This window comes from Macaca fascicularis, chromosome 2, assembly GCF_037993035.2.
Source record: "Macaca fascicularis isolate 582-1 chromosome 2, T2T-MFA8v1.1".
NCBI classification, from domain to species: Eukaryota; Metazoa; Chordata; class Mammalia; order Primates; family Cercopithecidae; genus Macaca; species Macaca fascicularis.
The window spans coordinates 137,147,428-137,219,516 of NC_088376.1; the positions used below are offsets into that span (position 1 = coordinate 137,147,428).

The 72,089-nt window shown below is 37.3% G+C and overlaps 2 pseudogenes; both read left to right on the forward strand.

Annotated features, from left to right (window-relative positions):
* Window positions 1-12,692: 12,692 nt before the first annotated feature.
* Window positions 12,693-14,886, forward strand: LOC107128964 (heat shock protein HSP 90-beta-like; annotated as a pseudogene).
* Window positions 14,887-47,440: 32,554 nt separating this feature from the next.
* LOC102140856 (aldo-keto reductase family 1 member B1 pseudogene) lies at window positions 47,441-48,394 on the forward strand (annotated as a pseudogene).
* The last annotated feature ends 23,695 nt before the right edge of the window (window positions 48,395-72,089 follow it).

A 72,089-nucleotide genomic window follows, 5' to 3' on the forward strand; every position in this document is an offset into this window, starting at 1 on the left:
TTCGTATCACACTGATTCTCAAATTCTCATGTAGATGAGCATAATTTGGGGAGATGGTTAAAATGTTGATACCTGGATCCTACCCTAGACCAGAACCTTTTTTTTTTTTTAAGACGGAATTTCATTCTTGCTGCCCAGGCTGGAGTGCAATGGTGCGATCTCGGCTCATTGCAACCTCTGCCTCCCGGGTTCAAGCAATTCTTGAACCTCCCAAGTAGCTAGGATTATAGGCATATTACAGCTGGGATTACAGGCCTCATCCTACCAAGTAGCTGGGATTACAGGCATTTGCCACCATGCCTGGCTAATTTTGTATTTTTTAGTAGAGATAGGGTTTCACCATGTTGGCCAGGCTGGTCTTGAACTCCTGGCCTCAAGTGATCCACCCACTTCAGCCTCCCAAAGTGCTAGGATTACAGGTGTGAGCCACCACATCTGGCCTAGACCAGAGCTTTTAACAAGCTTTTTGGGTGAATCTGATGCATCATACAAGACTTTACAGAAGCTACCCTTGCCCTCTTGGTCTTTCTCCTGTCTTCTCTGTCTGCTCTGCCTTTCTCTAGGGTTTATCTCTTCTCACTCCACATAGTACCCTGAGTGATATCAATCATTCACATGGCTTAACCTACCACTGATACGCAGATGAATTCAAACACAGTATCTCCAACTCAGACCTCTCTCAAGAACATCACACCCACATTTCCAATTTCTGGATGGTCTATACCCATATGGCCATTTCTTAAATTCAAAATGGCCAGAGCTTGATGCATCACCTTTCCCCATAAATCTACTCCTTCTGTATTTTCCAATTCAGTTGGTGGTGAGGTGACCACATTGAAAGCATCCTTACCTGGTACTTTTCATTCATCTACCATCTATTATTAAGTCCTGCTGATTATACCACCTAAATATTTCTCCATTTTTTTGCTACCCTAATACCTATAATTACTGTCCTCATTCTTGTCATCATTGTGTCTCTCACCTAGACTCTTACAATAGCTTTATAACTGCTCTCAAGGTCTCCCTCCTGCCATCTGTCACCTACTGATTTATTCCTCTCAGAGCCAGAGCTCTGAACTATCACCACGGCAGCTATACCAAATTACTCCCTTCTCTAAAACCTCCCCATGGCTCCAGGCTCACTATTAGAGAGGCATCCAACAGCTTTTCTGACTCCTCCTCTTTTTCCAGCCACCCCCTCCCACTCTTCTCATTTTACACTTCACTCCATCATAATACCAAACTGCTTCTATTTCCCAGAAGCAAGATGCTACTTCATGACTCTGTGCTTCTGGTATTTCCTTTGTCTGGAAACCCAGTTCCCTTTTAAATTTTATTTTGCCAAATTAATTTATATTTATGGTTTAACACCCAATTGAGACACAATCCCTTCTGAATTCCAGTCTGAATTCCAGTCTGGATAAAATGTACAGTGTTTGTATTTCATGATCAAACATTTGTGCTTCCAGTTTTCCTTCCTCCAACAAATGCTAACAAAGTGACTACTATTCATGGTTATCATAATAAGGATTGGGAACTCAGTGGAGGCCATAATGGAATGGCCCTTGCTCTTACTGAACCTTCGTAGGACTTCATGTATTACCATAAAATGTGGCTTTACATCTGCCTCCTTAAAGAGGTTAAAAGCTTCTTAAAGTTGCTAATGATGTTTATTAATCATCTTTGTATCATCATTCTTTGGAATAGACTCTCAATATTATGACAAAAGTATGCAGTAGTCACCCTAACAAGATGGCCATAACTATTGGAAATTTTCTAAAATTTTTATTGGTACTTGAGGTGAGTCTTAAGATCTGTTAGAAAATAACTTTAATTTAAGGTTGGCATAAATTGCTTTTGTGGAGTCCTTAAGTAAGCAACAACGAGGAAGGGGCCCCAGGTTGGGGTAAACAATTGTTCTGAGAGATGGGTCATCACAAACAACCCACTACCTCGTTCTGCATGTAGTCCCAGCAGCAGGACCTCATTACGCAGGTAGTCCCCTCCAGCACAACCCTATAAAACTTCCCTCCGGCCACTGCCTCTTGGCAGACAGCCCCTTCTCTGCTGTCCTATCTGTTGCACCCTTGCAATGTATCTTTGTATTTTCCCTAGTAAATATGCCTTTCTCTACCTTTCTTGGTAAATTCTTTTACTGCCTGCGACTCTGGCCCCAGCCAGCCACAACTGTGGCATTTTTCAATAAAATTGCCTTATAGATCAATGTTTGGATCACTTCTGGGGAAGCCAGAAACATCCTAATCTGAATGCCTTCAAGACCCTGGGAGACCTACTATAACTATAAAAATCTATCTTTGAGAGGGATGTTTCACCTCCTTCTTTACTATGTAGCTCAACAGACACTTGGATTTAAAAATTTCCTTGTAAAAGAGAAAGCATTTAATTAACACTTACTAGAGGATATCTGTAGTCTTTATCTGCTTTACCAGTTTGTAAACTATGGTAGCTTATCAGAGATATCCACAAATGTCTTGGGTAGTTGTAAGAGGCAAGAATGAGCTATATTTAGGTGTCAGCAATTCTCTGGGACAATGGAAAGACTTGGTACTTTCACATGGATTCATTTTGATGCTTCAGAAGGGTTTGTAAAGTCAGCACATAGGTTATCAGAAATACCAGATGCTTGCTAACTGCGAGAGTGTTCAGTGGGTGTGAAAGAATGTTTTGCTGAATTAGACTTCTATAACATGAGATCTTAGGAATATGACTTTGGGTTCAGAAAAGCAGCGTTACAGTGAGGGGAACATTACACACTGGGGCCTGTCATGGGGTGGGGGAGGGGGGAGGATAGCATTAGGAGATACACCTAATGTAAATGACGAGTTAATGGGTGCAGCACACCAACATGGCACATGTATACATATATAACAAACCTGCACGTTGTGCACATGTACCCTAGGACTTAAAGTATAATAATAAAAAAAAATGTCATAGGTGTTCCCTAAAGTCTAAGTGCGACACAGCATTTTAAAGTTGCCTACATTCCATTTCAAGGAGATAGCAGAACATACATCACATCAATGAAACTGAACACTGCTTTGCAAGTTTTCAGCGGGGGAGTTTACAAGAGTTGTCCAGATAGTAAGAGTAATGTAGCAGATGTTAGCACAAAGGAAAGAGCAAATGAGATGTGAATTACAGGGTGACGAGGCTTGTATGAATCTCATTTGTTTAACCATCTGAATGGTCCACTCCAGGTATTAAATGAGCTAGTTACTGTTGAACACAATTTTCCGAATAGCACAGGAAGGTGGTTTAATGAACTATGGCCACTTGAATGTCCTCATATCATCTTGCCTCTTCAGCGAGCCATGGCTTGCTTAGCTTTTCTCCCCAAGTCTTTTAAAGTAATGCTTTAGATAATTATGACCTTGTCATTTCATTTTCTAGGTAATGTAACATTAGGGATTATTGCCTGATTAGTAATTTAATTAGTGGGTATATTGGCAGAGATCCTTTTGCAAATTAAGAACTTACTTTTTTAAGTCATATTTTTAATTGACAGATAATAATTTTATACATTTATGGGGTTCAAGGTGATGTTTTAATTGAGATATGTATACACTGTAGATGATCAAATCAGGCTAATTACCACGCCATCATCCTAAATATTTATCATCTTTCTTTGTAGTGAGAATATATAAAATGTTTATTTTTAGCTTGTATAGACATTTCTCCAAAAAAGACACATGAATGGTCAACAGAGATATGAAAAAATACTCAATATCTCTAATCATAAGAAAAATGTAAATTAAAGCTACAATAAGATATCATCCCACAGCTGTTAGATTGGCTATTATCAAAAAGATGAAATAAGCATTGAGAAGATGTGGAGAAAAGGAAACCCTTATACACTGTTGGTGGCATTGTAAATTACTACAGTTATTATGAGAAACGGTATGTAGAATCTTCAAACAACAAACAAACAAAAAATAGAATTCCCATATGATCCAGCAATCCTGCTCCTGGGTATAAACCCAAAAGAATTGAAATCAGTATGTTGAAGAGATGTCTGCACTTCCATGTTCATTGAAGTATTATTCACAATAGCCAAGATATAAGGGGAAAATTTCTAAGAACTTACTGTTAATAATCACTCCACATTGAAGGAGCTGACAGTTTGAAGTGTGCAAATTCAAGCACTAAACTTCCTCATACCCATTTTGGCTGCTAGAAGCTCAGATATCTTTAACTTTATAAAATGTTACTTGTCTGAAAACAACGCAGGGATTTTCACAATGCTTTTCATGGTTTAATGACTTGATCTCATTAGTGATGCGAAAGTATTTGCCCAGGAAGGATTTTCTCTTTTTCCTCTTTCTTGTCACTCTTACTGATCACTTCTGAAACCAGGTGAAACACTGATTCTCAAATAGAGAGTAGAGACTATAATTTAGTTTGCCAAGAATAATGGATAGTCCTGAAGTTCATTTCTCATTCAATGGATCTGCTTCCCTGTTTACAGATGAGAATTTCAGTGGTCTGGTAAGATAAGTTAATTTAAAAGCTTACCCATCTACTTCTGGAAAATAATTGAATAGAAAATAACATTTAAAACATATAATACTTTTGTGTATGCAAAGTTAACAACTCCAGGAAACTTTTCTGACTTGTGGACATTATGAATTTTTTAAATGTTTTGATTAAAAGCAATTTGACATGTACTATAAACGTCAGTGTGCTAAATAGAATATTCTGTTTCTCCACTTCTTAACAACTACATCTGTTTATGAATCTGTAAATCTAATAGAACTGATGTGAAGATTAAAAACTGGCATTTTTTAAAAGATTAATACTAAAACATGGGTGAACCTACATGCTGTACTTTAAATATTCTATCCTGAGACCTCAAGACATCCCCTGTAGGTGTCTTATGTTTCTAATAACTGGGAAGCAAAGAAAGGCCAGAACGATCAAGGAAGCCCTTTAAAGAGAAGTTCAAGGGTCAAAAGAGATGAAATGGGAGGTGGATGATCCAGCACTCAAGGTTTGACACTCACTCAAAGAAGCTAATAATAGGAAATCCACTGGAAGCATTCACACTCATGCACCACTGGCTTGCTGTCCACTTCGCAAGAAGTGCTTGTGCGTATCTCGTCCCGACTCCGTATCAGTGGTGTCCCTTTGGTAGCATGAAACTGGCTGTGGTGGGAGTATTTACACCTTGGAAATTAGCAAAAACTATAGATCTACTTTTTAGTTTTTGGTTTTCCAGGCACACCATTGCATTACTCCTAATGGCAGTTAAACCTCACAAAGTATAAAACTTGGATCAGACAGTTGACCAAGTTTGTTTTTTCTGTATCTCAGGGCATCAGAAGCTCTCATGACTCTTGATGCTTCTACTCTCCTTCTGCTGACTTTTCTGTGGTTTTATATGGTCTCCAAGTTGAAATAATCTATAGGTAAACAGGTAAAACCAAAGCCTATGATATCAGCAGTGTACCTAGTATTGGTAAAGAGAAATGGACTGATCTATATTAGCATATTGAGTCTTTCTTGGTAATGTGGCTTTCACCCTTGCCCACAGATAGTCTAGTCAACACACGGCAGCCAGTGAGTCAGTTCATACCATAGTCTGCTCAATGTTCTAATGAATTCTATCACATTTAAAGCAATCTTAAAGTTCCTGCCATGATCCAGAGGTTTGCTAGATCTGACTCCCTCCTTGTCTTGGACCTCAATGTCCATATCTTGTCCATCGCTCTTGCTCCTGCTACTTCTGGCCACACCCTTCTCCTATTGCTACTCTCAGACATGCCAGCATCCTACTGCCCCAGAGCCTTTGTAAATTTTACTCCTTCTATGTTATATATGCACCAGGAGGACAAAGCGATGTTGACTACAGAGAACAACTGCACTAGGATAGGTATCAACCAAGCTTAGTACCATTACAAAACATATGCCCCTAACAGGAGGCACAAGCAGTACCTGGAGAGTAAATGAGATACATAAAGAAATGAGATCAAAGGAAACCAAGGGAAAATGGAGTAATGCTAAGAACCAACACAGCAACAACTTTGGTAGTTATGCTGCAAGGAGGCTTTCAAATAGGCACAAGCCAAATAGAGCCAAATTGACTGCTGTTAATAAACCTCTTTCTTCTAAACAGTGCATGGTATTTTGGCGGGGGCCAAACAATTGTGGCATAAATCAGCATGTACAATATTGGCAAGTGCTCACAAATTTCGAAGTCAATAGGAGAATATACTATAAATTTTCCCTGATAAATAAGGAATCACACTTTTTCATAGGTTACTATTAAATCAGTTTGTAAATGGAGGCAAAAATTTCCCAAAAGATATGAGGTTGGAATGATTGTTACTGAGATATTTTATGCATATTTATAATGAGCAAAGAGTAACCATTAGCTATGTGCCAGTTATAGTACTAAATGGCAGATATTTATATATGTATATAGATATAAATATACCATATACCATTATAAATAATAAATTACAAATTATATAGTATATAATATATATCGGTATATATTATATATAAGATATATAAATAGTATCATTTTATTATTTATAATAAATAATAAGATGGCCAGGTACGGTGGCTCACGCCTGTAATCCCAGCACTTTGGGAGGCCAGGGCGGGCAGATTACCTGAGGTCGGGAGTTCGAGACCAGCCGACCAACATGGAGAAATTCCGTCTCTACTAAAAATACAAAATTAGCTGGGCATAGTGGCACATGCCTGTAATCCCAGCTACTCAGGAGGCTGAGGCAGGAGAATCACTTAAACCTGGGAGGCAGAGGTTGCAGTGAGCCGAGATGGTGCCACTGCACTCCAGCCTGGGCAACAGAGTAAAACTCCGTCTCAAAAAAAAAATCAATCTCACTATATATCACAACAACACTTTGGGATAGATACTAGGAGAAGTGGCGTATTATTGATAAAGGAACTGAGACAGAGAGTGGTGAAAACACGCCATGGTCAAGTAACTCATAACAACTAGGGTTGTTTGGATTTGGGCATGGGCAGTTTACTTACAACCAAAGCCCACTCTCTCAAACAGTCTACATTCTGCTTTTGTTTTATTATTTCTTAAATGTAATTTCTTAAGCTTTTAAGGCCAGTGACTACAAAAGACTTCATTTAGTGAAGAACTTTAAGATGAACTGTTTCCATTCCTTGATCTCTGTATTCAAGTCACTGGGATTTCCTTTCTTTGCTCACCTGTTCTCTGCCCATCCTTCATACCTCCCTCTTCTACTACCATCTATTCTCCTTGTTCTAGTCCTTTCCAATTGCAATCCATCATGCCAAAATAAAGGTGCTCATTCTGCCTCTTCGCTTTTCAGACTGTACAAATAGATCCTCATTCCTGCATTGGTGTGGTCCTTACACCAGGACCCATCTCAAATGGGTTGTAACTGGTCCCCCAAAAGGTGAGTATAGAAATTAAGAGTAAGTATTTTAGTAACCTTTACAGCCATTTGTTAGAGTAATTTATATCTGTTGAATTTAATATGAAAGTGTGAGCTTGTGTGCCTTTTTCCATTTCATTCTAGTGACGCATTTTATAAAAGTATTAGTCTTCAATGGGTTAGGAAACAAAAATCAGTTTTCACAAGAGACAATTTGAGCATCACTTCTCTATTGTAAGGTGCCCAGTTTGTTTGCCTGGACCTAAGAGTGTTCCAAGGACACAGGACTTTCACTTTTAAAACTGAAAGTCTTAAGCAAAACAGGACGAGCTGGTCACCATACTCTGCAGCCCTCAGTCCAAATTCCAAATTCTTCTGCGTGTTGTTTACAGTCCATTTTTATCTGACCTTCCTTTACCAGCCACCCTTACATTTTCCTTTTCCCCAGGGCATACCATTTTGTTTTTTTAAATATAGAACTGAATCATAAGTCTCAGAGGTGGATGACATAATTTATCCCGGATGCCAACCCTGATCGCCTGCAGTTCCCACCCAAAGCACTGCATTGAAGCCTTGTCTGAGATCAGGCAATGCAGCATGGTGGGAGGGAGCATGGCTTTCAGACTAAGATGTAGGGTGCAGGGCCTGCCGCACTGCTTTCCCATGCCTGGTTCTACGAAGATAGAATTTCCTCTATCATCCCATTTATTCTTTGTGATTGTTAATTTTATGTGTCAACTTGACTGTATTATGGGGTATTCAGATATTTGGTCAAATATTACTCTGGCTATGTCGATGAGGATGTTTCTGGATGAGATTAACATTTGAATCAGTAGGCAAAGTGAAGCAGATTGCTGTCCCCACTGTCATGGTCACCATCCAACCCGAGGAAGCTTGAACAGAATGAAAAGGAGTCGTAAGGAAGAATTTACTTTCTGCCTGTTTCCAAAGTGGACCTCAGTCTTCTCCTACATTCTGAATGGAACTTACAACACTGGCTCTCCTGGCTCTCAGGCCTTTGAACTCAGACTAGAACTACATTATCTGCTTTCCTGGGTTTCCAGCATGTAGATATCAGATTGTGGGAGTTCTCAGCCTCCATAATTGTGTCAGATAATTTCTAATTTATATATATAAATTACATAAAGTGGGTTAGCAAAGCAATGGCCACATCACTCGACTGCAGTAAAACTATTACTGCTATTTCAATGGACAGCAATGATATTGGCCCCATGGGTCCAAGGGCATGTGGGGCTGAGTGAGAAGGAAATGTATAGATGCAATCTATTTATCTCCCTTCCTTCAATTGGACAAAAAAACTCACGTTGATTACTATTTAAAAGTTCTGCAATTACTTTTTTGATAGATCTATGTTAATTCTGCGTCAAAAATCCACACTGTTGAAAATAGATGGATAATGCCTGAGGATATCTTTCTTCTACTGCATGTGTTGTAATTATACTGTATGCCTTGCACTGTGTTGAATATGCACTCTTGATTAATAACTTTTTATAGAAAGAAACAAAAAGACAACCCATTCTCATTGTTGTTCTAAGACATCATAGTGTTTTTTTCACATACTAGATGTTCCATTAAGTTTTATAATTTTGTTTTTAATTTATCTAGTTGATTTCATTTTATTTTTTATTACTGAATCTATTATACACTAATTTACACTAGAATATTTACTAACATTAAGTAAATATTTTTGGCAAGGAAAAACTATTTCAATCAAACTGTGAAACTTTGCACTGTATGTAAAGTGCACTTTCAAAACCAAACTTTCATATACAATTTTATGCCATGACTTTCCTCTTGTTTTGTATCAGCATTTCTTGCAGGCCATTAGGACAGAAGCTGCAGTTGTCACCAGTCTAGTCAAGTGTAAATCTTACATGCGGCACTTTCTACTGTTGGATGTAAAAGCCTATAGAAAGTTGAAGGTCATTCTTTCCGTCTGCTCATTTTAAGCTGTGAGAAAATATTAACAGTCCCTTAAAAACAATGCTTGTGTTCTTTGGAAATTAAATATTGATATCCTGACAACCCACTACCTTAGATCAGATGTACCTAAGTTTTAACAATTTTAAAGCTTTACATTATCAATTATAATATTCATTTAAAAAATTATCAGTCTCCTATGGAATTCTGACCAATTTCCTTAGACTACATATTTTTGTCCAAACCAGCACTGAACTGGTTCATCTCCATTGAGTTCTGCCACCTTTCAGTGGCAAAAGTAAGATTTTTGGTGACAGGTGAACCTGGGTTTAAATCTCATTTTGTGCCACTATGTGATTCAGGACATGCTACTTATCTTTCATGTCCTCAATTTTAACATCTATAAAGTGGAGATATCTACTCTTTAGGAATTTTGTGCATATTGAATGAGAGAATCATTTTCAACAAACATGTATTCAGTCTCTATTCATCCTAGGCACTTTTCTAGGTGCTGAGGGTATAGGAGTGAGGAACAATCATCCTGATTCAAGTATTCATGCTGACTAGTAGTTAGTATACAGTGGGTCACTAGGATTGGCTTCCTTCCCTTTTAATCTCCAAACTATTTTATATTATATGCTATTGCCCACTAAATTATATACCCTTACTTATATTATTAGCTTTCCTTTTTAAGTACTTAGCCATGTACCTAACTAGGCTATTTGAGAGCTGGGATTATATCTTAGAATGATTTCTATTTATAATATTAGCAGTTCTATGCACCTAGGAGATAATCAGGAAAATTCACTGATGTAATCACCAGTGAATAACTGACATTTTGTCTGGGGCAGATGGAGAGAAGAGGAGGTTTGCAGAGCAATAACACCATTCTAGTTCTTAACTTCAGAGGCAGATTCATTAATAACTTAACCTTGTCTTCACATCCTCTTGGGTACCCCAAAATGTGTCTGTTGAAACAGCATTGTTATTTTTGAGGCATGGCTAGTAGGCAAATATCCTCTGCGTTATTGGCATTTTACTGCATACTCTAGCATGCAAATATTTATGTTTGAATTCAGAAAAATGTAAAAGCTTGAGTGACAGAACTTTTGCAAATAGCTACATTTTAAAGAGATATTTTTAAGACATCTTGCCTCAACATGTTACATTACCACAGGACTGAATTTTTCTAAATATTTAATTATAAAATATTTTTTATATTTTAACTTTTCAACTTCCCTTGGACAACTAGAGTAAACTTATTTCATAATTTCCCTTCCACCCCTTTATATTTACACATGCATGTATTCATGCGTGTACATAGACACACAAACCCACAACACATACCCCCCCCCCTACACACACATGCATTTTCCCTGGATCCTAAAGTTGAAACTTATTCTTACTTTATATTATGTTAATACCAGAGAAACAGAAATGACATTAATCCAGCAGTGGGTGAGGTTTTCATCCAGCATTTGCTGTGTGGTGGGTGTAAGTTTTCAATATATTATGATTGGGTTCCCTTTTTGGTAAATATAAAAGAAAGTCCTCAATAACATTTATGCTCACAAATAGAAAATAATTAATCCTCTCTTTCTAAATCTCTTAAAGCTAAGTTCAAGAAATAATAAACACTCTTTGAAAGAGAGAATATATGGGGTCTTCAAAAAAGGTACTTGCACTTTACCAACATGTGACAATCATTTAATTTAAACTCTACCTATTATGGTTACAAAAAAGTCTACTCTCTGTAACTAAAATGTCACCAAACTTGGGGATTTTATAGATTTCTATAGGTTCAGATGCTTTTTTCTGAATTATTTGTTTAGAGACAGAGATAAGTATGGTTTAATTATAGGATCAAAGAGACAAACTATGAAATACACACATAATCATATTGAAAATTTTTCGGTTTGTACTACCAGATTTTTGGATCTTCCTTTGTGTAATAATCACAACAAACTATCCACACTTTATGTAGTTACTAATTCTGTAATTACTAGTTCTTGGAGAGTGCTCTCTATTGTTGATTGACACATCCAGCTGCCAACCAGATGTTGACACTTGGAACTGGATTTATCTAAAATCAACCTTCTTGCCATTGCTCCCCCGCTCAGGTTTTTCTTCCAATCATTCTTACTGTAAAGACTACAGAAGTTATTTTTGAATCTTTACTTTCTTTCCCTATTACATCCCACTATCCAATCTTATTGATTTTTCCTTCGTGGAATCTCTCTTTTTCACCATCACTTGCCTCAGGACCATATTACTGGACTTCTGTGTAACAAAATCTTTTCATTGGTCTCACTGTTCTATATCCTTCTGTAATTCCAATTCATTCTATACACTGAGACAAAGAGAAGCTTCCTAAACAACACTGTGAATATATCTCCATCTTTCCAATCCTTCTTTGACCCTCTTCAGGTAAGAGGCCCTTTACAATGCTCCAACATTCTGCTAAGATCTTATTCTAATATCTCACTGTCCTGAATACATTAAGAATAATAAATTAACATTCAGTGAATGCTTACACATGCATTAGCTCCTTTTACAAAAAAAAAATCTTTTTCTGACATATACATACCAAGAAGCACACATAATTGTACCACTTGATGAATTTTCACATACTGAAAACATCTGTATTACCAGCACCTAAATTGTGCTAGCTCTTTAAATCATCACAACTATTCTATGTGAAGTTGTAATCTGCCTAGGAGAGGTCAGGTATAAATGGATGAGCTTGAATTTAAACCCAACTGTAAAAATCCAGAGACTATGCCATTAGGCACATTTGTAAGCATCCCCTACATTTGATCGAAGCAAATCCATATACGCATTATTCGTCAAACACTTTTTATATATATTTTTGCCCCCATTCTCATGCTATTTTTGTAGCCTAAAATGTTCTCATTTCTTCTTCCTCCTTCCTTAACTCTCTGCCTCTTTCTCACTTTATCTTTTACTACTTTCTCAATAATCAGATCAAATCCTCCTACCCATTGCCTGGCATGTTTTTATAAAGTATAGGTTGCAAACAGAACCCAGGCTTTGCAGCCAAATATGTCTGGGTTCAAATTTCACCTGGACCATTTACTAACATTTATTTTAAAAGTCTCAGCATTGTCCTCTTGTGAAAAGTAGATCTAAAAACAACCATGCATTTGTTTTTTTCTAAATTGAAACATATCAAGTATAAAATGCCTACCAGAATGCCTGGCAGGTAATAGCCACTCATTAAAAGGCAACTTTTGCTCTTGAGTCACTCCCATGCAGCTTTGCGGTCATGTGCATGTTGAACAGTCCCAGCCCACCTTGTTCACTAGCACTTGTTAGTCTTTTCCTTTCAAGATGCATGAGGAGATGCACCATGTAGAGGAGGAGATGGAGACTTTTGTCTTTCAGGCAGAAATTGCCCAACTCATGTCTCTCATCATCAATACCTGCTACTACAAAGAGATTTTCATATGGGAGTTGATCTCTAATGCTTCTGATGCCTTGGACAAGACTTGCTTTGAGAACCTCACAGGACCTTCCAAGTTAGCCAGTGGTAAAGAGCCGAAAATTGACGTCATCACCAACCCTCAGGAACACATCCTAATTTGGTAGACACAGGCAATGGCATGACCAAGGTCGATCTCATAAACAATTTGGGAACTATTGCCAAATCTTGTGTTAAAGCATTTATGGAGGCTTCTCAGGCTGGTGCAGACATTTCCAGGCCTGGGCAATTTGGTGTTGGCTTTTATGCTGGCTACCTGGAGGTAGAATAAGTGGTTGTGATCATAAAGCACAATGATGATGAATACTACGCCTGGGAGTCTATACTAGGGGTCTCTTAACTGTATGTGCTGACCATGTTGATCCCATTGGCAGAGGCACCAAAGTGATCCTCCACTTTAAAGAAGACCAGAGTATTTGTAAGACAGGCAGGTCAAAGAAACACTCGTAGTTTACAGGCTATCCCATCACCCTTTGTTTGGAGAAGGGACGAATGAAGGAAGTCAGTGATGATAAGGCAGAAAAAAAAAAAAAAAAGGTGAGAAAGAAGAGGATGATAAAGATGATGAGAAAAAGCCCAAGAGTGAAGATGTGGGTTCAGGTGAGGAGGATAACAAGGATAAGAAAAAGAAAACCAAGAAGATCAACAACAACAACAACAACAACAAAAATGCATTGATCTGGAAGAACTAAATAAGAACAAGCCCATTTGGATCAGAAAGCCTGATGACATCACCCAGGAAGAGTATGGAGAATTCTATGAGAGCCTTGCCAGTGACTGGGAAGACTGTTTGCCAGTCAAGCACATCTCTGTAGAAGGTCAGTTGGAATTCAGGGCACTGTTATTCATCCCTCATCAGGCTCTCTTTGACCTCTCTGAGAAAAGAGTAGGGCTTTCCTTGACCTCTTTGAGAACAACAGAGAAAAGAAAAACATCAGCCTCTATGTCCGGCATGTGCTATGATGAGCTGACACCAGAGTATCTCAGCTTTATCTGTGGTGTGGTTGACTTTGAAGATCTGCCCCTAAACATCTCCCGAGAAGTGTTCCAGCAGAGCAGAATCCCAAAAGTCCACACAAAAACATTGTAGGGTAGTGCCATGAGCTCTTTTCTGAGCTGGCAGAAGATAAGGAATGTTATAAGAAATTCTATGAAGAAGTCTCTAAAAATCTAAAGGTTGGAATCCATGAGGACTCTATTAACTGGTGATGCCTGTCTGAGCTGCTGCACTATCACACCACCCAGTCTGGAGATGAGATGATATCTCTGTTAGAGCATGTCTCTCACATGGAGACGGGAAGTCCATCTATGACATCACTGGCAAGAGCAAAGAGCAGGTGGCCAACTTTGCTTTTGTGGAGTGAGTGAGGAAGCAGGGATTTGAGACAGTATATATGATCAAGCTCACTGCTGAGCACTGCATGCGGCAGCTCAATAAGTTTGGTGGAAAGAGGCTGGTCTGTTACCTGGTAGGGTCTTAGGCTACCTGAGGATGGAGAAGAAGAAAATGGAGGAGAAGAAGAAAATGGAGGAGAGCAAGGCAAAGTTTGAGAACCTCTGCAAGCTCCTGAAAGAAATCTTGAATAAGAAGATTGAGAAAGTGACAATCTCCAATAGTCTGTTTCTTCATCCTGCTGCACTGTGACTGGCACCTACAGCTGAACAGCAAATGTGAAGTAGATTGTGAAAGCTCAGACACTTTGAGACAACTCTATGACGGGCTACATGATGGCCAAAAAGCACCTGGAGATCAACCTTGACCAACCTACTGTGGAGACACTGCAGCAGAAGGCTGAGGCAGACAAGGACGACAAAGCTGTCAAAGACCTGGTGGTACTGCTGTTTGAAACTGTGGGGCTCTCTTCTGACTTCTCCCCTGAGGATTCCCAGACCTACTCCAATAGCACCTACCATGAACAACCTAGGTCTAGCTATTGATGAAGATAAAGTGGCAGCACAGGAAGCCAGTGCTGCTGTTCCTGATACAATCCTCCTTCCTCACTCAAAGGCGACGAGGATGTGTCTTGCAGGGAGGCAGACTAGGAGTTTATACTTGGAAACCTGTGCCCTCTGAATAGTGTCCCCATGGCTCCCACTGCAGCCTTGAGTGGTCCTGTCTTACCTGGCTCCCTCTGCTGATGTCTTGTGTTTATTCTCTCCTGTCCTTGTGTCTAAGGCAGGAAACAAGGGCCTGCACTCCCATTCCCTCCCTAATTTCACAACAGCATTGGATGTTGCATATTATGGGTTTTTTGTTTATTTTGTTCTGAAATTGAAGTATGCAAAATAAAGAAGATGCAGTTTTATACAAAAAATTTAAAGGGATAACTCTTATTCTTAATAAGCCTTCAGCATCTCTCTTTCTCTTCAATAACTGTTAGTCTCCATCCAATATTTGGCTCTTGTTTGTACACAGCATGGTGGATTTTCTTTTTTGTTGTCTTAGATTTTACCAACTCCTGTTATTCTAATTCAACATCATTGTGTATATTCCTTGCATTTCCAAATAGATAGTAAGCTCCTTGCTGGCAAGGACTACATGCTTATTTGCATTCTTCATTAAAGACATGTTCAGTAGCCACCCTATATGCATTTTTTGATTCATAAACATTCCAATTCCAGGGCAAATCAATGGATGACAAGGTCCTACATGACAGACAAAAATGACATCTAAAAGCAACCTGCACCAAATTTAATATTTTCAATAAAATTATTTTCCCAGTTGTACTGATACATTTATAACAGAACAGGTGACATGAATTGAGCTTCTTAGCTTAATGAAATTACCTGTGTCATCATAGTTCTGGAAAGAAGAAAAATGAATAATATGATTCTGACTCACTAATTCCATTAAAAGAATGAAGAATTTAACTTTCTGAGAAATAAAACTTCTGCTTTGAAAAATCCACAGGACTTAGTGCTGTTGTCTTTAAATTAATGATATAACCCCTTAGCTATAAGAAGCAGATATTGTACAGGTGTAAAAAGAAACAAGCAGCCATGTAGAGAAAAAATAACTGCATTTCTGGAATGGAAAGTAATCAGCCTGGAAATGTAAGAAATCGAGTAGGAAATGAAAGAGAATCTTAACAAAGCATCAATATGCCAATTCTTGCCAATGGTTCTGTTCATTCAGGCAGGTAGTGAATGTTACAATTTGAGATTTTTTTAAGGAGGAATAGTTTGAAAGCTGTTTGTGTCATAGTGTCAGGGTTTTTAGAAGCTGTCCCTCTGCTTATGGCTAATATTTTATGTAGCAGTGATATAAAGAAAAGATATTAAGTTATATGTATTTGAAATATTAACCACTGCTTCCAAGAAGGAATTATTCTTGCCCACTTAGCTCCTGAGCACTTGTGAACGGGCAGAGTCCAGGACATAAGGAAACGAAAATGAGAACAGAATTAGCAAGGATAAATTGGCCTAACTGACAAAGCTCTTATCCAGAGACCAGAGAGGAGAGACTGCAAAGGAGACTGCGAGGAAAGGTTTGGGGACCTTGGAATGAAAGAAGGGAGAGATTTTAGAGTAGCTCACTGGGGTTTGAAAAAGGCAAGGTGAGAAGAACATTAATTGCAAAAGATCTGTATCTTTTGTGCCTGTATCTGATATTCCTCTTTTGCCATTTTTGTGAGTGGCAAATGTAATAATAACGTGTACAATGGTTAATGCTGGTTTCATCAGCTGAGAACCACATCCTGCTTTAGAAAAGTCAGGAAACAAAAGAAAGCCCTCCCCTTCCTAAGAGCCCTCTATCTGCTTCCTAGGGGCTGCACCTTAGTGTTTGGGGTAACTCAGTGTACTAGTCCGTTTTCACACCGCTAATAAAGACATACCCAAGACTGGGAAGAAAAAGAGGTTTAACTGGACTTACAGTTCCATATGGCTGGGGAGGCCTCAGAATCATGGTGGGAGGTAAAGGCACTTCTTGCATGGCAGTAGCAAAAGAAAAATGAGAGAAATGCAAAACCGGAAACCCCTGATAAAACCATCAGATCTCATGAGACTTATTCACTATCACGAGAACAGTAGGGTGGAAACCGCCCTCATGATTCAAATTATCTTGCACCGGGTCCTTCCCACAATCCATGGGAATTATGGGAGTACAATTCAAGATGAGATTTGGGTGGAGACACAGAGCCAAACCATACCACTTAGTATAATAACAGCAGCAGCCCCAACAGCTGCTAATAATTTTTATTGAACACTTACTGCGTGCTAGTGGGAAATGAATGAGTGCTGAGCACTCACATGGATCATCTCATTTTATTCTCACAGAAATATTTTGTGCTAAGTGCCATGATTATCACAAAATTAAAAAAAAAAAAAAGGCAACTGAGGATTATAGTGGCTAAGTAATTTTCCAATTGCACGCATACCAGTTTAGTGGTAGGGCATTGTTAGACTCCAAATCTATCACCTAAACTGCTACAAGGTTCTATACAATAAAATAGCAAACTCTGAGATGCATTTGTTGGGCACCACCAGGAAAGGCAAAGGCAAGATAATTCTAAAGGTCATGCTGCACTGTGATATTTTAGCATATTCTCACTAATAAAGAAGGAAAGGTATTCTGTTCTCAGTTGTTTTCAAACCTACATGTTAGTATTTTTGCCATAATAGGACAATTAGCTTCATTCTATTCAGCTTAACTTCTAAACTGAGAATCACAGAATGGTAGAACAAGATAGTAGTTTAGATAATATGCCTGATCCTTCCTTACAAATGAAGAAACCGAGGCCTAGAGAGATCCTATAACACTTAGTGACCAAGCCAGGACTAGAACCATGATCTTCAACTTTCTTTGGTTTTTTAAAGATAGAGTCTTGCTCTATCATCCAGGCTGGAGTGCAGTGGCACGATCTCAGCTCACTGCAACCTCCACTTCCAGAGTTCAAGTGATTCTTGTGCCTCAGCCACTGGAGTACCTGGGATTACATGCATGGGCCACCGTGCCCAGCCCATGATCTTCAACTTTGAAACTTGGGTTTGTTCCACTCTAGCACATTGATATGATGGGTAGCATATTTCATTTTAACCCTGCTGGACGACTGTTTAATTGAAGGTACCCCTTGTCAGCCCTAGTAATCACAGAAGATTCCTAGTAACAGACTCTAGAGATTTAAATAAGTGGTTCAAATTATCACCTGACCTACAGAATGGAAGACAATATTTGCAAACCACATATCCAACCAAGGACTGGTATTTAGAATATGCTTAAAAACTGTCAAAACCCAATGTCAAAAGAACATGCAATCCCAATTTGCACACGGGCAAAAGACACAGACATTTCACCAAAAAGGATATATAGATTCTGAGTAGCACATGAAAAGATATTCAACATCATTGGCCATTATAGAAATTCAAATTAAAACCACAATAAGATATAATTACACAGCTATCAGAACGGTTAAAATAATAGTGAGAACAACAAAGACTTCCGAGGATTAGGAGGAACTGAATCACTGATAAATTGCTGATAGGCATGTAAAATGGTCCAGGCACTGTGGAAAACAGTTTGGCAGTCTGTTAAGAAACTAAACATGCAAGTCCCATATGACCCAGCAATTGCACCCTTGGGGATTTATCCTAGAGAAATGAAAACTTATGTGTACTAAAATTCCTGTATGTGAATGTTTATAGCAGCTTTATTCATAATAGTTAAGAACTGGAAACAATCCAGATGTCCTTCAGCAGAGAATGGGTAAACAAATAATAGTGTATATGCAGTGAAATTCTAGGAATGAAGTATTGATACATAAAGCAACCAGGCTGAATTTCCAGAGAATTATGTTGAGTGAAAAAAGCCAATCCCCAATGTTAATACATTGTATCATTTTATGTATATAACAAACTTGATGTGAAAAAAATAGATAGAGGGAAAACAAGTTAGTATTTGCCAGGAGTTAAAAAGAGGATGGGCATGGGAGGGAAACGCTGTGTCTATAAAAGCTCACACGAAAAATCCTATTTTAGTCACCTCCTCTGCACCCCATTAGTAAGAGGGATATGGGAATTGCCCAACACTGGACTAATGAGATTGACAGCAGTTTACTAGTCACACATACTCACAGCCAGGGAGAGGAGGACACCGTGCATGCAGAATCACATGGGAGCATGTGCACCCTGGAACGGAGTGAACACCCAGCAGCTGTTGGAGTCACACTTTGTACCACCAAGACAATGGGGTGATGACCCTTAGTTCCCATCGGAGGATGTGGTTGCGTTATTTGAATATGTTTGCTGTCTTGCAGGAAGCTGAAACATTCCACTTAGGAATAAGCAGAAATTGTGCATGGTCCCCATGATAAGGAGGGCCTTTTGGTTAGGGGGCTTTATCCACAGGAGGAGAGTAGGGAGGAGAGTTTGTGGCTAGGCCACTTGAATTCCTCCTGGTTTTCTCCAGGCACATACAACAATGGGCCTTAATTTTAGGCTCTTCACCACAAATCCCATAGTAAAGGAAATATTCTGTATGTTGGCTGCATCAGTGGAAATAACCTTGTTGTGATAGGATACTATAGATTTGCAAGACATTACCACTGGAGGAAATTGGGCAGGACAAACAGCCAGGAGTAGTATAGTGGATTAGAAGAGAAAGAGACTTTGCCGTCACTTGGTCTTATTTCAGAAATAGAAATCAGTTCTGAAACACTGGTAGGACAGCTTCCAGAACACTTGCAAATCTCAAAAGATTATTACAAAAATTAGCAATTATTCTTTTTATGCATTTTTCACCTTCTATTGTCCATTAGTTTTTGTACATAAATTAAGAGGTGCAAAAGAGGTAAAAGAGATGGTACTCTTTCCTGAGGTAGGTCCGGTTTGGCAGTTTCTAAACATACAAATGCATCAGAGAAACTATAAGATAACATAATCCAGTGTGGTTCTCGCTAGTACAATACAAAGGTGCTCAGTGAGGGCTGAGAGAGTTTAGGATTTGGTGTACCCATCTAGCAGGGAAAAGCAATGCATAGTCATCATAATAGAATTGTGCAGAGAGAAAGGAAAAAGAATAGACTTTGAGGTATAAGTAGATGCCACAAAATGTACAAAAATATGTATGTTCAGGGACAACAATTAACCAAGTTCAAAAAGAAGTTGCTTTGATAAGTATAGCTCAGTGGCTAAACTGTCAGATTATAGAATTGAACTGCCTGGCTTCAAATACGGATATTTCCTCTTCACCAACTATTTAACTTTGGACAAGCTATACAACTTTTCGAAGGCTCATTTCCTTATCCATAAGAAGGAATAAAAACAGTACTAATAGCCCTTTTTCAAAAAAAATAAATGTAGAGACAGGCTCTTGCTGTGTTGCTCAGGCTGGAGTACAGTGGCACAATCGTAGCTCACTGCATCCTTGAACTCCTGGGCTTAATTCATCCTCTCACCTCAGCCTCCAGAGTAGCTGGGACTACAGGCATGTGTCACCATGCCTGGCTAATTTTTTAAAATGTTTTTATAGAGATAGGGGCTTTCTATGTTGCTCAGGCTGGTTTTAAACTCCTGGCCTCAAGTAATCCTCCCGCCTTGGCTTCCCAAAGTGTTGAGATTACAGGCGTGAGCTACCTCACTGGCCTAATACTTCTTTTTTATAGGATGGTTGTAACGTTCCAAAGTGAAAATGGGTACAAAGATTTCCTCACAGTGCCTAACATATAATTTGTGCTTGATAATCACTAACAACAATATACAAGGTGCATAGGTATGATTGCACCAGATAATCAGGCATTTAAAATGTCAGAATCAGAAATCTCAACTTGACGGGCCCAGGCAATGATGAAGAGCCATGGAACATTTTTCAAAAGGGTTTACAATTCATTGGATAAAATATGAAGACTGAAACATTTGTTGATACACTAGAACTCTTCCCAATTGTTGCTTTTCACAATCACTCAACAACATAGTCATTATTTTCTCTTCCTCACAGATAAGGAAACTGAGGCTCAAAGGCAGTGAGTTGCTCAAGTTTGTACACAGAGAAAAGCAAGCACCAGTATTCTAGTTCCTTGCCCAGAGCTCTTTTATATCACTCATGGCTTTCATTATAGATGGATATCCATTTATCATCTATAACCACAGATTGTTGTTGATGGATGGCTACTCCTGAAACAAGCTTCCCATCAGCACAGGGAATGAATGGTGCACATTTGAAAACGTAAGCAAATAGAGTAAGTGAAAGGTCATTATTTTATTTATTTATTTATTCTTGAGACAAGAGTCTCACTCTGTCGGCCAGGCAGGAGTGCAGTAGCAAAATCTCAGCTCACTGCAACCTCTGTCTCCTGGGCTCAAGCAATTCTCCTGCCTCAGTCTCCCAAGTAGCTGAGATTACAGGTGTGTGCCACCTCACCTGGGTAGTTTTTGTATTTTTAGTAGAGACAGGGTTTCACCATGTTGGCCTGGCTGGTCTCAAACTCCTGACCTCAGGTAATCCACCCTTCTCAGCCTCCCAAAGTGCTGGGATTACAGGCATTAGCCAACATGCCCGGCTGAAAGGTCATTATTACATATAATGAAAGTAATCATTTAGAATCATTAATCTTGTAGAATAAATGATAGAAGGAAGAGAGGTTGAAGCTGGTTGACCATGATATCACAATGAGCCAAGAATATTAGAAGAATCTCTTCCTTGGTGTTATTGGTTATTGAAACAGACAGAAAGAACAACTGGAAACATTTGAAGGAAGAACCTATACAAAAATCAATGTATATTTCAAGGCAAATGTTCTCAATCTCAGAACAGTGACTTCCACACTTTGATATTTTGTATACTGATTAAATTACCTCTTCCCAAATGTTCCCCCCAAAATTAAAAACCACCTTCAATGTAATTATGAGGAGCCAAAGATCCTTAAGTCACTATTCAATTATAATGATTAGTATGAAATGCTACTATTATCTCCCCATGTGGACAAAGGTCCTAGCCACATGCAAGCTTTTGAGAGGTTCTTCGTCTAATTTTCTTTCTCCTAAACCACACATTTTCTAGGAGAATGGTAATTATATTGTAAACATTTGGCTTTGCCATTGTTGCTAACAGCATTACAATTCTCTAACAATAAACCTGAAATTTTCCATGAAATACAAACACAATCGGCTGTCAAAGCCCTTTTTAGTTCACAAAGACTTAGAAAAAAGAATTCTTGGATTTTTCTCAAAAATACACAAAAAGAAATGACATTTTAATAGTTCTTTTCCTTGTTTCAATGTTTTAATGAATCTTATCTATAATTTCCAATTCTGAATATTACTGACTGAGCAATCACATTCTTCTCGTATTTTAGCATGCAGGTGAATTTGACAATTAGAAATTTATTTATTTGACAATTAGAAACATGATTAACTATAAATTCAAGGCTTGGCTTTGATTTCTAAAGAAATGAGCTACACTAAGTTTTAGAATAATGTAGCGATAGTGAAGGAAAATAAAAACAATGCGATAAGGTGTAAAACTGACTAGAAAACAATATAAGTCCAAAGAGCTAATTTAGTTCACCAATAATCATAGAGCTAATTTCTAACTTTGGCAAAACTTACTTTTAAAATTTCTCTGATATATAGGCAAAAACTGTGGTCAGTACTTCAGAACTGAAAGATTTAGTCACTCTGATGAGATAGTAGAATTTCCATATACGTAACGGAACCCAAATTAATTTGGGAATGTTTAGAGTGTTTTTACCCCCTCCACAGAGAGTTTCTCGATTGGCGCAACTGTCTTCTCTCTTCCTTCCACTTCCTAACAAGCAGATATTCCATCCCATTATTTTGTAAAGAAGCTACGCCGATTTATAGGATACAGGAATGGATGGAGAAGTAGGGGAGAGGAGACCTAGAAAGGACTGGATGCTATAGGGATGGAAAAAGATCTGAAAATTTTGTGGACAGGGAAACTTTGTAGCACATGTGAGGGAAGTGGGTAGATAAGATAACAAAATGCTACTATCTCCACCGAAAATGTTGCTAGATCCCCTTTTTGTAGGGTTCCCAGATGCAAAAACATTTACAGGATTCACAGTTAAATTTCAAGTAAACAACAAATAATTTTTTAGGATATACATGTACCAAAGATCATTGGATCATTCCATACATTTTATTTTCCTTTTCTTTCTTTTCTTTCTGTTTCTTTTCAAATATTTTGGCTAAATCTAGCAGCCCTGTCTGACATTTTTGATTAATGGATAGGTTCTTTTAAAATTTGACATGGTCTTCTCTGAGATAGGACGAGGCAAACACAGCTTTTAATGGGCCTCATTTTGAACAATAAACATAAGGCCAATGTCTTGGGAAATTCCTGAAGTTGAGTAAAACCTGGCTCTCGAATATCTTAAATTTGCTGTGATAGATCCTTGGTATCCAAAGGTCTGAGTGTTTAAGCATGAGCAAACTAACAATAATAATAATTTAATAAAAGTTCAAAACTTCATAAAATGTAATAATATAATCTGTTGCAATAAACTTATTTTTGTTTCCCAGGGAGTTCATCCCATAATTAAAGCAATTATGGAAAGAAACAGATGTATACAGTAAGGTCAGCTTTACTATAATTATTCACTCTCTATATTTAGATTAAATTTTTAAAGAAAAAAACAAAGTTCATTTCCACAGCAGAACAGAGAAGGATTGTTCAATTGCAATTTTACTTACATATTTTAAAATTTAAATTTTGAGAAATTATATGCATGAAGTTGTGATTTAGTTTTCTTTTTGAGTTCATCAAAGAGCGATAGAACTGTCCATGAAATATGGGGCATCACTGCATTCAAATGGTGCTATAATTAATCACAATAAGTTTTTTTAACAGTTTAGGAAAATATAGAATACCCATACTATAAGCTCTCTGCCTCAGCCATCTGTATTTTACTGTTCTAGTAGATTAAACAGGTATCATTAGAAATAAAAGTTGAAGGTCTTTTGTTTCTTTTTCTTTTTAGCTTTTCTAATGGATTTCTCTTCTACCCTTAGATGTTGGTACTTATTCCTATATTCTGCCTACAAACCTTGGACAGCCCTTCACTGAACTTCAGATAAGGCTCCAAGTGCCTTTCCTGTCTGACAAGGCTCCTTGTCATGTGAGCCCTGCTACCCTCTGAGATCAACCCTTGCTCCCTTTTAGTTCAGGAACATTGAACATGGTGATCTTTCTGGGTAGAAAGCAAACCCTTCCCAACTTCTGCAACCCTATCAAACTAACTCCTACTTATTCTCCCTGTCTCTGCTTAGAAGACACTTCTTCTGAGAAGCCATGCTTAACCAAGATGGACCAGGTGAACCTATAATTAGCTCCAATCTTGACCTTACATGAGACACAACAATTACTCAAATCAATTGTAAATGTTCATTTGTTCATATGTCCCACTAGGGAGAAAGTTCCTTTAGGACAGAATCTTATTTATAACATTATCTCTAGTAACTTAACACAGTCTTCACATAGAACGAGTCCTCAATAACTATTGTTGAATGAATGAGCAAATAAATGATGTTTGTGCTGTTAGGAATGTAATTTGCTCCAGCAGATTTTCCAATGGCAAACTGGTTGCATCAGCAATGCAAACACAGCCATTCCAACTAAAAACCACTGAATATTGCTACTATTAGCAAAAAATCAGTGGAATTCAGGCATCAATGTTTTGTCTGCTTTTGGTACAATCTGTTCCTTTGAAAAATACCCATAGAAATGTGGTTTACTTCAGATGCAGCCAACTGTGCTCCTCTCCTGTGTCACGAATTACAGCTGTGAAGCTATATTAGTTTCTATCATCACTGAATAGAGTAATACCACCATCTATTAAATCCCCCACCTTGGGAAGTCATGCGAATGGCTCAGACATCTATGCAAACTATCAATCAATGAATGGTTCAGTTCATTTTTAATTTTGAGTCACACTGCAACTGAGGCTGTGGCCACAAAGTCAATATTTGACCATTGGAAGCTTAAATTGTTATCCAGGGTGATAACTGTTCAATTGGTCAATTGCCCAGAAGATAATCCCATTGGCTGCGCTAATAACAGACATAATTAGTTGTATTTAAAAAATATTTTTAGTATTTTGAAGGCTGGTTCAAATAGACCAATTAAAATCTGCTCATTGGCTGAGCAATCAACCTGCCAATATCAGCCATGAGTCACTACCGAGACTCAGATGATGGTGAGTGGGTTAAGATGAAAAATTTGATAATTGATATATGTTTCTACATTTGCTTATATGTCCTTTAAATGGAGGAAGACTAGAATAGGAAATAAGAAGATCCTGATATTTGCCTGAGTCTGATTTTGCGGAAAACAAAACAGAAAATCAAATAAATAAATACATTCATACTTATTTAAAAACAAAAAGGTGTTTTCCTCTCCCTCCAATTATTAATAACTTAATATGGCAGGATAAGCTCAATTATTATATATATTAATTCAAAATAGCCTAAAAGTAAGGTGTTCTCCTATATTGTTCTAGCTTAGTGATAGGCATCATAACATATAACCTTCATTCATGGAGAGCTTAGACAACATGGAGCAGTTTCAGCAATTTTCATAATTTACTATCATTGTTGGGATGAGATGCGATAGCAGTGATGATCTTATATGACTGCTTCTTGAGTGATCCGGGATATATAACCCAACTGAGTTTAAATACCAGCTAACTACCTTTAAAGTGCCTAGGGAATTGAAGTAACTATATTTCTGAATATTTGTACCAAAGAGGATCAACCTATCAGATTTGATATAGGCTTTCCACTTATCTATTTTGTTCTGAGCACTACCCATTGGAAAGCTCTCTGGTGTTATTTTAAATCCTGTTGTGATAAACTGATTAGACACTGATGGAATATATTCAGCCAGATGTAATGGGAAAAAAAATACCTGGGCTTCACCTGGGCTATTTTCTTGAGCTTTATAAAAGAAATACCAAATAGTTAATGTTGCCTTGGTATTTAGTATCTTAGTCTGGGGAACCTTGGAAATAATCTATCCCATATACATCAAGCATGGCATAAACAAGCTTCAGTTAAGGACAGACTGCATCTATGAAAGTGTTTCCATAAGATCATGGTACCATATTTTTAGCGTACCGTTTCTATGTTTAGATATAAGTTACACACATACCATTGTGTCACAATTGCCTGCGGTATCCGGGACAGTCACCTGCAGTACAGGTTTGCTGCCTAGGAGCAATAGGTTGTACCGTATAGCCGAGGTGTGTAGTGGCCCATATTATACAGGTTTCTGTCACTCTATGATGTTCACACAACAAAGGCATCATCCTATCAGTGCATTTCTCAGAATATAGCCCTGTTGTAAAGCGAAACATGACTGTATCTTCAGTTGATTTATATTTTCTGATTACATAAGGATGTCTGTTAAGAAATGCCAAAAGATAATTATAAGAAAGCTCAATTAATTCATAAATGTGGCCTCTGAGTCTTCCAAATTCTTAGCCATTTTGCTTTCAGGAAACGTGTACTGAGTCACAGTGTCATTTTTTTTTAAAAAGCATTTTAACTGTCTTAGAGTCTGACAGATGTATAACAGAAAGCATTTGAAAGGGAAATGTTTTACTTAAGTAAGTTACAATGCTAAAAACACTGTCAAAACAGTACAAAATACTTCACTTCAAATCATTAGCGCTTTAAAAACACACCACCTAGAATGCATAACTCCCCAAATCATCAACTAATCCTCATTTCGGAATTGTTAGTAATTGACAAGGATATGGCGTTCTTTTGGAGTGAAAAAGTCCAAAAGAAAATAACCAAACTAACTAGGGATGATCCCTCTAGCACCTGCTTTTATTGCTAGTGCAACACTGACCTAAGGTATTTGGGATGGGAACTTCTCCTGGATATACATGTTGGAGAACAACCCTGTATCCTCAAGGACTCCAATCTGGAAATCTTACTCCTTAACCCATGATTTTTCATTGAAGCAAAGCAATCAAATACCTACCAATGTCTCCAAATGGCTAGGGGACCTCCTTACTTGACTTTGAGTATCATTTGTGTTCAGAAGCTTCCATTATTATCATTTATAGACTTCAGGATTAGAGACTCACAGTCACCCCTTTCTTTCAGCTCTAAAATGTGGAAATAATCTAAATGTATCCCAGACTACTTTATTTTAAAATGTAGCCCTTTCAACCCAACCCAACCCAGCTCTCTCTCTTGCTAGATTTAATTTTCTCCATAGCAGAAAGCACCATCAGACCTATGAAGTATTTCATTCATTTATCTATCTCTACTAACTAGGATGTAAGCTCACATAATGAAGGGGTTTTGTCCATTTTCTGTTCATTGCTGTACCCCCAGAAACTCATTAAGTATGCAGGCCTAACAAATACCTGTTGAATAGAAATGAGTCACTGTATACACATACAATAATAAACTACTATTTAATCAAGGCAGTCAAGTGGAAATCAAATCTAGACTTGGGGAAGGAGAGATTTAATTCAAAAAAGCTACTGAAATATGAGGAAATAAGAAGAGGGGTCACTGCATTTGAGAGATCACTCTGATCCAAAGATTGGCGGATGTCTCAAAGATCAGGCAAAAGAAGGTTTTTGCTTTGTCGGAGAGAGTAAACAAGATTAGAAAGAACTGAGTGTGGGAAAGGGAGTGAGCAGGTGTCATCTTTGCAAGGTTGGTCAGAGAATCTTTTTCCCTGAAGTCAACCCATTCTTCACAGGGACTGTTAAGAAGGTGCTGTTCTGCATTCTAATGGTGGCTCAGGATGAGTCAATGTCCCAGGGCCTATGGGAGTGAGAAGCCTGATTACAGTTTGGTCAAGTCAAGCTAACAGGTATTTTGTCCAGATTGTCCAATGGAGGCCGAACATTTCAGCTAATCATTGATGAGATAATGAATGAGGATTTGCAGAGTCTGTGTTTGACTTTGACCTAACTAAACAAGGTGAGGGAGCATCTGCAGATCTTATAAAAGTAATATGAAAGGTCATATGTGATTTTTTGCAGTAAGTCATTTCCCCTAAAATAAAAAGATGGTGGGATTTCTTGACTGCTGCTATTTTCCAGGAGCATAGGACTTGGATAAAGTTAAACATTTTCAAGTGGTTTAGTTCTATACTACCACCAATGAAAAAAGAAAAAAGTTCCAAGTAAAAAATGTAATCAAACAAGAAATGAAACATATAGAAACTGTGTTGTACATCCCATATATCAAGTATATATTGTGTTATATATTTTTTCTCATTCCAGCTCCGTCACTTAGTAGAAGTTGCCTCATTCACATATTTACCATGATACTAAACACGAAGACAACAACATGGAAATGTGTGCAATTTTGCCGGCTATTCCTTTCTGTGAGCACCTGCCCCAAATGAATGGGAGATGGGAATATATTCTTCCCAAGTTTCATGGTACTAATTGCAATTCTCCTATTTTTTATATACAAGGAAACTCATGCACAAACCAGCTACTTTTATGTAGTGTCTCCATCTTAGTAAATGACAAGTTGACAGGTTCAGTTGCTTTGGCCCCCAGTCTGAGGCCATCCTTACTCCTCCTGTTTTGTCCACACTACATATTGAATCTACCCACAAATCCCATCGCTTCTACCTTTAAAACACATGTGGAATCTGACCACTTTTCAGCAGTCACTCCCCTACCCTGGTCTGAGGACATCAGTTGTGTTTTTCTAATTGCCTCCTTCATGCCTGCATGATCCTTCAGCAGAGCTTCTGTCTCCCTGCTCCTTCTGCCTAGAATGTCCTCTCCCCATCACAGCTCTCTCCCGAATCTCTGGTTCTTGCCTCTGATGTCACCCATCAGAGAAGTCTTCACTGATCATCCCATGTACCTATGTAAAATAACAACCTCCTTATCCCTTAGCATTCCCTTCCTCTGCTTTATTTTTCGCTATAGCACTACCTACTTGGATTCATTCATTCTTTCTCTCTCACTTTATTACTGATTGTTTTCATTGCTATATCTCCAGCACCTAAAACAGCATCTGATACAGACAAGGATTTCAATAGATATTTGTTGAATAATAAATGATTTATATTTTAATGAAATTTAAAGTTCTCTGTACAACTCTTTTGCTTTGGGAGATTAGAAGGAAAAAAGAAGAGCAAATTGTTAGCACTGCTAAAGAATTTTTCACAGATTTTCATGATTATTACCTCTTAGAAAAAAGAAAAACACCTACCACACTGAAATAAAATATCACATTTTTGTTGTTGTTTAAACTCAATTATGAATCTTACATAAGTGCTGTAATACCAGGCTTACTTTTTTCTTTCTTTTTTTTTTTTGGAGAAAGTGTCTTGCTCTGTCACCCAGGCTGGATTGCTGTGGCATGATCTCGGCTCACTGCAATCTCTGCCTCCCAGGATCAAGCCATCCTCCCACCTCAGCCTCCTGAGTAGCTGGGACTAGAGATGCACATCACCACGCCTAACTAATATTTTGTATTTTTTTTTTTTTTTGCAGTGACAGGGTTTCACCATGTTGTCCAGGCTAGTCTTGAACTCCTGAGCTCAAGCGATCCACCTGCCTCCCAAAGTGCACCTGGCCTAAGCTTACATTTTAAGCACCATTCAGATGGTTATCATTTCAGATCCTACTCATCATTATATACCCAGTATCTGCTACAGGAAAAAAGGTTGGCACAACTCGAACAGAAAAAGTTTAGATTTTCTAAATTTGTATTTTCCATTAGTTGGGCCACTAGTCATTAGTTCCATATTCTATATACTCCCCAGGTTGGTTCAGGAAGATAAGGCACTGAGAGATATGCTCCAGCTCCTAAGGGAAAATTCTGATAAGGGCTGGACCAATTAGGAGTAAGCCATGCTTTTATGGAGAGGGATATGAAGAGGGATGCCTACAAAAGGTCTAAGATCTGAACCCAGACAGAACCTTGTAGAAATGGCATAAAATCTGTTCTGTTTGCATGATGTTCTAAGATCTGAGTCTACATCTCACTCCCCTTGAGTAGGAGCCTTGGCCAGGCCCAATTGTGCAGTAAACCATTGATAGGATTTCATTCACAGCTGCATTCATTGTTGGGAGAAGGAAGCTAGGACCATGGGAAAATCTTGTCCAGGGATGAGAAGTGGAAGAATAAGTCTAAGAACCTAGATGTGAATTTCCTTTATTGATAAAAATCCAATAAATAAACCTCTCTATGAGTGGCCTAGGGAGAATAGAAATAAAAACTCTGAATTTCTTAGACTGGTTCAAATCTATAATTCATCCGAAAAAAAGTTTTCATCTTGATAATAATAAAATAAATTGATATTAATATTTCATAATTTTTGTGCTTATTAAAATATAATTATCAACCTGGTGCCAAAGATTTACAAAAAGTAGGCAGTCACAAGACTCATAGAAGTGTAAATTAGTACAAAGTTTGTAGAGGGCAAATTGGTAATATGCATCCCAACCATTACCATGTCCATGCCCTTTTCATCTACACATTTCATTTCTAGGATTTCTATTGTGCCCTTCTGTCCAAAATTTATAGATGTGCAAAAATAATTTACATAGAAGATATTTTTCAAGGTTGTTTAAAATAGCAAAAATTTGGAAGCAATCTAAATGTCCAACAAAGATGAATAATTTTAAAAATTACAGAGTATCCATGAACTAAAGTGTATTATTAAAGTATATTATTCTTTTAAAAATACTGTGTAGGGCAAACTGTAAGCTGGTCAAACAAAGAATAAATTACCCAGGCCAGGCTTGGGAGTTGCCAGTTTAAAATCTCTTAAACTCAACATAAACATAGAGTTCTTCCTGCTTGTGTTTGTTTTGTTCTTTCAGCCTGGAACATTTTTCTTTGCCTAACTCATCATCCTCTACCACCAAAACTGTCCTCTTTCTTCAAATCTCGTCTCTTTCTTTGATTTTAAATATTTTAATACCTTTAATTCATTTCCAACTTCAAAGTATTTTTGTAATTTTGATGTATAAATTGAGATTTCTAATATTTCTTCCACATCAGAAGATCCAACAGTACAAGGCCAGTGTTCTCACATGGAATTAATGGGTTGGAGCCAGGTGATGGTGAGAATGTTTAACAACCATTAGAACACCAGCACCAAGCAGGCAGAGGAGCCTCCAGCTGCAGTGCTGGAGCATGGCTCTGGTTTTTAACTTCTAGTTGTTGGATCACTGGGTCATCCTAGTAGTTCCTGGGAGATCATGTGGGGGCTTCTTGGGGAATAGAGCACTCATGAACTCTGGGTAAAACAATTTACCCACAGTTGTGTGTCTTGCGTTAAGAATGTTTTCAAATAAAAAGAACAAGTGTAATCAGAGACTTGCTCAAGACCCCAGAGGTGACTCTGAGTCCAGTGATCTTTCCATTCTTTCGTTCAATCCAGAAGAAAGAATGTCACTTTGAATTCTAATAGAATATTAAAGGACAAATTGGAGACAGGAAGCAAAAACAAATTGTTGTAGTCTGTGTGTCCAATAAATGAGGTGGCTGGGAGAACCAATGAAGATCATGGGATTGACAAGAGAGGAACACATGTCTCCATTTCTGCCCATCAAAAGCTTCTAGAGATGAAAGAAGGCAACTACTACATGGTTTTTTAATGGATGCAATTTGTACTTAGAAGAAAACAGCCTTTTGTAGATTAGCATTCAAGGAAATTCTGCTTTCTTTTTCTGGTCTACTGACCTTAACAGGGTTTCATTTATTTTGTGCTCTGTTGCTTTCACGTTTAAACACCATTTGCTCTCCCCACAATAAAGTATAACAATGATAAAAACTAAGTTTCAAAAAGGTTTCTAAGCATACCATTGAAACTGTTACATTTCTCCTCAAAAGCAACATATTCGACTCCCCCTTTTATTAACTCTAAATACATTCAATTATTGTGCAAAGTTCCCAAACTTCATTTCAAAGGCAGCCATCTGGGAAGGAAGTCATGCTCAGAAACTTTTCCAGAACCAGTCTTCAAACTAGATACCTTCAATGTACAATACAGTGTAATTCTGGTCCCCTGACTACACTGATGGGTTCAGAAATGCATACAAGACGTTTTTTTGTCTTGGAGCTGGGAAGCTTTTGCTAGAACTATATAGGAAGAGAAGCTTCCCCCATGGAATTTCTGAGATTTCTTTCCTTATAATGCATAAAAATGCCTGATAGGCTCCTCAGGACCTTATATCATCAGTCTTCATCTTTGGAGCCAAGAAAGAGAGGCAGAATCTGGAAATGACTTGATCTCATGGATGCAACCATGTCTGAAACTATTGTACTCCCATTAACCATTTTTTTTTTTTGGACTAGAGCCAGTCTGAACTGAGATTTTGGTACTTGATGAATACATTTGAGATTAAATCTCGTGAATATGTGTGATGGTGTTGTTACTAACTACTGATTACAAAAAGTGACAAATGGACCATTTCCTTCAACATACAACTTCAAAATACTGAAAAGAATAAACTAAAACTGCCAAAAAAAAAGGGAGAGGAGGGGAATGATTAAATTAGCCACATAGGAAAGTCATCTGTCCATAAGCACTCTCAAAATAATTGATCCTATTTGAAGACTGTATTAGTTCATTTTCATGCGGCTGATAAAGACATATCCAAGACTGGGCAATTTACAAAAGAAAGAGGTTTATTAGACTTACAGTTCCATATGGCTGGGGAGGCCTCACAATCTTGGTGGAAGGTGAAAGGCAAACAGGAGCAAGTCACATGTTACATGGATGGAAGCAGGCAAAGACAGCATGTGCAGGGAAACTCCAGTTTTTATAACTATCAAATCTCAGGAAACTTATACACTATCACAAGAAAGCAGGGGAAATACTCACCCCCATGATTCAATTACCTCTCACCAGGTTCCTCTAATGATACATGGGAATTTTGGACACAGCCAAACCATATCAAAGACCTTCAACTTGTGACTGCAAAATAGGGATACTTCACTAACTTTTTTTTTTTTTTTTTTTAAACAAACACTGCAATAATTACCTTTCTCTATTAACCTTTTTTTTTTTTTTTTTTTTTTTTTTTTTTTTTTGAGACGGAGTCTTGCTCTGTCACTCAGGTTAGAGTACAATAGCATGCTCTCGGCTCACTGCAACCTCCACCTGCCAGATTCAAGCAATTCTCCTGCCTCAGCCTCCTGAGTAGCTGGGACTACGGGTGTGAGCCACCATGCCCGGCGAATTTTTTGTATTTTTAGTAGAGATGGGGTTTCACCATGCTGGCCTGGCTGGTTTAGAACTCCTGACCTTGTGATCCACCTGCCTCAGCCTCCCAAAGTGCTGGGATTATAGGCGTGAGTTACTGCGCCGGGCCTCTTTTTTTGGCCCCCACGCTGCAGCACCATGGCACCATCTTGGCTCAATGCAACCCCTGCTCCCCAGGCTCAATAAATCCTCCCACCTCAGCCTTCCAAATAGCTGGGTGCACCCCTGGCTAATTAAAAAAAAATTTTTTTTGTAGATACAGGGTTTTGCCATGTTGCCCAGGCTGGTCTCCAACTCCTGGGATCAAGTGATTTTCCCACCTCAGCCTCCAAATGTTCTGGGACTACAGGCATGAGCCACTGTGTCTGGCCCATTTTCGTTTTCTGCACTCATATTTAATATGAGTAATTCACATTTGCAGTTGACATGTAGAGGTCACTGAATTGTTTATTATCATATGAAAGAGAAAGCTTCACAGACTTTCATTTCTTTTTTCTTTTTACTTTTTGCCTATATCATATGGGAGAGGAATTATTCATTGAGTGGTAACTAAGGATCTCACACTTTATATATATTATGCCACTTTATACTCAAAACAAGCCTGAAAAGGTGGATTTCTCCACTTTTTCCAGCTTATACACATGAAGATTTTGCCAAGTTTAAGTAACTTGCCCAAGGTCAAAGCTCATAAATACCAAAATGGGAATTGGAGCCCAGATTTCCTGTTTTGACAACTCATATTCATGTGATAATAATAAAAATAGACATAGCAATAAAAACTCTTAAATTTACTATGTTTTAAGTACTTTATATAACCTAACAATGCTACATGGTAGATACTCTTCTTATCTTTGTTTCTAGAATGAGACAACTGAAGCACAGATTAAAGACTTGCTCAAGATTTCATAGGAAGCAATAACTCAGATTCAAATCCAGGTGAAACTTCAGGAATCCGTGTTTTCAAATACTATGCTCTACTGCGTCATGTAATTTAATGACTTTCTTTAGGCTAGATCCCTGTTTCACAGCCATGTTTTTATTATCATCTTCCTAAGCAAACATTGGAGGTAAAATCCTCCCATTGGGAATGCATGCGCTCGGGTACGTGTTCTTACCATAGGCTGTGTCTCATTCATCTTCATCATTTCTGCTAACCAAATTTAACACCTTTTCTTCATGATGTTAATCTTTGTTCTGTGGACTTGTATATGAGACTCTTGGATGCATTAATTGATTTAAATAAACAGTATTTGCCCCAAAGCACAATAAATTTTACAGCCTTTGGTCAACAGTGCTCTTTTAGCAGGACACGCGGAGAAAAATTCCTCTCCAGTTTCCCTCACATCTTTCCTAAAGATGTAAGAAGGTATCATTCTGAATTTAGAGCTACAATCTACAGAAAGACTTCTCAATGGAGTCCTAAAAATTCCTTTTTGGGGACTCTTCATTTAATGCATCTTCTGAAAAACATCTGTATTTCTATTTGTGAGGTTGGAATACTATATAAAATATAAAAATCTTCTAACAAACTCAATGTTTGGCTTTCACAGATTGTGAAAGTATTTTCCCCCAGAGTCTAGAAAATTGCCTCTCATTTCTCTAAATAAAAGAATAACATTCAAGGGAAGAAGAGCAATTTTTTTCTATTCAAACTTTTTTTTTTTTTTTTTTTTTTTTGGCTGTGAAGTTACTTGGTATCCCATGAGAAAACAACTGTTACTTTCTTATGTGGGGTCTGCTTCTAAATTAATTAATGACTGATGCAACCTTTATTTTATGACTACCACTAAAAGGTGAATTATGAATTAATAGGGAATTGTTAATTTCAGTTTAATCAATAACATAAATGAAGATTGCCCTTGAAGAACCAATAAATCATTGTGTTAAACATTAGTAACTTACATTAAACCCGATGTGACCAATATATTAAATGTGCATTAGAAATTTGTTACACATATCCAAGAGTAAACTTACACTCACCTTAAGTTTGAGTTATATTTGCTGACTCCAATCGATATGATAATAGGAGCTATTTTCAAGGCTTTAGGAGCAGGTTTTCATGCTGGAGACTAGCGAGTAAATTTAATGGACGCTTCCCTGAAGTCAGATTTGCCTCATCTGTGTAGCTTTCACATGAATTTTCAATTCAATTTCAACCTCAAATGGGAGTTCCCACAAATCCAAACACCTTGTTGAAGCAGCAGAAAATGAATTATGTGGATAACAATATTTTGTCAAGCTCGAAACTCAGCTATGTTATGTCCAAAGCAGTAAAACTGTGTAAATAAATTGCTAAGTCACAGTGAAATTGATGACTTGTATCTCATGTTTTAAAACCAGGATGACTAGTTTAAAAAAGAAAGAGAGAAAGAGAGACAGAGAGAAAGAGGAAAAATCATTCCTTTGACTTGGCACATTTGTTCGTTGTTTCCAAGTTCAAATGAACGTTGGAGCAAAAAGCTATCCAATTAGACTTAAATAACTTTAATATTATTTTCTGTGTTTGTGTGTATATGTGTGTGTGTGTCTGTTTGGACTTTTTTAAAACTAAGTTTTCCTATGTAAAGATTTTTAAAAATGTTTGGTTGCATAATATTGTGCTATAACAACCACATTTCAACGGATTGTCAATAAAACTTAAAAATGTACATGCCTAACATACCAATTTTGACATATAGAATAATCCTGGCAGGTTCAGGTCTCTTATCACCTCCCCTACATTTTAGAAACCACTCCCTCTAACCAAGCTTGGATTCCACCATAAGGAATACCAAAAAGGCCTAAGCCAGAGATCCATTAAATAAACAAAAGCTAACACTTATCTGGAGAAAACGGCAAGCACCAGCTCCTTCCCAAAGGACTGTTTGAAAATGTTTCTGCACCCTGATCTGAGAGTCAGAAAGCAGGTGGGGAAACCTCCTAGAAACAATCGACTCAGCAAAACAACCATTTCTTGAGTAGGTGGGAGTGGAAAAGAAAGAAAATGAGTAAACTGGAAATAAATGTAGAAGTAGGGAGAAGCACAATAGTTACCTATGTATCTAGAATCCTCGCTGATGCTAGCGTTTGGGTCTCCAAAATACATCCAGAAATGAAGTGGATGTGATCACAGGCTCCAAGTCTCTTTCTCTTGGCTAAAGTGCTACCTTTTAAAGCCTTCCCTGGCTAAAGAGGGTTCATTAAATACTTTCCCTTGAGGCTACCTAGGGAGTTGGCCTGAACAGGTAAGAGGTTTCAGAAGGAATACTGGGATCTGATAAATGAGGAAGAGTCACCTCTCCCGAGAAGAAGATTGGGAAAAAGGATCTAGGCAGACAGAGAACAGCAGGGGAAATCATTGCCACTTGCTAAAAGGCAGTAAGGACAGCAACATTGGCAAGCTTTTCTGAACTGAAGAAATGTTTTTACCCTGTGTTATTTTGGGAAATTTCAGCATGGATGTTCTTGCTAGGATGTTGGTTTTCAAGTAGCCAGCTGTTTCGGCAGGGCTTCACTGCCCTTAAAGTATTCAGGAAGTATTCCTACACTGGGTGGTGTCCAGGGCCTGACACTTTCCATGGACTCTTCCATGAACCACGTTTGCTCCTGCCTTAAACCTGTCACTTATAGGGTGTTTCTGCAGTGCATTCCTCTGTGCCGCATTTTCTTCCTTCTGGAAACAATTTATTTTAAATGGGTCAGCATGTTTTTTTTTTCTTTTTCGATGTTTTAACTTTTAAATATTCCATAAACATTTTGGGATGGGCTGAGCCCCTGTTACTTCCTATTATACTTTCTCTATCCTTTTTTTCATTTTATTGGGAGCCTGGGATGATGCAGAGAAAGAGAGAGTGGGTAGGAAAGGGCTTCCACTGTTATGTTTATTTTACCACATTTACAGAGAAAGGCAGGATATTTTGATTACTTGGGAATTAATTCTGTTCTACTACATATTTTATTCTGCTTTTAAACTTTTAGGAGGAAACTGAAAGGCAAGATGGTATTTTCAAAGATTGTCAGCTGGTTCTGTTTTGCTTTTGTATGTAATAGTAATAGGCAATATATAGGGAGTGCTTATATGTGTCAGGCACTGTTCTAAGCTCTATGCCTGTATTAATGTAACTTTACAACAACCCTGTAAGTAGGTACTGTTTTTATCTCTATTCATAGCTGGGACACTCACCCAAGAAGTTTGGTACTTGGCCAGGCACGGTGGTTCATATCTGTAATCCCAGCAATTTGGGCAGCCAAGGTAGGAGGATTGCTTGAGCTCAGGAGTTCGAGACCAGCCTGGTCAACATAGCAAGACCTCATCACTACTAACAACAACAACAACAACAACAACAAATAGCTGGGCATGGTGGTGCATATCTGTAATCTTAGCTACTCAGGAGCCTGAGGAAGGAGCATCTTTTGAGTGCAGGAAATGCTGGTTGCTGTGAGCTATGATTGCACCACTGCACTCCAGCCTGGGTGACAGAGCAAGACCTTGTCTTGAAAAAAAAAAAAAAAGAAAGAAAAAGAAATTAGGTTCCTAAGTCCATATCTTTCTCACTATAATGCATTGCCTTCTCTTACACTGTGTGAAGTTCAGACCAGACCTTTCATGCTTAAAAATAAATGAACACGTAAATCTTTATTGACTACATTCTATTTGAATATTAAATTAAAATTAATAAAAGAAAAACCCCTCTAGCACCCTTCCACTCTGTGTTTCAGTTAGAGACTACATGTTTCCTGAATCACACCTAGTGAGCATCTTTGACTTCGTACACCACAAGAAGTAAACTTAAATTTTGCTACACTGCATATCTCTCATACTTGGGGCAGAGAAGGAAAGACCCTGGACCTCTGCAATGGAGTATACAACATTTCTACTCTAAAAACCAAACTTTTCACTTGGAACAACTTCCCTTTCATTAGACTCAGTTTTTCCTCTCCTTGAAATCGCTGGGTAGAAATTGTCAGCCTTTGTGTTAAATCTCTTTTAATATTTAATAACTATATGTGTTTATTTTATTTATTTATTTATTTATTTTTGCGATGTTGTTTTGCTCTTGTTGCCCAGGCTGGAGTGCAATGGCGTAATCTCGGCTCACCGCAACCTCTGCCTCCCAGGTTCAAGTGATTCTCCTGCCTTGCCTCCTGAATAGCTGGGATTAGAGGCATGCGCCACCACACTGCACTAATTTTGTATTTTTAGTACAGACGGGGGTTTCTCCATGTTGGTCAGGCTGGTCTCGAACTCCCAACCTCAGGTGATCCGCCCACCTTGGCCTCCTGGGATTACAGGTGTGAACCACTGCACCTGGCCTATTTTATATTTTAACTATATCTTTGTTCACATGTGTATTCCTAATTCTTTTCCCTGCTGCATGTTCAGTGCCGAAGTATCCAGTTCAAAAAAAAAAGTTTTTTCTGGGGATATCTCAGTCAGTATTTAGGTAATAGCATCAAATCCCTAAGCATCCTTTTGTTATTCCAGACTGGTTCAAGTAAAAATGTCTCTCTATAGAGTTATTTTCCCTGGTCTGTTGAATGCTTACATAATGTCATCACTCTCAGAGCTATGAGCATTCTAAGGCATGGTGGCAACTCCTTGCTGCCACATGGTTAACACGGTTGCTATATTGCTTTGCCATTGACTGACTGTAATTGAAAGTCTTCATCCTAAGTCATCCTTTGATGTCTTATTGATAATTTGAAGGCTATTTTATTGGTGTCATAAATCCCACATTTTAAGAATCCTTTAGGTGATAACAGAATTGATAATCACAAATTAAGAGAGTCCCATTTTATGAAGAGGCGGCATTTTAAAGTTCTTGCACAATTCAAAACTCACAAAATCCAAGTCAAGCTCTAACAAATGCTGGCTATTTTTTGTGCATTCCAGCTTACATGGAAATCGCTTCAACATAGTCAGTGGGTCACTCGGTGGTCATTCAACATGCATACCCTGCAATTCTGAGGAACTGAAAAAATTCAGATCCACATTACTCCATTTTAAAAAATACAGTTAGACATTATTAATATTTCCATCTTGAATGCTTTCAATTGTCATAGCCCAAATTAAAATAAAACCATACTGTATTTTATTCTTCCACCTAAGTTTATGGAGATAGGCAAGTCTATATAACATTGAATTTAATTTTTGTTGTACTTGCCCCTATTGAGAATGCCGTGGTGTGGGACGACACCTGTACCTAGCATTGTCTGGAAAATAGGTGAGGCTAAACAAACATTTTTTGAAAAATAGATGCATAAATATGTAAACGCTTGTCCCACTGAACTTATTTTCTTAACATATTATCTTGCTAGCTGTAGAATTAATTTTTTATTTCATCCCTTTAAAACCTTTTATAGGCTTTTCTATTCATTTATTTGGCATTTGCAATGTCTCACTGAGAATATGCTACTGACATCCCTAGTACTACTGATTCCAAATGGAATGAGAATGAGTTGGCTGATGTAGGTGCCAACAAAACCTAATTCTATCTAAGACTGCATAGATAAAACTACAATTTCCAGAACAAACGGAGATAGTCTTGCTCAAGTTTTGCACCACACAGGCTGTGTCTGACAGGCAGGACTCAACAACCACTGACACACATCAAAAACCACATGCCAGGCACTGTGCTTAGTGTGCTAAACACAGCATCTGCTTTACCCCCCAGCAGCCCCCGTGGAATACCTTTTATTAATATTATCCATTTTACATATGAAGACACACACATTTAAAGAAGTTTATCCCAGGTTCACAGCTAATAAGTCACCAAGCTCAGACTCAAACCTTAGGTTATTCTGACTCCCTATCTGTGTCCTTAATCACGGTGCTCTATTGCTTTATGAGATGGAGCTTCACAAAGAAATTATTACCATGAGAAGCAAATCAAAAGTGTCATTTTTTTTTTTTGAGGAATCAAAATTACTGTGCTAAGTTTGTATGGATGATTAAAAACACCAAAAGACAGAATAACTATTTTCATCTCTCTGAAGGGTTATCACGCAGTAAAAATTAGTTTAGATTTTTTCATACATCAGCAGTAAGAATGAAAGTTTTAGGGTGAGGAATTAAATCTCAGTATAAGAGAAGAACTAGTTATATCTATTTCAAATAGATTACTGGATGCTTTAGAAGGAAATAAAGGCTTCTAGTCATCATGGAGGAATGATAATTGCTCACAAAGATGATAAAAACAGATTTTTAGATAAGCTGAACTAAACGGCCTTAATGTTCCTTTAAAACTAAATATTTTATGATGCTATGATAAACAGAAGCTAATAAAAGGGGAAGGAGAAGAAAGAGGGAAGAAACACTTATGGACCACCTAGTTATAAATACTCTGCTCCATCTCACTTAACACTTACCATGAGGTCGATGTTGTCCAAGAAGACAACATTGTCATCCCCATCTTTCATACAGGAAGGAACTGAAATAATATTCCCATATCATAGACATAAAAACTGAGACTTAGAGTATATTAATAACATGCCTAAGACTGCACAGCTGTGTAATAACAAAGCCAGAATTGAACTTCTGATATTCTTGATTCTAAGCAAAGGTCCTAAACAGAGGGAAACATTGTGGGTATGGAACTACTGGAAGAGATACAGAAAGACCAAGTGTAAATTCAAAGAAATAAATAGGAGAGAACATGGAGAAATCCTGGGCTGAGGAGGCACCATCTGCGGAGTATACCCTTGGGGAATAGTTAGCAGGGTATGGAAGTAGGGGAACAGGAATAACAGATAAAGGTAATAACACAGTATGGCCCTCCCAGGCTAGCCTCAAATTTGTTCTAAGAACTTAATGTTATTGCTTCAAATATTTTAGACTGAACATAGGGAAATTAAGTGTCTTAAAAGAGATTGAAGCTGAGGTGGGGGGGGTCATTGGGGAAAATTTTATATATTTCCAATCTACTAAATTTGCTAGCCACTGGTCAGAAGCAATATAATGAGCAGAGTTCAAATAATTAGCTATTAGCTGACTTCCTATGAGCACTTTGAAAGCTTAATGGGCATTTCTATGCATTTATTTCTTCGATGATTGTGTTGTAGATGCTGAAGATGCGTCACTGGATAGATAGACTCCCTGGCTCCACAGAGTTTGCATTTGAGAGAGTGGAGAACGATGAAAATAATACATAAATACATTCTGAAGCATACTGAGAAAAGTGGTATGCAAGAATGAAGTAGAGCACGGCAAATGTGTTGGGAAGCAGGGAGGGAGCATAACCACTTTAAATCTATCTGCTGAGAAGGAGGCATTTGAGCAAAGCCTCGAAGCAGTGGAGAAAAAAGCCCCGCAGATTATTTCTAGGCAAAGTGTTCTAGAGGGAGGGAAGAGCTAAGGTAAAGGCCACAGGAAGGAAATGTGGATGCCTGTACTAAGAAGAGTGAGGTGTGGAAGCCGGGAAAAAGAGATAAGGTCAGAAAGCAATCATGTGGGATCTTGAGGATAACCATAAAGCCATTAGCTTCTACTCTGCATATGGTGGAGAACTACTAGAAAATTTTGAGTATAGGAGTGATATAACTTAATTTACATTTTATGATTATAAATTAGATACCAAAATGCCCCACTGTGTTCATAAGAAATGGGTCATTTACTACAGGCGCCACAAAGCAACAAGAAAAATGATTCCTAGTGCACATCATGTTGAAGAAATGAACTGATAAAATTAAATACCTAGGAATTAACCAAAGAAGTATATGAGCTCTATAATAAAAACTATAAAACACTTTGATGAAAGAAATTGAAGAGGATGCCAAAATGTATTGATGTTCGATGTTCACACATTAGAAAGATCAATATTGTTAAAATCTCCATATACCCAAAGCAATCTAAAGATTCAATGCAATCCCTATCAATAATATTTTTCAAAAAAATAGATAGAACCCATCCTAAAATTTATATGGAACCACAAAAGACGCAGAATAGCTAAAGCTGTCTTAAATAAAAAGAACAAAACTAGTAGAATCACATTATTTGACTTCAAATTATACTAAAGAGCTATAGTACTCAAAACAGCAAGGTACTGGCATGAAAACAGACACAGAGACCAACGGAACAGAGTACAGACCCAGGAACAAACCTGCACACATACAGTGAACTGATTTTCAACAAAGGTGCCAAGAACATACACTGGGGAAAAGACATTCTCTTCAATTAATGTTGCTGGGGAAACTGGACAACCATATGCCGAAGAATAAAACTAGACTCCTATCTCTTGCCATATACAAAAGTCAAATCAAAATGATTAAAGACTTAAATGTAAGACCTTGTATTAGTTAGTTTTCATGTCACTGATAAAGACATACCTGAGACTAGGCAATTTACAAAAGAAAGAGGCTTAAGTGGACTCACAGTTCTATGTGGATTGGTAGACCTCACAATCATAGTGGAATATAAGGAGAAGCCAGTCACATCTTACGTGGATGGTGGCAGGCAAAAAAAAAAAAAAAAAAGCTTGTGTAGGACAACTCCCATTTTTAAAACCATCAGATCTCATGAGACCCATTCACTATCAGGAGAACAGCATGGGAAAGAACTGCCGCCACAATTCAATCATCTCCCATTGGGTCTCTTCCACAACACTTTGGAATTATGGGAGTTACAAGATGAGATGTGGGTGGGGACACAGAGTCAAACCACATCTTTTCACTCCTGGCCCCTCCCAAATCTTGTATCTTCACATTTCAAAACAAATCATGCCTTCCCAACAGTCCCCTAAAGTCTCAACTCATGTCAGCATTAACTCAAAAGTCCACAGTCCAAAGTCTCATCTGAGAAAAGTCAAATCCCTTCCACTATGAGCCTGTAAAATCAAATGCAAGTTAGTTACTTCCTAGATACAATGGGGGTACAGGCATTGGGTAAATTCAGCTATTCCAAATGGGAGAAATTGGCCAAAACCAAGGGGCTACAGGTACCATGCAAGTCTGAAATCCAATAGGGAAGTCAAATCTTAAAGCTCCACAATGATCACCTTTTACTCCATGTCTCATATCCAGGTCGTGCTGATGCAAGTGGTAGGTTCCCATAGTCTTGGGCAGCTCTGCCCCTGTGGCTTTGCAGGGTACAGCCTCCCTCCCAGCTGCCTTCATGGGCTGGCCTTGAGTGTGTGCAACTTTTTCCAGGGCAGGGTGCAAGCTGTCAGTGGATCTACCATTCTGGGATCTGGAGGATGGTGGCCCTCTTCTCACAGCTCCACTAGGCAGTGCCCCAGTACGAACTCTGTGTGGGAGGTCCCACCCCACATTTCCCTCTGCACTGCCCTAACAGAGGTTCTCCATGAGGACCCTGCCCCTACAGCAAACATCTGCCTGGGCATCAGGGTGTTTCCCCACATCTTCTGAAATCTAGGCAGAGGTTCCCAAACCTCAATTCTTGACTTCTGTGAACTGGCAGGCTCAGTACCACATGGAAGCTGCCAAGGCTTGAGGCTTGCACCTTCTGAAGCCATAGTCTGAGATCTATCTTGGCCCCTTTCAGCCCTGGCTGAGCAGTTGGGACACTGGGCACCAAGTCCTTAGGCTTCACACAGCTTGAGGACCCTGGGCCCAGCCCACTAAACTACTTTTTCCTACTAGGCCTCTGGGCTTGTGATGGGAGGGGCTGCAGTGAAGGCTTCTGACACGCCCTGGAGACATTTTCCCCATTGTCTTGGGAATTGACATTGGATCTTTGTGTTACTTATGCAAACTTTTGCAGTTGGCTTGGCTTTCTCAGAAAATAGGATTTTCTTTTCTATGGCGTTGTCAGGCTGCAAATTTTCCAAACTTTTATGCTCTGCTTCCCTTATAAAACTGCCTTTAACAGCACCTAAGTCACATCTTGAATGCTTTGCTGCTTAGAAATTTCTTCTGCCAGATACCTTAAATCATCCCTCTCAAGTTCAAAGTTCCACAAATCTCTAAGGTAGGGGCAAAATGCTGCCAGTCTCTTTGCTAAAACATAACAAGGGTCACCTTTGCTCCAGTTCCCAACAAGTTCTTCATCTCCATCTGAGACCACCTCAGCCTGGACCTTATTGTTCATATCACTGTCAGCATTTTAGTCAAAGCCATTCAAGTCTCTAGGAAGTTCCAAACTTTCCCACATTTTCCTGTCTTCTTCTGAGCCCTCCAGACTGTTCTAATCTCTGCTTGTTACCCAGTTCCAAAGTCGCTTCCACGTTTTCGCTATCTTTTCAGCACTCCCAGTACCAATACACTCCCAGTACCAATGTACTGTATTAGTTCATTTTCACGCTGCTGATAAAGACATGCCCGAGAGGCAGTTTACGAAAGAAAAAAGGCTCAACTGGACTCACGGTTCCACATTGCTGGAGAGGCCTCACAATCATGGCGGAATGCAAGGAGGAGCAAGTCACATCTTACGTGAATGGCGGCAGGCAAAAAAAAGAGCTTGTGCAGGAAAATTCCTGTTTTTAAAACCATCAGATAGCATGAGACCCATTCACTATCAGGAGAACAGCATGGGAAAGACCCGCCCCCATAACTCAATCATCTCCCACCAGGTACCTCCCAAAACACATGGGAATTAAGACAGCTACAAGATGAGACTTGGATGGGAACACAGAGCCAAACCATATCAGACCTCAAACTGTGAAACTACTACCTGAAAACATTGGGGAAACTCTCCATGACATTGGCTGGGGCAAAATTTTCTTGAGTAATAAATACCCCATAAACACAGGCCACCAAAGCAAAAATGGACAAATGGGGTCACATCAAGTTAAAAAGCTTCTGCACAGCAAAGGAAACAATAAACAAAGTGAAGAGAAAGCTCTCAGAATGGGAGAAAATATTTGCCAATCATCCCAGTGACAAGGGATTAATAACCAGAATATATAAGGAGCTCAAACAACTCTATAGGAAAAAAATCTAATAATCCAATTTAAAAACGGCAAAGCAATTTGAATAGACGTTTCTCAAAAGACATACAAATGGCAAACAGTCATGTGAAAATGTGCCCAGCATCTTGATCCTTACAGAAATGCAAATCGAAACTACAATGAGATATCACCTCACCACAGTTAAAATAGCTTATATCAACAAGACAGGCAATAACTAATGCTGGCAAGGATGTGGAGAAAAGGGAACCCTTGTATGCTGTTGGTGAGAATGTAAATTGGTACAACTACTATGCAGAGCATTTTAGAGGTTCCTCAAAAAAAAAACTAAAAATTGAGCTACCATTTGATCCCACAAGCCCACTGCTGGGTATATACCCAAAAGAAACGAAATCAGTATATTGAAACAATATCTGAGCTCCTACATTTGTTGCAGCACTGTTCACAATAGCCAAGATTTGGAAGCAACCTAAATGTCCGTCAACAGATGAACCGAGAAAGAAAATGTGATACATATGCCCAATGGTGTACTATTCAGCCATAAAAAAAGAATGAGACCCTGTCATTTGCAACAATATGGATGGAACTGGAGGTCACTATGTTAGGTGAAATAAGCCAGGCACAGAAAGACAAACATCACATGTTCTCACTTATTTGTGGGATCTAAAAATTAAAACAATTGAACTCATTGATATAGAAAATAGAAGGATGGTTACCAGAGCCTAGGAAGGGTAGTGAGGAGGCGCAGGGGGTATTTGGGTACAAAAAACAATAGTTAGAAAGAATAAGACCTAGTATTTGATACCACAGCTGGGTGATGATAGTCAATAAAAATTGTAAATTTTAAAATAAATGAAAAATTGTAATTGAAGTGCTTGTAATACAAAGGATAAATGCTTGAATGGATGGATACCTCATTTTCCATGATGTGATTATCACGCATTGGACGCTTCTATCAAAACATTTCATGTACTCCATAAGTATATACACTTACTATATATCCATAAAAATTAAAAACAAAACATTTTTTAAATGCACTGAAATTTCCTCCAGATATCTAATCTCCACCTGCCCTAAACAAATTATTCTCTCCGTTAGTAACACCATCTCTCTTCCCCCTTCCTGATACAGCTGCCAAAAATCTTATCTGCTGTTCTCAGCTCCTGTGCTCAACTTATATACCGCACTTGGCCAAATAAGCGCATTTCATTTAACTCTAAGAGCAAACTGTAATTTTTTTCCCTAAGCGTGTCCTTAAAAGATCTCACTCTGACTCTATCCAAACTTAACAAAAACATTCGCCCCCAAAAAACCACTTCCTTGGGGATGAAATTGCTGCTAAGAAAATAATATTTCCCCATGTTGTTATGTTTATGTTGTCTACTATTTAAGTAGACCAAGCCGAATTTGATTAGGGTTTTTGAGACATAGGGATTGGGATCTTTGTTGAAGTTAGCCCCTTAGCTCATGGGCTATAATAAGGTGTGGGTACTAATATATCACAAACTATAATTTATTTGCAACTACATCTTATTTCAGAAAAGGATGTTGTTTTGGGAAGCGGTGAGTCAGTAGAACACTGAATACAAGGCAAAAGAAAGGGGATTTCATCTCCACTTTCAAACAGAAGTTCATAACATTCCTGAATTATCCACTAAGAGGGCTGCCAATCTGGAATCAATTAAGAGCCTTCCATTGGGGTGCAACTGGAGGGAGTAAGATCTTCAAAACTGTATTTTAATTAGTAAAGTAGAGAAACTGGCTGCAGGAAGGTGGCTGGCTTGGCTAGCAGGCCAGGAGAAAAGGAGTAGGGCAAGGCGTGGGTGAAGGTATAAAAGTCAAGCTTTGCCATTTTGCCAAGCACCCCTTTGAACAGAGCCAGAGGGTGTGAAATCAGAAAGCTTGGTAGCACCCCAGTTCTCCTTTCCTGCACCCTTTGCAAAGGTAGTACCATCAGCAGGAATAGCAACTCTCAACAAGTCTTCATTATAATAGAATGTCCTCTACAGGTCAAGTTCAATTACCACAAACCTCCTCATCACAAGAGATTTCCAGTCTTAAGACAGGCAGTGGGTGGACACTAGAATATTCTCTTATACGCATTTACTCCAAAAACGCAACCAATGCCTTAGATCCCTGCTACTCCAAATGTGGTACCCACACCAGCAACCAGAGTTAGAAATGCAGAATCTTGGACTGCATTCTAGGCCCACTGAATCAGAAACTGAGTTTAACAACACCCCCAGGTGATTTATATGAGCATTAAAATGGTAGCATTGACTTAAAGCAATTATGCTCAAACTTTGCACATTAGAATCACCTGGAGAGGTTTTTAACACCTCCCTAATGCAGGCAGTACTCCATATAATGTATCTCAATTATCAGTATTTTTAAAACCAAACTGGTTCCAATACGCAGCCAATGTTGAGGAACCATGACTTAAAGATAATAATAACAATATTTGTATTCGAATGAAAACTTTCCCCAAACTTTGCATTCCTAATTACCACTTGGGTTTTCCTGAAAACTTAGATATTAAAAATTTCAATGTACGGGTCTGGGCAGGGGTCTGGAGAGCGCAGCAGCCATGGTGAGCCACCCTGTCCTCACCAACGGCACCGAGATGGCCATCCTGGGGCTGGGCACCTGGAAGTCCCCTCTGAGCTAGGTAACCAAGGCTGTGAAGGTGGCGATCGATGTCAGGTACCCCCACATCGACTGCACCTACGTGTACCAGAATGAGAATGAGGTGGGGGTGGCCATTCAGGAGCAGCTTAGGGAGCAGGTGGTGAAGCCAGAGGCTTATCAGCAAGCTGGGGTGCACGTACCATAAGAAGGTCCTGGTGAAAGGATTCTGCCAGAAGACGCTCAGCAACCTGAAGCTGGACTACCTGGACCTCCACCTTATTCACTGGCTGACCGACTTTAAGCCTGGAAAGGAATTTTTCCCATTGGACGAGTCGGACAACATGGTTCCCAATGACACCAACATTGTGAACACATGCGCAGCCATGGAAGCACTGGTGGATGAAGGGCTGGTGATAGCTATTAGCATCTCCGACTGTAATCATCTCCAGGTGGAGAGGATCTTAAAGAAACCTGGCTTAAGGTATAAACCAGCAGTTAACCAGATTGAGTGCCACCTGTACCTCACTCCCGTACTGCCAGTCCAAGGGCATCTTGGTGACCACCTATAGCCCCCCTGGCTCTCCTGACAGACCCTGGGCCAAGCCTGAGGCCCCGTCCATCCTGGAGGATCCCAGGATCAAAGTGATCTCAGCCAAGCACAATAAAACCACAGCCCAGATTCTGATCCAGTTCCCCCATGCAGAGGAACTTGGAGGTGATTCCCAAGTCTGTGACACCAAAATGCATTGCTGAGAACTTTAAGGTCTTTGACTTTGAACTGAGCAGCCAGGATATGACCACCTTACTCAGCTACAACAGGAACTGGAGGGTCTGTGCCTTGGCGAGCTATGCCTCCCACAAGGACTACCCTTTCCATGAAGTTTTGAAGCTGTGGATGCCTGCTCATCCCTAAGTGACCTATACCTGTGTTTCCTATCTCATTTTTTTCTTGCAAATGTAGTATGGCCTGGCCTGTGTCACTCAGCAGTGGGAGAGCAGCCTGTAGAGTGGCCAGCAAGGACTTATCTAGGTTGATGTTGGATCTGAAGAGCAGTGTCAGTAGAGTAGAAGTCTCTTTCAGTTTGCTTTGTTCTTTTTGCCCCGGTGGGGAAAGTATAACCTGAATACCCTTTTCTGACCAAAGGGAAGCAAAATATACCAGGTCAAAATAGTGCCACTAACAGTTGAGTTTTTTGTTTTTGTTTGTTTGTTTGTTTCTTGAAATGGAGTCTCGCTCTGTTGCCCAGGCTGGAGTACAGTGGCGTGATCTTGGCTCACTGCAAGCTCCGCCTCCCAGGTTCACACTATTCTCATGCCTCAACCTCCTGAGTAGCTGGGACTACAGGTGCCTGCTACCATGTCCAGCTAGTTTTTTGTGTTTTTAGTAGAGACAGGGTTTCACCGTGTTAGCCAAGATGGTCTCGATATCCTGACCTCATGATCCTCCTGCCTTGGCCTCCCAAAGTGCTGGGATTATAGGCGAGAACCACTGCACCTGGCCATAACAGTTGAGTTTTTACTGCTTGGAACTGTAATCCCTTCAGCAAGACTTCTCTTTGCCTCAAATAAAAAGTGCTTTGGTGAAAAAAAAAAAAAAAAAACTCAATGTATTCTGTCGTATAATTAATGCTTAAATTTCCCAAATTCTGATGATGCTAATTTTAATTTGCAATAGATCCATAGCTGACAAAGGGTCATTTAGTCAAGAAAGTTTGCTGAGTCTTACCATTCAGAGATAAAACAATTATTTGTTTTTAAATAGCGTTTACAGTTCAAGATTGCTTTTCAGATTGAATGATTCTTCTCTCTTATTTCTCAAATCATTACTCAATAAAGGAGATAAACAATCTTAACTATGTTCAACATTTTCAGGCATGATTATTATAAATATTTTGCAAGTTAGCTTCAGGAACTGAAAAGATTTCTTGATGGCAGGTGATACTTTTGTTGAATCAACAAGATTGGCTGGTCTCATGGTTGGCGTTTAGCGAGTCAATCATTTTCACTACACAATAGATAACAGTGAACTAAAATTTTCTTTTATTCATTGGGAGCCTATTCTGTGATACTAAGAACAAAGAAAATCAACTCTCTGTGGAACCAGAGTCAATCTTCCAAAACGTAATACATCCATTAGGAGAAAAAAAGAGTGTCGACAAGAAACAAATTGGCTAAATTGGTTGAAACATTTCTTTAAAATTAAGTTTACATATTAAAGGAAAGATAAAAGGAATAAGCACATCATTTGCTAAGACACAAATATCATCTGATTTTCAGCTATTTCACATTTCTATTTTTTCCCCCTTAGTACATTTTCAGCACTTTTGGTTTTGAAAAGCAGAAAATGAAATCAAACTGGCTTAAACAGAAAAGAAGATGAATTTATTGGTACATATAACTAAAATATCCATGGGTATCTGACTTCAGGTGCTGCTGGATCCAGTTGCTCAAATTATGTCAGTTAGTCTTTCTCTTTCTCCAGATTCTGGTTTTTTTCCGTACTGCCTTAATGTTTAGTTGTTTGTATCCCACAGTTGGCAATTATGTCCAATAAACTTCAAATATATATCTTATTGCCTGATCGTGTTTTCATCGCCTGCCATGGAATCAGATTTATAGCCAAGGAGATACTTCTTGGCAAGATCATGAGTCTGTGCTGGTCCTGTGGAGTCGGAGATAGGGCCAACCCAGTTTAAATCATATACACTGAGAACAGGTGAGGGTAATGATGCCCCAAAGGATAATCAAAGGATCGATGTCAGAAAAGGGAGAATGGATAGCAAGAAGGCAAAAATACTATTCTAGAAGAGATCTACATCATTTGCCTTTAAGACTGATACATAATATAACAGTTTTCTTTGAGAAGTTCAGGAGAAATGAGCTTAGAGAATTATCTTTTCATTTTTGTTTTTATCCTGCAGCAGAGACTTATAATACATATATGTTGTACCAGCTCAATTTTAAGAAAGAGGAAATGCCTGATGTTCCCTATCGTAAATTCCTGCAGTACCACAGTCCATGAAGAGGAAACCTGAGGGCTGAGGGAAGTGGTGGGATGAGCACACTGTGGTCAGCCTTGCTAAGAGTTTCATTTATCTTGTTGAATGTGAAATCCATCTCTTTTGAGCATAGCCTGGTGCCCACTTTACTTGTATGCTCTCCCTTATTCATCTATTGTTGATATAAAATTACTTAAACTCGGGGTTTTTAAGTGATTTGAACAAAGAAAATCAACTTTCTATGGACCAAAACTCTATTTTCCAAAATGTAATACATTCAGGAAAATGTGCACCGAGACTTCAAGGTGGGTTCCCAAGACTCAACCGATACTGCTCTTTATCATCATAAATAGTAGCTCCCAGAAACCCAGTGTAGACACCAAGAAATTATTACATGATGAAGACTGAACTCTTATCTACTTCTCAATCTTGTATTTTTTAAGACAAGCAAAAATGAGAAAAGTTTTGTACAATTGCACAAGAGAAATAGGATTGATCAAATAAATGGTTAAGAAACACTCAAATATTTTCCTGTGGAAATTCTTTCTTTCTATGGCTTATGGATGTGAAAAGTAATATACTAGATGAATGTCTAAATATCTTGTCTTTTTTTCTGCCCATCCCATTCCAAGAGTTAGAATATCAGCCCTTATTCAGAGTTGTCAACTTGTCATCCTAGGAGATTCGCAGAGTAGTATCAGTTTTTAAAATGCGCCACCATTGCTTTAAAGTAGGGTTTCACAGTCACAGCACTATTAATATTTTGAGTCAGATAATTTCTTATTGAAGGGGGCTGTCTTATGCATTGTGGCCTGTTTAGCAGCATCCCTAGCTTCTACCCACTAGATGCCAGCAGTGTTACTCCCTCTTTGTGACAACCAAAATCTCAGACATTGCCAAAGGTCCCCTGGGGTGCAAATGTGTTCCTGGTTGAGAATCGCTGCTTGAAAAACTGAAATGAAAATAGTGAACACCATGACATACTCTTCTAAGATAATGGGACAACTGTACTCCAGAATAAAAATAATCTTTCCTTGTCTCTTAAATTCTGGCATTGTTACCATTATTACTTTAGTATTAACCCAAAATACACTTTTGAAAAGTTCTGAGAATAAAAGCTGAACCTGCAAAATAGGATAACTCCTTTTGCTACACTAACCTTAAAAGGTACAGAAGTAAAGAGAACTACTGCTTACAGGGGTGTCAGATGGACATGCCTGCTTAAATGAAGATTCCTCTTTTCCACTTTCCTCCTGATGTCTGCTGGTCACTATAGCAACAAGAACAGGAGTGATTCAGAACCAGGACACATGCACTCTAGCATGACAAGTTCAATTTAAATCTAGATTGGCTACATTTAAAAAACTACACTAAATGAAATGAGTGTATATACACCAACAGGAGATCAAAGCACTTTGCTACACCAGTTGCAAGAGTGACATTCAGTTCAAAAAAACCCTTGGGATTCTTTAAGAGTAGGAAAAACTCAAACATTTTCACTAAGGCTTCACTTTGTCAAATCTCTCTTGAGACTTTTGGATCCCTTGAATTTTAGGCAGGCTTAAATACAGAGTCCTTTCTTGGTACTTGGAGATATTTTACCCATAAGGTAGAGTAATGAGGGTCTTCAGTGATAGTGAATGAACAGAATTTTGAATATTTTAATATATTCTGGAACACTTACATGTTTCAAGCTAAGTTAACCAGTATAATACCACTACAGAAAAACTGTATTATTTAATTATATTTTTTAATTTTTAATTTTTGTCCTAACAAAGTTCTAAAAATATAGTTAGAATTATGTTTAGAACCAGAAATATATTTCAAAATTGCAATTATAATGTTTAAAACAGAAACAATGAGTTGCTTCCTAGTGGGATTAAAGGTCATTATTTGGGACATACTATGTCCTGATTTTTATCATTGCACCCTATTAAAGAAAATGATATCTAGGCTTTTCTTTTTTTAGAGTTTGCTATAGCTATACATCAGGTTAAAGAGCTTGGGAGATGAATTTTTTAATTTCAGGAACTCAAAGTTCTAAAGATGACTTCAATATATCTATTGATTGGTCTTCATATAGAACCAAATTTAAGCTATTTTAGGCAAGTGATTCTATAACTTTAAAAATTCTTCTAGAAAAAAATAAGAAAATATATAACTCATGTATTCCTTTCAAGAAGAAAGTTTATTGTTTTATCCAATTTGTACCTCATAATGCACCTAAGAATTATTTCCATTTGAGCATTTCCCAGAAAAGGATGCTGTTTATAACTGCTCCTGTCCCCCTGTTTGAAGTTAGATTTCTATTTCCTCTTTTTCAGGTTAATTGTTCTGATTCTAAGAGCATTTCTTAGAATTGTTTTTCAGTTTTCATTCCTTAACCAATTTTGAGTCTCTCTTTTATTTAGTTGTAACTTTGTAAATAAAGGTATTCAAGAAATGAATATAGAGTTTAATAAAATGTGGAGAAAATAGAACCCTTCAAATTCCTCTTGATGTAATCTTGTTATTAAGTTATATATAACACATATGTATTTTATATAAATATATATACTTAATTATATATATTTCATATGTGTATTTATATTTCTTATATATATTTTTTTATTTATTTCTTAGACCCTGATCACTTCTTCAATGAGCTTAGATTCTTTGGAATTCTAATCCATAGTTTTCCCTTAAATTATTTTCATCTAAATTCAGAAAAATAGCAAGTTAATTACCCTTTATATGTGATAAAAATGAAAAATTACTCAAAATCCAAGACCAATAATGATGTAGGCAACTGGTTGGAATTCAGATTCTTAGGTATAAGTGTGATGATGAAAAATTACATTAAACAATGGAATATCAAAAATATACTCTTTCATTCGAGTGACATAAGCACGTGGAATTCATCACAGGACAGCAATCTGATATTAATTTAAAGAGTTTTGTCCAAGAATTTTCCATGAGGTCTTTGTAAAAATAACAAGATTTTCAATTAATTTCTCCCTTCATTTTAAAAATGAGAAAATTGAGAAAAATGGAAGAGTACTTGAGTTTGATAATATCTCCCTTTTTACACAAAATTCAGCCATAAAACTTCTAAACATTAACTTACAACAAAAATGATACTTTCTTGTCAAGGGCATGATATGTATATGTTGATGAATTTTTATTTATTAACTCATTAACTTTAGCTTGCCGTTGGAAACTGTGATATATCTAAAAGCTAACAATTGACTTAGATGCATATCTCAGATGCGGCGGGTGTTCAACAGTTTAAAAAGAAAGAAAATAAATAAGTAAACCAAAACAAAATCCACAGTCCTGCAAAGTAAGGCCAAAACCAAATGATTTGGAAAACAATGAAAATTTGTGTTTCAGTGTATGCAGACATAATATTTCACAAAGAAAGCTGTATGTCATGTCAAATAACCTGCTTATGAAATTCCTGAAGGAAAATCCTTATATCATTTGTAGAGAAGATCTGTTTTTAAACACAGATTAGCTGATTTATTTTCTCTGATAACATGGAAAACCATTTTGATATTAACATACAGAGTCAGGCATGATGCCCAGGGTGAAGTTAGCAGGCAAAATCATATTTGGTGATTATCTGCAGGTAAACAACTTCCCTCACTGTCATAAAGAGTCATCATTTTTTCTACTCAGAGAGAGGCAAATGAGGCACTTGCTTTGGTCAGAAAGCTTAAGGGAAGAACCAAATTATCAGTAATCAAAATAAATAATGTTTTAATGTAATCTTTTTTAAAAATATCAAAATTAGTACAAAAAACCCCAGGGTGGACCAAAATTTAAATTTTTACATGAAGAAATAATCAAAATTTCTTTGAGATAGGGTTTTGTTCTGTGGCACATGTTGGAGTGCATGGCATGACCAGAGCTCACTGCAGGTTGGACTTCCAGGGTTCAAGCCATCCTCCCACATCAATCTCCCCAGTAGCTGGGACCACAAGCATGCCATCATGCCTGACTAATTTTTTAGTTTTTTTTTTTTTTTTTTTTTTTTTTTGGTAGACGGGGTCACCCTATCTTACCTAGACTGGTCTCGAACTCCTGGGCTCAAGGGATCCACCCACCTCAGCCTCCCAAAGTATTGGTATTACAGGCGTAAGCCACTGCGCCCAGCCTCAGAGAATGGGTATTGATTCAAATTTGTCATTGGCAACAGCTGGTAATACTTGGCCATGTAAAAAATGTTCTAAAGATTTTCAAGACCCACACATTTTCCACTATATGTTTTGAGAAAAGAAAAGAGGAAAGGGCATTAGGCCTTCTTTATTTGGACTTTAGATTACTGTTGCTGTGGTCAACTAGGAAACATTTCATTTTCATGTTCATCATGTGACAGTGTTATGATGTACATTGCCTAAAAAATATATGGCTCCATCACACTTCATTTTAGATGCCAGGAGTGTGAGTCATCTAGGAACAATATTCTGTTCGAAAATATGTCAAAGGGGGATAGATTTTAAAAGCTCCTCTTACATTATACTTCCATTACTTTTGTTCTTATACGGTGTTTAATAGGACAACAGAAGACTTTTTCATAAAGGCAATAATTCCAGCAATTACTACATCTGTCAAATATCTGAGAGTTGTTATGCGGGTAAGATGATGTCTGTGAAAGTGATGACAAATTACCCAGCACTATGCAAATGCTAATTATTAGTTCCAGTTTTTAAAAACCCTCTAAAATATTGAGAGCATTTTATTTTATTTTTAAATAATTATAGGTTCACAGAAAATGAAGTAACAGTAGAGGGAGGCCTCATGTACTCTTTCCTCAGTTTCCTGAAGTTCAATTTTACATAATATCAAAAGCAGAAAATGGACATTGGGACAATATAAAGATCTTATTCAGATTTCATCAGTTTTTATGTGTGCGTGTGTGTGTGTGTGTGTGTGTACGTCTATGTCACTTTATCACATGAATAGACTTGTGTAACATTCTTGACTCTTTTCTTGACCTCATCCTCACATTCCAAATTTTTACCCATAATATACGTTTTCACTCCGGGAAGAACAGTACTCTTCCGGTTCTAATCTATTCTCTTCAGTATCATCATGGCGATCCTTCAGTTGGATGGCTCCTCTTTAAGCACATTTGATAGTTTCATACAGATAGAGCACAATACACCTATTTTTCCTCTTCTAAAGGCTCCAGTCACCTGGCTTCTGGCTACTCCTGAATTCTTGTCTCTGAGTCCTCAATAACTGTGGTTGACATTAGGGCTTACAAATATCCCCTGCTAGCTCATTAAGATACATGGTAAAATTACACTTTCCCATCTTCTTGAATTAAGATGTGTTCGTGGGACTTGTTTTGACTAAGAAGATGTGAGTAAAAGTGATTCATGTGATTCTGGGGAAAAGTAAGAGCCAGCATTGGTGTAACCATGGTGTCTTTTCCTGCCACAGTGACTGGTGATGCTCTAGATGGTGGAAATGCTGCTAGCTTCAAGAAGTTTGAGCCCCTGCATAGCTGAGACCAATCTTTATCATTATCAAAAAATACATATTAGTTGTAAGCCACTGAACTTTTGTGGTCATTTGTTTGTACAGCATAACTTTGCCCATCCTAACACAGTTCTGTGGCTCTCACTGCAAGAATTTTCTTTCCTCTATGTGTCCCTGCAAGAAATTCCTTTCCTCTATGTGCTTTCTGCTTGATGAATGACTATTTAGACGATAAAGACTTCTTGAGATGTGAACACCCTTCTCTGGTTTTCCTTTATAATCTATAACCAGTCTTGTTCTGCATCTATATCTCATAGAGGTATGTGTGCATGTGCATGTTTAGACATATTGGCACATGCATCATATTAGATGGCAGATTTATGCTTATTTGACCCTATCCCATAACAAATTATGAGCTGCTCAAGGACAAATCTACACTGCAGCAGACATGACTAGTTGAGGAGTTGCATCAGAGACATCAGAGATTACATGGTCCTCAAAATCTAAAATATTTACTGAGGTACTTTACAGAAAAAAAATTGTGAGCTTCTAACCCAGAGAATTGTGGAGTAGCAAGAAGGAAAGTAACAGGACGCTTGGATGACCTCATGAAACAAAACTGCCTCTCCATGATGGGCAATCTGCCTTCTTCTGTTACCATGGAGAAAAATAATTCTCGCTTGTTTGAGCCACTGTATTATAGGGTCTCTTCAGGCACAAGCTAAGTTGATGTAACGAGGTAATGTATGTCCCTAACTCACTTTCAAGTCACATAGGTCCTCTCTAAGTGTATGTGGAGTTAAATTTGCTGAAAAAATAAAACTTTCTCATAAAGTTATATGACAATAATACTATAGACTTACAACAGTAATACTATAGACTTAAGATAGTAATATAGCAAGTCTAGACATTACATGAAAGAGCATAGATGTGGTTTTTTTATTCATATATGTAGGCAAACGCATTTTAGAAACAATGCTAACCATGTACTCTTTGGATTGTGCAATAATTTAATGCAAATTGGAAATAGGAAAGTTCAAATTCAAGCTCTACTACTACTAGCTGTGTGTTTTGAATAGCATAAAGTACCTGATGAACAGCAGGGGCTTCTCCATCTCCAGAAACCAAGGGAAATGTTGTGTTACTGTGTTTGGATTCAAGTTTGGCTGCTCTACCCAAAACAAAGTAACAATGGATTAATTAAGTATCATAATAGAAGTGACCTAGGACCGCGGTGGTGGTTCTCCACTTTGGAGATTCAATCCTATCTTTGCATGTTTTCAGCCTCAATAAATGTCTTCCATTTCATAGTCTGAAAGGACTACCTCAGTTCCCACTGCCATTTTCACTTTTCTAGCAAGTGGAGAAGAAACCATGTTCTTGTCCTTTAAGGCCATGACTTGGAAGCTCTACACATCACTTCTCTCTGGATGTCATTGCCTGAATGTATTTATATGGCCACAGTTATTTGTAAGCGTGTCTAGCAAATATAATCTTTAGCTGTGTGGCCATAGGCCCAACAATAATTTGGGAGCTATATTGCTAAAGAAGGACAGAATGGACATGTGTGGTAACCAGTATTTTCTGTCACAAACATTAACCTGTGTGAAGATGTGAATTTTGTATCAATTGACTATTTTGTATTTCTCTGTTATTTTTCTTTCTAGATCACTGAGCCAAGAAATTACATGCATATGCTGAGAAATGTATCACACATGAAATAGTTAAGATATAAAATCCCCATGAGGACAAACAAAGGCAGATGTACTCACGTTCTAGGCTATATGACAAGGTTGTGATATAAAAATCCACTGAATGCTTCCAAGAGAAATTAGCAAATAGGCAACAATTGAGCAGACAATCATTGATTCAAAGAGTATGAATGGAGAGAAATAAAACTAGATTTGAAAAAATAGGTTGGCGAATGTACATTCTCAAAATTAGGGACCAGGGTGTGGGGTTCCAAAGAGGGCAGCAAGGTCAGTCCAAAAGGAATGCCATGAGCTGTGAGAATACAGTGAGGCCCAGGGAAACAGAGTCAATGCCATTAGGAATTTGGATAGACATCTTGGAAGATACAAAGCAAAATATGTTTTCAGTTCTTAAAACATACAATCTCATTGGTGGTCACAGAACTAACATAGGTGAAAGAATTAAACAACAGTGTTGGAAGATTGGCGCCATTAACTATTAAAACCAGAAGTGTTTATACTATAAGAGATTTTAAAAAACAGTGCCTGTGACTGATAGATTTTTTTTTTTAATTTTTACTTTTTAGGTTTTATGGCTACATAGTAGATATATGTATTTGCATTCGTATACCCATAGATTTTTTTTTAACTGAGCCAAAGAGAACATCAATCAAATATATAGTAATACCTGTACTATGCACTGATTGTTTTAAGGGTGCTATTTTAAAAATTCCTAATATCCCCAAAAATAGAATGTCTGGGTTTTTGTCGCATAAGTTCTTATTCTTACTTTTAAACAAAAATCAATGTCAGGAAATACTTGTTGAATACTAAGTAATAGAATCTGCAGTGTAGTGTGACCAAGATGTTGCTGTGACATCTGAGATGCTTATAAAATAGGGTAGGAGGAGGAATAAGACACCAATGCAGGCAACGCTGCTGCACTCTAATATCTTGCTAACACCAAGATGCAGCAAAAAGCAAAGCATGTTGAGCTGAGCGTTCATTCCAATTGAGAGCCAGTTTCATGGGAAAGGTAACACTTTTAAAATTCCTTGGGATGAAGCAAAGATTTTGAGACTTATTGGTGGACTAGAAAGGCAAGAATATGTGGCCATAGTTCAAAGACAGGAGGGAAAAATATACAGAATATTTGAGATACAGATACTTAAACAGAACACTATACAGAAATCTGTCATCCATGTATTCTACTGAAAAACTCTATCAATTGTGCCCCCAAATTGTATCTCTCCATCTCCTTCTCCATCCTCACTGCTTTGTGCAAAGCATTCTAGACTTCGTCATCTTTCATCAAGCAACTGTCATGGCCTCCTGTTGGCTTCCACTCTGGCCCCTGCAATCCATTCTGCACACAACAGCTAGTCTTCTTTGTGAAATGCAAGCTCTATCCAACCTCTTCCTTGTTTAAAACCCTTCAACAGCTTCTTAATGTGAATAGGAGAAAAATCTCAATCTTCTAAATCAGCCTTTGAGGCTTATAAGACATGGCCTTATCTATACTCCAGTCAAACTCACCACTGTCTCTCCTGCCCACTGCCCTCCCTCCACACTGGCTCATGTTCATTTCCTTCATCAGAACACATAGGCATGCTATTCCCTTCTCCAGAAACAATTTCGTAGGGCAAATTCTCACTCATCCTTTAGGTCTCATCTTACATGTCACTTTTTCAGAATATTTTCCCCTTCAACCTCAGTTGAGTTTCTTTGTTGAAATCTATCACTATTCCTCTGTCCTTTTTTAGCATGTATCCCAGTTTGTAGCAAGTGTGATCACTAATATTTGTCTCCATTATGGCTACTAAACTCTAGGAGGGTAGAGATCATGCTGGTCTTGTTAAGCCTCTTGTCCTCAGTGACGGGCACTCAAAGAATATTCAGTGAATAAATGAATGAATGCATGAGTGATAATCAAGGACTTTTATCAAATAGACAATAAACATTATTTTAAAAGCCCCCTGATGTTTTATCTTCACATTGTGTCAGGACTCATTGAAACAACCACATTTATGTTATAGAGTTTCTTTGGCCAAAAGTAAACAAAATCCAGACAAGTAAAGAAAAATGTAAGTTTTTGAGATTGCACTACTTGAAAAAAATATAAATAACAATCGAAACACATGTTTTAAAGTAAGCCCTGTCTAAACACATTATGCTTTAATTAATTGATGTTCTATTGAATGGTAACTATTGCTATCCTCATTTTGTAGACAGAGCTATGAGGTGATTTCTCCTAAATTTCCCAGCTGTTAGGATGATAGAGCTCAGAAACCAGAAAGAGTAACTCATACTTACAGGTCAGTATCTTGGTGAGTCTGAGTATCCATTAACATAATATTATAGTACATTAGTAGCAATTTGTCTGAAATTTTAGATTCCTACTGCCTTATGTAATGCTTCCTTTAGTCAAAATATGATCTAATTAATAGTAAGAAATGTTACAGACTTTGGATACAAGAAGAGATAAGGTATGATTTACATGTGAAAATGTTATCATCTATTTATTATACTAATTCTTTGAGACCAATAAGTATTTCATTGTTTTGGTCTTTAAAAAAGTTGTGTTAGAGAATTTCCAATTTATGAAAGCATTAATGTTACTTGTAAAATTATATCATTTTCATCCTGCACAGCAGGATTGGGGACCCAAAACCATGGTACCACTTTAGAGGAAAAAATGACTGTCAGTAGATTAGTAAGTGTATTAGATGGATTGGGTACAAAATGGAGCCACTTAACATAGATTTAACTTTTTAGTAAAGAGTATTATGACAAAATGCAAGCAATTTTATTTTTAATACAGTACCTTGGAATAACTTTTACTTTCTAAACTATGTTCTTTTGCCAAATATGCATAAACCTAGAATTTTATGGATAAAATTATCCTTTACTAAATGTTATACTTACATTTATTTGGGACAATGATTCCCATATTACTAAAGAATGAAGGCAAACATTTTTAGATTCAGTTTGTGTTAAAATAATTTTAATCATATTATTTGAGTGTCAAAATAATTCATTTTTTACTGACTTGCCTTTTTTGAAAGATACAATTGATATCCTATCTCAAGTGACCTAAATGGCAATAAATTATAATTTAAAATCTTTCTCTGTTAATTATGCTTCTTAATATATGCATACTGGAAGAACAGGTATACTAGAAGAGCATATAGACATGCATATAGAAGTACCTAATAGATGCACATTAGAAGAAAAGTGTTCCTAAATTAGGTATGTCTACACACACACACACACACACACACACACACACACATCTCTACATATGTAGATACGCACACGTATATTCCATTAATGAATATTCCAATGAATATTCATTGGGAGCCACATAGCCTAATGGTTAAGATTATAAGCTCTAAATGAAGCTAATCTGCATTCCAATCCTGGCTCCACTGCCTATTAGTTCTGTGATTCTGTGGCTTAGAAAATGTATTTATAAAATTGGGATAAAATTACATATCTTATGAGTTTTTTGAAAGAGTAAATGTGGTAAAATGAATAAATTGTAGAAGAGTGCCTAGCCCAAGTGCATATTTGATAAATATTAGCTCATGTAATATAAAGTATTTGGGGCTGCTGAATGGCACTTAAGAAATAATTATGATGGAAGATAAAAAGATTTTCTACTCTGTTAATTATTGCATTTTAAAATCATTGATGTATTCATAAAGAGACTTTCTGATTTGTATTGAGAAGTTTATTTAAAGTAGTGATACTTGCTGGGTCGTACAGTAAAATTCATTTTGATTGATTTTTATCTACTGATGTAGAAGAAAAACAGTGGTAAATGACATTCAACACTCCATGAATCTAACTAGCTAATCTCAATCCATCATTCTCACCACTCTTGGAAATCAAAAGCATTCTAAGAAAACAATACTTAGGATGAAGAGTGATACTTTAAACCTTCAAGTAGAAAAGCTTCAAGCAAAAATACAAATCAGTATGCAGTGCAGAATCTGAGGTTGGGTTTTACCAATTGGCACTCCTGAGTTCAGATTTTGGCATATGAAGTTTTCATTTGAGCAACAAAATGCATCTAATTGTGTAATTTGCACTCCTTAATGAATGCATGTAGAAAGCAAGAGTAAACAGACAATGTTTTAATTCTTGAAGTAAAAAATATCACTGGCTCTTACAGGCACTGGTTTCTAAGAATCTTCTTGGCTTAGAATACAGTAATGAAATTGTAAGGGGAAGTGAGAAATTGAGGTAAGTTAGCAATAGATCATACAAGACAGAGAACTCTGAGATACTTGTGTCTTCAGTAAATATTTATATACAGCATATGTTTTATACAATAATGCTAAGATATTCAATTCATAAATCTGCATCCCCTAAATGATTGTTTACTATTAAATTTGGTTACTTAAGGTTGAATAAAACATTAATAAGATCATAGAGGGATGTCAGCAGTTTATTAATTTTTGCTAATGCATTTGAATCAGGCAAACATAATATTGACACATGAAGGACAAAATCCTCTTATTTTTTACCATCCTTTTTAAGGTGAAATGGAAAATACCACTAAAAACCTCTTTCTGACATTTCCACTATAAGAACTTTATACAGAAAAACTCAGTCATTCATTTTGTTATATCAATATTTATTTATTGAAATACGTACTTTATGCCAATTATTTGCACACAGGTATTTAGGATATTGCTTTTCCCACCTTTATGTTTCTATGATGAAGCACAATGATGTAGAATAGACTGTTACTTTCACAATAGCCATTTTATCCTTTTTCCTCAATTTGAGTAATGTGCCTATCTTAAAAACTGCATTGCCTACCATACATTGTACATAGGTTGAACGTGCAACTAGATTCTAGCCAAGAAGATAAACCTAGTGGAAAGTATTGGAGTTTCCAGGAAAGTTTCTTGTACAGAGAAAAGGAACTCAGCAGATAACAGGCTTTTGCTCTTTGGCTCAAACAATCTTGCTACCAACATTTTATAAGCATAGTGAAGACCACTCCATCTTTCTGAGCAGAAAGTATCAGATGCCCGGACCCCAAATGTTTCTGTGGAACAACTATATCAGACTTCAGCTTCTTAAATCTGGACTTATCACATAACAGAAAAATAAACTGAAATCTTATTTAAGCCGTTCTCTTGGGGGGTTTCTGTTATGAACATCTAAAGCTATTCTTTAACTGACATATCAGGAAATGCATTCTCAAATTCATTTTATTAATAAATTATACAAGTTATTTAGTTCTACAAAATCAGTGGAAAGTATACAATATTAAAAACATTGCATATATGAAAAATCCACACCTAACAACACAATCAATGGTGAAAAACTAAAAAATTTTCCTCTAAGATCAGGAATGAGACCAAGATATTGACTTTTACCACTTCTGTTCAACAGAGTATTGTAAGTACTAGCCAGAATGTTCAGGAAAGAAGTAATAAAATACATCCAAATTGAAAGAAGTCAAATTACCTCTGTTTACAGATGACATTATCTTATATGTAGAAAACCCTAAAGATGATTCACATACATACACACACACACACACACACAAACTATTAGAGCTAACAAACAAAGTTGGCGAGTATCAGGATACAAAATCTACATTCAAAAGTAAATTGCATTTTTATACACTAAAAATGGCCAGTGTGAAAATAAAATTAAGGAAACAATTCCATTTTTAATAACACCAAAAATAATAAAATAATTAGAAATAATTTAACTACAGAGGCAAAAGACTTATACTTGGAAAACTATAAAACATTACTGAAATAAAGAAGACATAAATAAGTGGGACGATGTCTCATGTTCATGGTTGAAACACTTAATATTGTTAAGATGACAATACAAAACCCAAAGTACTCTACAGGTACGACACAATCACTCAAAATCCAAGTGTTTTTTGCAGAAATAGAAAAACTCATCTAAAAATTCACATGGAATCTCAAAAAACTTCAAATAACCAAACAATCCTGGAAAAGGAGAACAAAGTTGGAGGATTCATACTTTCCGATTTCTTACTTAGCAAAACTTACTGAAAAGTCACAGTAATCAAAACAATGTGATACCGATGTAAAGAAAACCCATGAAATAGAATAGAAATCCAAAAACTAAACACTCATATATATATTGTCCATTTTTTTTTTGACAATGGTGCTAAGACCATTCAATGGGGGGATGGGCACTTTTCTACTAACAGTGCTAGTTAGTTTGGAAACTAGATAGCCACATGCAAAGAATAAAGCTGGACCCTTACCTTACACCACATACAAAAATTAACTCAAAATGGACCAAATATCTAATCTAAAGAGATAAAAATTATAGAACTCGTAGAAGAACAGATGTGGAAAATCTTCATGACATTGGATTGGATAATGATTGCTTATATATGACACCAAAAGCACAGGCAATAAAAAAAGGAGATAAATTGAACATGAAAATTAAAAAATTGTGCATCCAAGAAAACTATCAGGAGAGTGAAAAGACAACTCAGAACAGGAGAAAATATTTGCAAATTGTACATATATATGTGTGTATATATATATAATATATTATATATGGGATTAATTTTCAAGATATATAATATATATATAATATGTATTATATATGGGATTAATTTTCAGAATATATAAATATTCTACACATCAACAACAACAAGAAAAAGCAACCCAATTCAAAAATGGGCAAATAACTCTTATTTTTTTTAAGATAGTTGACCGGCTCTGTCACTCAGGCTGGAGTGCAGTGGCATGATTATAGATCATTGCAGCCTCAAACTCCTGGGTTTAAGCAATCTTCCCCCTCCCAGCCTTCTGAGTAGCTAGGAGTGTAAGTATGTGACACCATACCCACATAATTTTTTTTTTTGGTAAATGTTTTTAGAGACAAGGTCTCACTATGTTGTCCAGGCTTGTCTCAAACTCCCGGCCTCGAGAGATTCTTCTGCCTCAAACTCCCAAAGTGCTGAGATTACAGGCATGAGCCACTGTGCCTGCAATCCTTGGCATGGGTATGAGCAAAGAACTTGCATTGACATTTCTCCGAAGAAGATATACAAATGATCAGAAGCACAAGAAAAAAGTGTTCACCAATACTAGTCATTCAAGAAATGCAACTCAAGTCCACAATGAAATGCCACTTTACATCTATTAGAATAGCTATTAAAAAGAAAAAAAAGGCAGAAAATGACAAATGTTGGTGGAATGTGAAGAAATTAGAGCCCTTGTGAATTGCTAGCAGGAATATAAAACGGTGCAGCTGTTGCAGAAAACAGTTTAGTAACTCTTCGAAAAGTTAAGCAGAGTTGTCATATAACCCAGCAATTCTATTTCTAGGTACATAACCAAGATAATTGAAAGCAAGAATTCAAACAGATACTTCAACACTAGTGTTCACCAATGTTCATAGCAGTATTCTTGATAATAGCCAGAAGGTGGAAGCAACCCACATGTCTATCAACAGACGAATGGATAAACAAATACAACATACACACACAATGAACTATTATTCAGTCTTAAAAAGGAATGAGGCCGGGCACGGTGGCTCACACCTGTAATTCCAGCACTTTGGGAGGCCGAGGCAGGCAGATCACGAGGTCAGGAGATCGAGACCATCCTGGCTAACACAGTGAAACCCCGTCTCTACTAAAAATACAAAAAAAAAATAGCCGGGTGAGGTGGTGGGTGCCTGTAGTGCCAGCTACTGGGGAGGCTGGGGCAGGAGAATGGCGTGAACCTGGGAGGCAGAGCTTGCAGTGAGCTGAGATTGTGCCACTGCACTCCAGCCTGGGCGACAGAGCAAGACTCCGTCTCAAAAAAAAAAAAAAAAAAAAAAAAAGAAAAAAGAATGAAATTCTGATAGGTGCTATAATACAAATGAACCCTAGAGATACTACACTAAGTGAAATAAGCCACAAACACAATGGCAAGTATTGTATGATTTCCCTTATAAGAGTGTAATAGTCAGTTTGGGGTGCTATAACAATACTATAGACTGGGTGGCTTAAATAACAAATATTTTTTTTCTCACAGATCTAGTGTCGAGGAAATCCAAGATCAAGGTGCTTGCAGATCCTGCATCTGAGAAGGGCCACTTCTTGGCTTGTAGGCAGCTGCTTTCTCACTGTATTCTCATGGGGCTGACAGAGAGAGAGAGAGAGAGAGAGAAAGAGAGAAAATGGAAGGATGGAGAAACAAGCTTTCATGTTCTCATCTCACTTCTTATAAGGGCACTGTATTAGTCAGGGTTCGCTAAAGAGACAGAATTAATAGGATAGCTGTATCTATAAAGGGCAGTTTATTAAGGAGTATTAACTAATACGATCACAAGGCGAGGTCCCACAATAGGTCATCTGCAAGCCAAGCTGAGGAGAAAGGAAGCCAGTCCACGACTCAAAGCTGAAGAATTTGGAGTCCAATGTTTGGGGTCAGAAAACATCCAGCATGGTAGAAATATGTAGGTTCGGAGGTGAAGCCAGTCTAGTCTTTTCACGTTCTTCTGTCTGCTTTTATTCTGGCTACACTGGCAGCTGATCAGATTGTACCCACCCAAATTTATGGTGGGTTTGCCTTTCCAAGTCCACTGACTCAAATGTTAATCTCCTTTGGCAATACCCTCACAGACACACCCGGGAACGATACTTTGCATCTTTCAATCCAATCAAGTTGACACTCAATATTAACAATCACAGGCACTAACGTCATTCCTGAGGGCTCCACTCTCATGGCTTAATTACCTCCCCCAAACCCCTCCTCCTTATACCATCACATTAGGGGTTAAGATTTCAACATCAAAATTTTTGAGAGACACAAATATTTAGCCCATGACAATGAGGCATCTAGAATAGGCAAATTCATAGAGATAGAAAGCAGAATAGAGGTTATCAAGGGCTGGGAAGAAATAATGTGGAGTATATTAGTCTGTTCTCATGCTGCTAATAAAGACATACCCAAGATTGGTAATTTATAAAGGAAAGAGGTTTAATTGACTCACAGCTCCACATGGCTGGTGAAGCCTCACAATCATGGTGCAAGGTGAAGGAGGAGCAAAGTCATGTCTTACATGGAGGCAAGCAAGGGAACGTGTGAAAGGAAACTGCCCTTTATAAAACCATGAGATCTCATGAGACTTATTCACGATCAGAAGAACAGCACAAGAAAGACCTGCCCCTGTAATTCAATTACCGCCCACAGGGTCCCTCTCACGACACGTGGGAATTATGGGAGCTACAATTCAAGATGAGATTTAGGTGAGGACACAGCCAAACCATATCAGGGAGTGACTGTTTAAGGAGTTCAGAGTTTCTTTTTGGTATGATGAAGTTCTAGAAATGGAGAGTAGTGATGATTGTGCAAATGCAACTGAATTGTACACTTAAAAATGTTTTGAATGGCAAGTTTTATGTTGTATATATTTTACCACAATTTTTAAAATATGTACTTCTAGGATTTCATTTTTTATTTCTAGTTGTGTAATTAATTTAAACTAAGTTTAAAATAATTTTTAAATATTAAATATGTAATATAGACTGCATTGTCTTAGCAAAGCTATCCAGATAATAATTCAACATGTCATAAAAAATAATATAGCAGTTTTTTACTTAGAACTTTTTTAAAGATTGTTTCAAAAGAATATCAATTAAATCTTATTTTCTTATCATGACAGCTATCCCTGTGTATTTTAAATATCAAATAAAGCATTCAGAAAAAATAAGGCACACAGATTCTATAGTTAAAAGCAACTTGGCCAAAATTAATGCTAGTAGATAAGAGATTTCAGTCTGAAAATAAATCCATTTCTCCAATTCCAAAGACTATTGTCATCTGCCACAATTTAGGGTACATCTAGAATAAGATGAATATTTTTGATAAGAATTCTACACAACAGTGAAAATATCACTGTCTAGTCTTGATTTACAACCTAATATAAAATTTATTTTGAAAATAAAATAACTTATATTGGGTTTTTTTTCCCTGATTTTAGAAGATTGGCCCGTTTTCTTCTTAAGAGTTTTCTCTTACATGAGAAAAAAAGCAAAGTGGGTAAATGCTTAAAACACAAAAGTTAACCACATTATAAAGAACTCTAAAGAACATTCTATTTAATCCATTCTTTTCCTAATACATGTAGGAGGAATATGGTCACAGCATTTCCAGAATAACAGAATTCAAAATATAGAGTATGGCCAATTCTATAATGTGCATTTTAAATAATTATTTTAAGATCAAGAATGTGGCCAATGTGTTCTGGTGCCTTTGAATGTTAAGCTTCTTTCTTTGATGGGAATCTTATAGTTTGTCTCTGAATATCAGAGCACACCATGCTTTAGGGGAAAATAGATGGAAAATGTTTTTTAGTGTAAGAAAAACATTTCTGGGAGAGAAAGTAAAAACAACCCATTCAATCACACAATGCAGAAAAAATAAGAATATCTCCCAAAACGACTTCTACAATAGTCTAAATCTTCTTTGTAATCAATATCGGCTCTGACAGTCTTAACAGAAAGTTTCTGCACACTGAAAGCCATGTCACAAGAATATGTAAATAACATTCCTTTCCCACATACCTCACTATAACTGCAGTGCCTAACACCCATTTTTCCTAAGCAGCATCACTTCTAGTCTTAGATGAGTTAAAGTGAAAATAAAACTTTTCATTTCATCATTTTGTGAACGTGAAAATATGTCAGTTTGGCTCCAGTATTCCTGTTTTTTGGACTAGAGAAAGATAGGAATCACGTGTTTTTTGAAGACTCAAACTACTGGCTTTTGGTATGTACAATATTTATTGGGGATTGTTTAAAATGCTCTGATAAAAATAAACTTTGTTCCATTCTAGCTCTTGACTCTCAAAGGCAGGAAATTACAAAAAAAGAAAGATTGGCAAAGGAATATTATAACATTTTGGCATGCCTTATATTCTTTCAGTGGACAGTCTTAGAATACACAGTAACACATTTTAATTCCCAAACTAGGGTTATACCAAGTAAATGCAATAGAATTTAAAATGAATTCCCAGCACTAACCCAACTGTGTTATTCCTTTATATTTGTTCATAGATACTATGGCTTAGACTAAATTTACTAGCAAAGCAATTCCTTGGCCTCATAGCTAAGGCTTTGATACTGAAAACTTGGTTTATTAGTTCATTCATAAACATCACCTTTAGGATACCGCTATTTATATTTGAAGTTGAAACATAACCATCTAAGTTAGAGCATTTATATATAGACATATTAATATAGCTCCCTTATTGACAACGAAAGTTTTGATATTTTGGTTTGAAATATCTAGCTTATTAATATGAAACCATTACCATTTGGAAATCCTGGAGCCATAGTTCACCCATTTACCATTTCAAGATCCTCTGAGGTTTCCACTTGGGAAAACTATATGCCTAATTACCTAATGTTAATGAAGCCCTAATTTTTACGACATAAACTGGTCTCGTTAAATTTGTCAACTTCAGGACAATTAGGCATCATTAGTATTACCTATTGACTAATTGAGCTGTAAAATAAAATTTAGCATTTCATTTTCAGCAACCTTTAGGTATCCAGGAAGAAAATATGTCATGACTTATGACAGGATCTTCTAGAAAAGGTAAATTAATGAATTCAGATGACTTTTCAAATAAAGCCATATTCTAAATATGAATTCTAAGTAGCATTAATTGCTATTAACATTAATTACTTTAAGCATCAACTTGCTTCTGATGATTTTAATTTTTATCAGAATTAAGTAGCAGAATCAATAAGAGAAATTGTAGATTTGTGACTTTCATTCAAAACTGGTGCAATCACTGGCAGTATATCAGTTTCCACTCAGAACGACTAAAATTAGTAACATCACAGAAGAGCTGAACAACAATCTTAACCAATTTAACCCAATGACATTCATTGAACACTGCACCCAATAATGACAATAAATATTCTTTGTGAGTCCACATAGGACATTTACCACAAAATGAGTCTATGATAAGTCTTCAAATAAACAAATTGCATAGGATTTAAATCACTCAAATTATGTTTTTGGAACATAATATAATTAATTAAAAATAGTCTAATAAAAATAACTGAAATATCCCTAGCTTCTCGGAAATTAAGCAATACATATTAAATAAAAATATGTGTCAAGAACTCACCAAAAACTTAGAAAATCTTTTCAATGAAATAATAACAAAGGTCCAGTATATCAAATCTTGCATGATACATCTGATAGAGTACTTAGTGGCATATTTGTGGCTTTAAAAAGAATATATTAGAAAATAACAAAGGCTGAGAATCGATGAATTAAGCATCCATCTTGAGAAACTAGCAAAAGAAGAGTCAATTAATCCCCAGAAAGCAAAAGGAAGGAAATAATAAAGAACAAAAGATAAATTTGACAATTTAGATGAAAAGCAGACATTTCTTGAAAACCACCAATTACCAATCCATCACAAGAAACTCTACATTTAGATGGTTTTGGCAGTGAGTTCTTCCAAATATTTAAGGAAAGAAGTGTAAAAAAAAAGAAAAAGAAAAAGAAAGAAGGAACATGTCTTACTTTGTTTTATAAGATTAGCATAACTTTGATATAAAACCTGACAATGATATTACAAGAAACAAAATTTTAACAAATCTTTCTCATCAACAAGATGTAAAATCCTCAACAAAACACCATATCAAATCTAGGGATATATAAAAAGAATAACACCCTACAATTAAGTGAGGTTTATTCTGTGAATACAGAGTTGGTTAACGTTTGAGAAAAATGTAATTTGATGCATTAGCCGCAAAAAGAGAAAAAATTCATATCCCTAAATGCATAGAAAACCTGTGATAAAATTCAACATTCTTTACTAGAAACAAAACAAAAACCCCTAGCCTAAGTTCAATAGACAGAAATTTTCTTAATCTGATAGCATCTCTTTTTTTTGAGAAAGAGTCTCGCTCTCGCCCAGGATGGAGTGCAGTGGCGCCATCTCGGCTCACTGCAAGCGCCGCCTCCCGGGTTGACGCCATTCTGTCTCAGCCTCTTGAGTAGCTGGGACTACAGGCGCCCACCACCATGCCTGGCTAATTTTTTTTTTTTTTTTTTTTGTATATTTTTTAGCAGAGACGGGATTTCACCGTGTTAGCCAGGATGGTCTCGATCTCCTGATGTTGTGATCTGGCCACCTCAGCCTCCCAAAATGCTGGGATTACAGGCATGGGCCACCGCGTCTGGCCTCTGATAGTATCTTTTAAAGATAAATCAAAGATTATACAAAATGATGAACTGTAAAAAAAAATTGTCCCCTCCAAAATAGGGAATGAGACAAAGATGGCTGGTCTTCCCATTTCAAGTCAACATTATACTGGAAGTCCAAGCCAGTGCGACAGTGGCAAAGAAAGAAGACATTATTCTTTGCAGGCAACATGATAGTATCTGTAAAAAATCTGAAAGAACCTATACGGAAAGTTCAAAAATAAGCAAAACTCACCTATGATGCTAGAAGTCAGATTCATGACTATTTTTGGTGGTGGTGGGGTCTGGTTTCTGAAAGAAACATGTAATAATATCCTGTTTCTTGATCTTAGTGCAACCTACACTGAAGCTTTATTTTTGGAAATGAATTGAGCTGCACAGTTAGATTTTGTGCACTTTTATATATGTATGCTAAACTATAAATAATTATATTGTATATTATAGGTAACATTTCTTGAGTCACTGAGATTATCATGAGTCAAAAATTTTGTCACCTAATCTTGAAAACAAGTTCAGGAAGTGGATCTTATTTTTAGCCCCATTTTACAAATAAAAAATCCGGACTCTGAACACAGATCTTTATGATGCCAAACTCATGTTCTTTATCACAAAATGTAATGTTTTTAATGCTTCTTAATTCAATGTTTTCTGAATTTCTCTTGACAATTCTTTCTGTTCCAGATTTTGGGCGATAAACACAGGTTAAACTCTAATTTAAAATGTGAATTTACAACAGCCATGAAAATTATTACATGCCTGAAAAACCCATGTTTAGGGAGATAATATGAGTGCACATTGCATTTTACTTGCATTCATGCAAGATTGACTCAACCTGTCAAATGTTTGAAAATCAAAGCCAGTCTTATGGCCCAAACATGTATTAAATCATGTGCACAAATGATTCATAACAAAAGCCATTCCGCCCCCAGTGTTCTGGCAGCCAAGAACAAATCACAGTTATGCCTAAATCTGAAGAACTACTCTTCTCATATATTGTTAATGATGAGATTACAAAGGCAGCAAAGCACTGGAGATGAATGGGTGACCATAAAATATAAGACGTAAGCTCCAGTAAGACCCAAAGTAATTGAAAAAAATTAGATCATGGTGGCACATCTTTCTATTCCATCTAGTTTTTTCAACCTCCCAGCAGAAGTTGATATAAGAAGAGAAAATATTTGCTGGTCGGCACACAAGGCAGTGAA